Raw genomic sequence first — 72,089 nt, 5'->3', positions numbered from 1 at the left:
TACAAAAAGATGTATAACTTATACCAGCTGTACATATATAATTCTATACAGAAGATACCCAGGTTATACCAGCATGCTCCATATCACTATATACAAGATGTATAACTTATACCAGCTGTACATATATAATTATATACAGAAGATACCCAGGTTATACCAGCATGCTCCATATCATTATATACAAGAAAATGTATAACTTATACCAGCTGTACATATATAATTATATACAGAAGATACCCAGGTTATACCAGCATGCTCCTTATCACTATATACAAGAAGATATATAACATATAGCAGCTGTACATATATAATTATATACAGAGGATACCCAGGTTATACCAGCATTCTCCATATCAGTATACACAAGAAGATTTGTAACTTATACCAGCTGTACATATATAATTATATACAGAAGATACCCAGGTTATACCAGCATGCTCCATATCACTATATACAAGAAGATGTATAACTTATAGCAGCTGTACATATATAATTATATACAGAAGATACCCAGGTTATACCAGCATGCTCCATATCACTATATACAAGGAAATTTATAACTTATACCAGCTGTACATATATAATTAAATACAGAAGATACCCAGGTTATACCAGCATGCCCCATATCACTATATACAAGAAGATGTATAACTTATACCAGCTGTACATATATAATTATATACAGGAGATACCCAGGTTATACCAGCATGCTCCATATTACTATATACAAGAAGATGTATAACTTATACCAGCTGTACGTATATAATTATATACAGAAGATACCCAGGTTATAGCAGCATGCTCCATATCACTATATATAAGAAGATGTATAACTTATACCAGCTGTACATATATAATTATATACAGAAGATGCCCAGGTTATACCAGCATGCTCCATATCACTATATACAAGAAGATGTATAACTTATACCAGCTGTACATATATAATTATATACAGATGATACCCGGGTTATACCAGAATGCTCCATATCACTATATACAAGAAGATATATAACATATACCAGCTGTGCATATATAATTATATACAGAAGATACCCAGGTTATACCAGCATGCTCCATATCACTATATACAAGATGTATAACTTATACCAGCTGTACATATATAATTATATACAGAAGATACCCAGGTTATACCAGCATGCTCCATATCACTATATACAAGAAAATTTATAACTTATACCAGCTGTACATATATAATTATATACAGAAGATACCCAGGTTATACCAGCATGCTCCTTATCACTATATACAAGAAGATATATAACATATACCAGCTGTACATATATAATTATATACAGAGGATACCCAGGTTATACCAGCATTCTCCATATCAGTATACACAAGAAGATTTGTAACTTATACCAGCTGTACATATATAATTATATACAGAAGCTACCCAGGTTATACCAGCATGCTCCATATCACTATATACAAGAAGATGTATAACTTATAGCAGCTGTACATATATAATTATATACAGAAGATACCCAGGTTATACCAGCATGCTCCATATCACTATATACAAGGAAATTTATAACTTATACCAGCTGTACATATATAATTAAATACAGAAGATGCCCAGGTTATACCAGCATGCTCCATATCACTGTATGCAAGAAGATGTATAACTTATACCAGCTGTACATATATAATTATATACAGAAGATACCCTGGTTATACCAGCATGCTCCATATCACTATATACAAGAAAATGTATAACTTATACCAGCTGTACATATATAATTATATACAGAAGATACCTAGGTTATACCAGCATGCTCCTTATCACTATATACAAGAAGATATATAACATATACCAGCTGTACATATATAATTATATACAGAGGATACCCAGGTTATACCAGCATGCTCCATATCAGTATACACAAGAAGATTTGTAACTTATACCAGCTGTACATATATAATTATATACAGAAGCTACCCAGGTTATACCAGCATGCTCCATATCACTATATACAAGAATATTTATAACTTATACCAGCTGTACATATATAATTATATACAGAAGATACCCGGGTTATATCAGCATGCTCCATATCACTATATATAAGAAGTATAACTTATACCAGCTGTGCATATAGAATTATATACAGAAAATACCCTGGTTATACCAGCATGCTCCATATCACTATATACAAGAAGATGTATAACTTATACCAGCTGTACATATATAATTATATACAGAAGATACCCGGGTTATACCAGCATGCTCCATATCACTATATACAAGAAGAAATATAACAAATACCAGCTGTACATATATAATTATATACAGAAGATACCCAGGTTATACCAGCATGCTCCATATCACTATATACAAGAAGATGTATAACTTATACCAGCTGTACAGATATAATTATATACAGAAGATACCCAGGTTATACCAGCATGCACCATATCACTATATACAAGAAGATGTATAACTTATACCTGCTGTACATATATAATTATATACAGGAGATACCCAGGTTATACCAGCATGCTCCATATCACTATCTACAAGAAGATGTATAACTTATACCAGCTGTACATATATAATTATATACAGAAGATACCCAGGTTATACCAGCATGCTCCATATCACTATATACAAGAAGATGTATAACTTATACCAGCTGTACATATATAATTATATACAGAAGATACCCGGGTTATACCAGCATACTCCATATCACTATATACAAGAAGAAATATAACAAATACCAGCTGTACATATATAGTTATATACAGATGATACCCAGGTTATACCAGCATGCTCCATATCACTATATATAAGATGTATAACTTATACCAGCTGTACATATATAATTATATACAGAAGATACCCGGGTTATACCAGCATGCTCCATATCACTATATACAAGAAGATATATAAAATATACCAGCTGTACATATATAATTATATACAGAAGATACCCAGGTTATACCAGCATGCTCCATATCACTGTATGCAAGAAGATGTATAACTTATACCAGCTGTACATATATAATTATATACAGAAGATGCCCAGGTTATACCAGCATGCTCCATATCACTATGTACAAGAAGATGTATAACTTATACCAGCTGTACATATATAATTATATACAGAAGATACCCAGGTTATACCAGCATGCTCCATATCACTGTATACAAGAAGATGTATAACTTATACCAGCTGTAGATATATAATTATTTACAGAAGATACCCAGGTTATACCAGCATGCTCCATATCACTATATATAAGAAGATGTATAACTTATACCAGCTGTACATATATAATTATATACAGAAGATACCCAGGTTATACCAGCATGCTCCATATCACTATATACAAGAAGATGTATAACTTATACCAGCTGTACATGTATAATTATATACAGAAGATGCCCAGGTTATACCAGCATGCTCCATATCACTATATACAAGATGTATAACTTATACCAGCTGTACATATATAATTACATACAGAAGATACCCAGGTTATACCAGCATGCACCATATCACTATATACAAGAAGATGTATAACTTATACCAGCAGTACATATATAATTATATACAGAAGATACCCAGGTTATACCAGCATGCTCCATATCATTATATACAAGAAGATGTATAACTTATACCAGCTGTACATATATAATTATATACAGAAGATACCCAGGTTATACCAGCATGCTCCATATCACTATATACAAGATGTATAACTTATACCAGCTGTACATATATAATTACATACAGAAGATACCCAGGTTATACCAGCAGTACATACATAATTATATACAGAAGATGTCCAGGTTATACCATCATGGGGGGCAGAAGCTGCGCTGAAATTGATAACTTTTGTCTGCCATCTATGTCATTTAAAGAAGATTCTTTCACACAAAGAGTTGTATCATTGATTTGGTTAATGAGATGAATTGGTTATTGTCCTAGGTTTGAGTTTGGAATCGATTATTCTAGTTATCTGGAAGGTGACAGGTTCCCTTTAATATTTGCAGGAGGGGCTGCTGATGCTGAGCAGACATATATTTCACAATTGAAGTGAAGAAGTCATTGTCTATCTGACCTTTTTTTTATTTCCTGACCATCTATCTTATTGATCCAATCATTGGCTCCGGCAAGGTTATCGACGCAACGTCTTAATTACTTATAGTCTTGGCTGCCGTTTCCTCTTGCAGCCCAGAATCCTAGTGAAGAATCAAAGACGCTACCGTCCACGCATCTTCTTGGCTGACATAGATAACTACATTTTTTGCACCCGTAATGTAGGAGTGCCTATATACGGGGATGGGGGTCAAGAGGCCTATTGGTAGGAAGATAAACACAACCAGTCTTAGACAGTCCGCCAGGCAGCTCTGGAGTAACCCACTGAATACCAGGTATCAATATTTACCCCATCACCTCCCTAGACCACCAGGGATGTTCTTATTAATCTCTTCATTGTCCCAGACCACCAGGGATGTTCTTATTGAACTATTTACTACCCTAGACGACCAGGGATGTTACTAAACTCTTCACTAACGTAGACCACCATGGATTTTAGTATTAACCTCATCACCCCCCTAGACCACCAGGAATGTTAATATTAAACTCTTTACTGTCCAAGACTTCTAGGGTTGTTATCAATAAACCCTTCACCCCCTAGACCACAGGGACGCTATTATTAAATTCTTTACTATTCTAGACATCCAGGGTTCTTACTAATACAATCTTTACAATCCTAGACCACCAGGATGTTGTTAGTATTAACCTCCCACATCCCCCCAAGACCACCAGGGATGTTACCATTAACCTTTCACTACTTTAGACTACAAGGGATTTTACTTTTAAATCAATCACTGCTCTTGACTACAGGAAATGTTAAAAAAAACACTTCATGCCAGTAAGCGACAATACCATTAAAGCACTTGTTACCCTAGACCACCAGGGATGCTATCACTTTACTTCACTACCCAAGTCCACCATGGAAGTAAACTTTTCATCCCTCTATACTATCAAAAAAAAAATCATTAACTTTATCATCTTAGACTTCCTTTCACTATCCTAGACCACCAGGGATGTTACTATTAAATTCATCACCCCCCTAGAACACCAGGGATGTTACTGTTAACCTCATCACCCAACTAGACTACCAGGGATGTTACTATTAAATTCATCAGCCCCCTAGACCACCAGGGATGTTACTGTTAACCTCATCTCCCGACTAGACCATCAGGGATGTCACCATTAGCCCTCTACTACATTAGACCACCACCAGAGATGCTATTATTAACCCCATCACCAGGGATGTTACTATTAACTCTCTACTACTTTAGCCCACCAGGGTTGCTACTATTAACCACATCACTCACCTAGACCACCAGGGATGTTACCATTAACCCTCTACTACTTTAGGACTTTACTTTCAAACCATTCACTGCCCTAGACCACAGGGGATGTTCCAAAAATGCCTTCGGGCCACCAGTGATGTTACCATTAAAGCATTAGTTACACTAAACCACCAGGGATGCGATCACCAAACCCATTACTACTTTAGTCCACCAGGGAAGTAAACTTTTCAACTCCTTTACCATCTTAGACCACTTTGGATGTTACTATTAACCCTACACTACCTTAGATCCTCAGGGATGTTATCATTAAAACCTTAATTTCCCAAGACCACTGGTAAAGTTACTATTAAACGTCCCCACCTTATAATAGAAATGTTACCATTAACCCCATTGTAGACACCTAGCATATTACCATGAATCCCTTCACCCCTCTTAGACCACCAGGGATATTACCGTTAACCCTTACCCCCAGATATGTTTTTCACTACTCCAGTAAATATTTTTGGGGGCTCAAATGCGCTGACTACGTGGAGATGACATTACAAGAACATCACATTCTGTAACCCTTCCCCCCAAGCAAAAGTTCAGTGCTGGGGCTTTCTATTTAATGGGCTTTTCATGAATTAGGATTAGGTGACCCTCTTAAAGTCGTCCTTGAGCTCCACAAAGACAAAACTACTCCATTCAGCAGACACTCCTGTAACATTCCCTGAATGAGACGTGGGGATTGTAGATTGCCGTCTCTCAATGGATCTCCTGCTGGAAGCTGCACAGCCCCTCCGGAGCTGAATGCATTGTCTCCGCTGCCTGCTCCTTTTTTTACATACATATTTCTCTGTGGGGTGACAGGAGTGCAAGGCCCTTTAATAGGACGACTTTCTAAGTTCTCTCCCTCATTCCCGGCTCTGCATGATATTTACTCAATATATATAAATATATGCAACAAGAAATATCTTTACCAAAGATCTGTAGCTTCAGTTATAAATGCGCTTACACTTACAGTACTGTTATATATGTATAATGTCCGAAGACCCGGCTATAGAGTATAATATAGGATCATACAGTACTGTTATATATGTATAATGTCCGGAGACCCGGCTGTAGATTATAATATAGGATCATACAGTACTGTTATATATGTATAATGTCCAGAGACCCGGCTATAGATTATAATATAGGATCATACAGTACTGTTATATATGTATAATGTCCGGAGACCCGGCTATAGATTATAATATAGGATCATACAGTACTGTTATATATATATATAATGTCCAGAGACCCGGCTGTAGATTATAATATAGGATCATACAGTACTGTTATATATGTATAATGTCCGGAGACCCGGCTGTAGATTATAATATAGGATCATACAGTACTGTTATATATATGTATAATATCCAGAGACCCGGCTGTAGATTATAATATAGGATCATACAGTACTTTAATATATATATAATGTCCAGAGATCCGGCTATAGATTATAATATAGGATCATACAGTACTGTTATATATGTATAATGTCCAGAGACCCGGCTGTAGATTATAATATAGGATCATACAGTACTGTTATATATGTATAATGTCCAGAGACCCGGCTGTAGATTATAATATAGGATCATACAGTACTGTTATATATATGTATAATGTCCAGAGACCCGGCTGTAGATTATAATATAGGATCATACAGTACTGTTATATATGTATAATGTCCGGAGACCCGGCTGTAGATTATAATATAGGATCATACAGTACTGTTATATATGTATAATATCCAGAGACCCAGCTGTAGATTATAATATAGGATCATACAGTACTGTTATATATATATATAATGTCCAGAGACCCGGCTGTAGATTATAATATAGGATCATACAGTACTGTTATATATGTATAATGTCCGGAGACCCGGCTGTAGATTATAATATAGGATCATACAGTACTGTTATATATGTATAATGTCCGGAGACCCGGCTGTAGATTATAATATAGGATCATACAGTACTGTTATATATGTATAATGTCCGGAGACCCGGCTGTAAATTATAATATAGGATCATACAGTACTGTTATATATGTATAATGTCCGGAGACCCGGCTGTAGATTATAATATAGGATCATACAGTACTGTTATATATATATAATGTCCAGAGACCCGGCTGTAGATTATAATATAGGATCATACAGTACTGTTATATATATATAATGTCCGGAGACCCGGCTGTAGATTATAATATAGGATCATACAGTACTGTTATATATGTATAATATCCGGAGACCCGGCTGTAGATTATAATATAGGATCATACAGTACTGTTATATATATATAATGTCCAGAGACCCGGCTGTAGATTATAATATAGGATCATACAGTACTGTTATATATGTATAATGTCCGGAGACCCGGCTGTAGATTATAATATAGGATCATACAGTACTGTTATATATATGTAATGTCCAGAGACTCGGCTGTAGATTATAATATAGGATCATACAGTACTGTTATATATGTATAATGTCCGGAGACCCGGCTGTAGATTATAATATAGGATCATACAGTACTGTTATATATGTATAATGTCCAGAGACCCGGCTGTAGATTATAATATAGGATCATACAGTACTGTTATATATGTATAATGTCCGGAGACCCGGCTATAGATTATAATATAGGATCATACAGTACTGTTATATATGTATAATGTCCGGAGACCCGGCTGTAGATTATAATATAGGATCATACAGTACTGTTATATATGTATAATGTCCAGAGACCCGGCTGTAGATTATAATATAGGATCATACAGTACTGTTATATATATGTATAATGTCCAGAGACCCGGCTGTAGATTATAATATAGGATCATACAGTACTGTTATATATGTATAATATCCAGAGACCCAGCTGTAGATTATAATATAGGATCATACAGTACTGTTATATATATATATAATGTCCAGAGACCCGGCTGTAGATTATAATATAGGATCATACAGTACTGTTATATATGTATAATGTCCGGAGACCCGGCTGTAGATTATAATATAGGATCATACAGTACTGTTATATATATATATATATAATGTCCAGAGACCCGGCTGTAGATTATAATATAGGATCATACAGTACTGTTATATATGTATAATGTCCGGAGACCCGGCTGTAGATTATAATATAGGATCATACAGTACTGTTATATATATGTAATGTCCAGAGACTCGGCTGTAGATTATAATATAGGATCATACAGTACTGTTATATATGTATAATGTCCGGAGACCCGGCTGTAAATTATAATATAGGATCATACAGTACTGTTATATATGTATAATGTCCGGAGACCCGGCTGTAGATTATAATATAGGATCATACAGTACTGTTATATATGTATAATGTCCAGAGACCCGGCTGTAGATTATAATATAGGATCATACAGTACTGTTATATATATGTAATGTCCAGAGACCCGGCTGTAGATTATAATATAGGATCATACAGTACTGTTATATATATATAATATCCAGAGACCCGGCTGTAGATTATAATATAGGATCATACAGTACTGTTATATATGTATAATGTCCGGAGACCCGGCTGTAGATTATAATATAGGATCATACAGTACTGTTATATATATATAATATCCAGAGACCCGGCTGTAGATTATAATATAGGATCATACAGTACTGTTATATATATATAATATCCAGAGACCCGGCTGTAGATTATAATATAGGATCATACAGTACTGTAGGGCACTGGTTCCTGGCACCCTGTGGGGCATTTGTGGCTGCAACTGTACAATAAGAGCGCCTGAATAAAAAAAAAAAATGAAGCCAGATAAGCCAGACGTGTTTTAGCGCCACTTATCTCAAGGGAATAATGGGTTGTAAGGGTTAAAATCCAACCTGTCCGATCCCCGTTTTACCTGAGTACCTGATATTGGATTGTCCCCATAGACATGAGGCTGTTGGTGGGTCCCGTTGGCAATTGTGAAATCCACTGCCAAATATCTTGTAGGTGGAAGTTGTGTGAGGGTGGAGATCAGCGGCTGACCAATACTATTCTATACCATATGATCAATTCCCATCCCAAACATTAGTTGGGCAGTGATTTAGTGGGAAGGATATATAACATCTATGCCAGAGGTGTAACTTGAAGCTCTTGGACCCCAATGCAAAATCCGTTACAGCGCCCCCACCTGCCAAGGCCCGGGAGCCACTGCTACCTCTGCACCCTATATAAGCGGCCTTGGTCTAAGGTCACCGATCATCAGACTCACAAAGGTTTTATTTTCCAAAAGGAACTTTATTTTATCATTCAGAGCAGAAGGACCCCCAAAGTCATTTCTGTGGATTTGGGGGGGTCTGTCACTCGTTAGTAGAATTAGACATTCATCTTTAAATAATTCATTAAATAAGTCGTATATTCTATATCATATTACAAAATACATTCCATAGACGTGATTCTGCATAGAGCGCTCAGCAGAGACCCCCTCATGGACCATTGACATATATCTGGATGTATTATATGTAAAGGTCATGGATTTAAAGGGGTATTCCACCTTCCCTGAAAACAATATTTATTTTTTTACAGAAAATGTTCAACAGAGGGCGCTCTTAACAAATGTGCACATTTTCCCCACATTTATTGAAGCACATACATTTTATATGAGAGCTAAATGCTGATTTGCTACAGTAAGGGATCCGCCATTTGTCTAATACATTCAACATATTCTCCAAGATGTGGAAAAGTAGTGAGAATTTGGACCTTCTTGGTTTGGGACAACAGTTAGGGAAGAGGGAGGAAAAATGTACACACAATTTAGACCATAGGCGTGATGCCCCTTTAAGAGCCATGATTAAGATGGTGGCTGTAGAGGGGTATCAGTAGGGCTAATCTTGGTAAAGGACCTCAACAGGATTTAATATTTCTCAAAACACAACAATATTTAAAGCGGCAAACACAAAAAGGACACAAGTAACATTGTTCTAGATGGTCAAATAAATTCCCCTAAGCCACGCACATTTATAACAAACTCCACCCCTTCTGGGACTAAGAGGTGGGTTATTTGAGTATATAAAGGTGGATCCTTAAATTAGTAGGCAGGGCTTAGCAGATCTGGGTGGAGTTATTACACATTGGGGGCATAATCAACACATATCACAAATTTCTGTTCTTGGCAATTATAAGTATAAAAGGTGGAAACGGGAAGTTCTTAAAGAGACACGTCATCCCATGGTCTATGGCATCGGTCCACAACCTGTGGCTCTTCAGCCTGTAGCTATCAGGGCTTGTTGGGAGCAGTCAGTTTACAACAACTGGAGAGCCACCGGTTAGGGACCTCCTTATTTTGCATACAATTTTATTACACCCACCTTTTCCTATATGGTCTGTGGGGGTAATGTTTTTTTTGTTGTTGACCCCTGATATATAACTATGGCAATAATCCACATGCGACAATTTAGAATTTTCTTTCTGTTTTCAAACACAACAATCAAAATGTAAAAAAATGAGTCTTTCCCCAAACCCTATTATAAGGAAACGTCACAGCCTACCGTAAAGTGAGAAAGATCTAAGATCCTGTTAGAATGTGCGCCATATTTGTCAGCATAGATCAATGTATATTGTTTTACTAAGAAAATAATTTGGCAGAATAAAGAGCAAATCCAGTTGCATATGAGTTATATTCTTGTATATAGGGCTAGTATTATAGTAGTTATATTCTTGTATATAGGAGCAGTATTATAGTAGTTATATTCTTGTATATAGGAGCAGTATTATAGTAGTTATATTCTTGTATATAGGGGCAGTATTATAGTAGTTATATTCTTGTATATAGGGGCAGTGTTATAGTAGTTATATTCTTGTATATAGGGGCAGTATTATAGTAGTTATATTCTTGTATATAGGGGGCAGCATTCTAGTAGTTATATTCTTGTATATAGGGCTAGTATTATAGTAGTTATATTCTTGTATATAGGGGCAGTAGTATAGTAGTTATATTCTTGTATATAGGGGCAGTATTATAGTAGTTATATTCTTGTATATAGGGGGCAGTATTATAGTGGTTATATTCTTGTATATAGGAGCAGTATTATAGTAGTTATATTCTTGTATATAGGGCTAGTATTATAGTAGTTATATTCTTGTATATAGGGGCAGTAGTATAGTAGTTATATTCTTGTATATAGGGGCAGTATTATAGTAGTTATATTCTTGTATATAGGGGCAGTGTTATAGTAGTTATATTCTTGTATATAGGGGCAGTATTATAGTAGTTATATTCTTGTATATAGGGGGCAGCATTCTAGTAGTTATATTCTTGTATATAGGGCTAGTATTATAGTAGTTATATTCTTGTATATAGGGGCAGTAGTATAGTAGTTATATTCTTGTATATAGGGGCAGTATTATAGTAGTTATATTCTTGTATATAGGGGCAGTGTTATAGTAGTTATATTCTTGTATATAGGGGCAGTATTATAGTAGTTATATTCTTGTATATAGGGGGCAGCATTCTAGTAGTTATATTCTTGTATATAGGGCTAGTATTATAGTAGTTATATTCTTGTATATAGGGGGCAGTATTATAGTAGAAATATTCTTCTATATAGGGGGCAGTATTATAGTAGTTATATTCTTGTATATAGGAGCAGTATTATAGTAGGTATATTCTTGTATATAGGAGACAGTATTATAGTAGTTATATTATTGTATATAGGGGGAAGTATTATAGTAGTTATATTCTTGTATATAGGGGGCAGTAGTATAGTAGTTATATTCTTGTATATAGGGGCAGTATTATAGTAGTTATATTCTTGTATATAGGGGCAGTGTTATAGTAGTTATATTCTTGTATATAGGGGCAGTATTATAGTAGTTATATTCTTGTATATAGGGGGCAGCATTCTAGTAGTTATATTCTTGTATATAGGGCTAGTATTATAGTAGTTATATTCTTGTATATAGGGGGCAGTATTATAGTAGAAATATTCTTCTATATAGGGGGCAGTATTATAGTAGTTATATTCTTGTATATAGGAGCAGTATTATAGTAGGTATATTCTTGTATATAGGAGACAGTATTATAGTAGTTATATTATTGTATATAGGGGGAAGTATTATAGTAGTTATATTCTTGTATTTAGGGGGCAGTATTATAGTAGTTATATTCTTGTATATAGGGGGCAGTATTATAGTAGTTATATTCTTGTATATAGGGGCAGTATTATAGTAGTTATATTCTTGTATATAGGGGCAGTATTATAGTAGTTGTATTCTTGTATGTAGGAGGCAGTATTATAGTAGTTATATTCTTGTATATAGGGTGCAGTATTATAGTAGTTATATTCTTGTATATAGGGGCAATATTATAGTAGTTATATTCTTGTATATAGGGGCAGTATTATAGTAGTTATATTCTTGTATATGGAGGGCAGTATTATAGTAGTTATATTCTTGTATATAGGGGGCAGTATTATAGTAGTTATATTCTTGTATATAGGAGCAGTATTATAGTAGTTATATTCTTGTATATAGGGAGCAGTATTATAGTAGTTATATTCTTGTATATAGGGGCAGCATTATAGTAGTTATATTCTTGTATATAGGGAGCAGTATTATAGTAGTTATATTCTTGTATATAGGGAGCAGTATTATAGTAGTTATATTCTTGTATATAGGGGCAGTATTATAGTAGTTATATTCTTGTATATAGGAGCAGTATTATAGTAGTTATATTCTTGTATATAGGAGCAGTAGTATTATAGTAGTTATATTCTTGTATATAGGGGCAGTATTATAGTAGTTATATTCTTGTATATTGGGGCAGTATTATAGTAGTAATATTCTTGTATATAGAGGGCAGTATTATAGTAGTTCTATTCTTGTATATAGGAGCAGTATTATAGTAGTTCTATTCTTGTATATAGGGGTCAGTATTATAATAGTTATATTCTTGTATATAGGGGACAGTATTATAGTAGTTATATTCTTGTATATAGAAGTAGTATTATACTAGCTATAGTCTTGTATATAGGGGCAGTATTATAGTAGTTATATTCTTGTATATAGGGGCAGTATTATAGTAGTTATATTCTTGTATATAGAGGGCAGTATTATAGTAGTTATAGTCTTGTATATAGGAGCAGTGTTACAGTAGTTATATTCTTGTTTACAGGGGGAAGTATTATAGTAGTTATATTCTTGTATATAGGGGCAGTATTATAGTAGTTATATTCTTGTATATAGGGGGCAGTATTATAGTAGTTATATTCTTGTATATAGGGGCAGTATTATAGTAGTTATATTCTTGTATATAGGGGGCAGTAATGTGGTAATGATATTGTTATACACAGGGAGCGGTTTTTATTAGTTATATTTTATAACTGGAATTGCTCTTTAAGCTGTTATGTCATGTTCAGTTCTTGGCATGTTTTATATGTTCAGCTTATATATCATTCTACTGTTAAATATATTTGCCCTGTAAATAAAATCACCTGTATATAATCGTATGCTGTCTCTCTGTTACTGTTGAGTAATATGACCTTGTATATTTGGGATCTGTGTGTGGTCTGTTGTATTGAGGTATTGTGACTTTCCCGCTATGTTCACACGGGGTATTTTGCCGAGTTTTTTGACGCGGAAACCGCGTCGCAAAACTCGGCAGAAGCGGCCCGAGAACGCCTCCCATTGATTTCAATGGGAGGCGTCGGTGTCTTTTTCCCGCGAGCAGTAAAACTGCCTCGCGGGAAAAAGAAGCGACATGCCCTATCTTCGGGCGCTTCCGCCTCGGACCTCCCATTGACTTCAATGGGAGGCAGGAGAAAGCGTATATCTCGCTGTTTTATGCCCACGGCGCTCAATGGCCGCGGGCGAAAAACAGCGCGATAATTGCCGCGAAAATCGGCGTGCAGGGAGAGGAATATCTGCCTCAAAGTTCCAAACGGAATTTTGAGGCAGATATTCCTCCCCCAAAATACTCCGTGTGAACATAGCCTGATGGACAAGGCTGTGAAGAATTCCTCTTGTCCCTGATATTCCATGATTTAAAGCTTCCCTTTGTTATCATCAATAGACCAGACACAACGCCTTCCGCATTCTTCTTGAAATGAGGTAGTCAGTGGAATTCTCCTGTGGCGGAGATTTCTTCTTTATTCCGACAGGAGATGTTACTGTAGAAAAAATGGTGTTCCCTTTGGAAAAAAACAAAATGTGAGTTAGTTTACGGATAAAAGGAAATTTGCTAATGTTTTTTTTTATTAATTACCTCATGTATGGAGATGTTAGTTGGTCACTGTATGTAAGCTTTTGAGCACTGTATGGTGGTATTACTTAGGCACTGAGCACTGTATCGTGGTATTACTTAGGCATTATGTGGCACTTCTACTTAGGCACTGAACGCTGTATGTTGGTATTACTAAGGCACTAAGCACTGTATGTTGGTATTACTTAGTCACTGAGCACTGGTGGTATTACTTAGGCACTGAGCGCTGTATGTTGGTATTACTTAGGCACTGAGCACTGTATGTTGGTATTACTTAGGCACTGAGCACTATATGGTGGTATTACTTAGGCACTGTATGTTGGTATTACTGAGGCACTGAGCACTGTATGGTGGTATTACTTAGGCACTGTATGGTGGTATTACTTTGGCACTGAGCACTGTATGTTTGTATTACTTAGGCACTGAGCAGTGTATGTTGGTATTACTTAGGCACTGAGCACTGTATGGTGGTATTACTTGGTTACTGAGCACTGTATGTTGGTATTACTTTGGCACTGAGCACTGTATGGGGGTATTACTTAGGCACTGAGCACTGTATGTTGGTATTATTTAGGCACTGAGCACTGTATGGTAGTGTTACTTAGGCACTGAGCACAGTATGTTGGTATTACTTAGGCACTGAGCACTGTATGTTGGTATTACTTAGGCACTGAGCACTGTATGTTGGTATTACTTAGGCACTGAGCACTGTATGGTGGTATTACTTAGGCACTGAGTACTGTATGATGGTATTACTTAGGCACTGAGCACAGTATGTTGGTATTACTTAGGCACTGAGCACTGTATGTTGGTATTACTTAGGCACTGAGCACTGTATGTTGGTATTACTTAGGCACTGAGCACTGTATGGTGGTATTACTTAGGCACTGAGTACTGTATGATGGTAATACTTAGGCACTGAGCACTGTATGGTGGTATTACTTAGGCACTGAGTACTGTATGTTGGTATTACTTAGGCACTGAGCACTGTACGGTGGTATTACTTAGGCATTGTGTGACACTTCTGCCTAGGCACTGAGCACTGTATGGTGGTATTACTTAGACACTGTATGGTGGTATTACGTAGGCATTGTGTGGCACTTCTGCTTAGGCACTGAGCACTGTTTGGTGTTATTACTTAGGCATTGTGGAGCACATCTACTTAGTTATAATATTTTGGATTTTGAGCACTCTGTGGTGCTATTTACTTAGGTATTGTGTGGCACTTCTACTTAGGCACTGAGCACTGTATGTGGTGTTACTTAGGCACTGAGCACCGTATGTTGGTATTACTTAGGCACTGAGCACTGTAGGTTGGTATTACTTAGGCACTGAGTATTGTATTTTGGTATTACTTAGGCACTGAGCACTGTATGGTGGTATTACTTAGGCATTGTGTGGCACTTCTACATAGGCACTGAGCGCTGTATGTTGGTATTACTTAGGCACTAAGCACTGTATGATGGTATTACTTAGGCACTGAGCACTGTATGATGGTATTACTTAGGCACTGAGCACTGTATGGTGGTATTACTTAGGCACTGAGCACTGTATGTTGGTATTACTTAGGCACTGAGCACTGTATGTTGGTATTACTTAGGCACTGAGCACTGTATGGTGGTATTACTTAAGCACTGAGCACTGTATGTTGGTATTACTTAGGCACTAAGCACTGTATGTTGGTATTACTTAGGCACTGAGAACTGTATGTTGGTATTACTTAGGCACTGAGCACTGTATGTTGGTATTACTTGGTTACTGAGCACTGTATGTATGTATTACTTTGGCACTAAGCACTGTATGGGGGTATTACTTAGGCACTGAGCACTGTATGTTGGTATTATTTAGGCACTGAGCACTGTATGGTGGTGTTACTTAGGCACTGAGCACCGTATGTTGGTATTACTTAGGCACTGAGTACTGTATGTTGGTATTTCTTAGGCACTGAGCACTGTATGTTGGTATTACTTAGGCACTGAGCACTGTATGTTGGTATTACTTAGGCACTGAGCACTGTATGGTGGTATTACTTAGGCACTGAGTACTGTATGATGGTATTACTTAGGCACTGAGCACTGTATGGTGGTATTACTTAGGCACTGAGCACTGTATGTTAGTATTACTTAGGCACTGAGCACTGTACGGTGGTTTTACTTAGGCATTGTGTGGCACTTCTGCTTAGGCACTGATCACTGTATGGTGGTATTACTTAGACACTGTATGGTGGTATTACGTAGGCATTGTGTGGCACTTCTGCTTAGGCACTGAGCACTGTATGGTGTTATTACTTAGGCATTGTGGAGCACATCTACTTAGTTATAATATTTTGGATTTTGAGCACTCTGTGGTGCTATTTACTTAGGTATTTTGTGGCACTTCTACTTAGGCACTGAGCACTGTATGTTGGTATTACTTAGGCACTGAGCACTGTATGTTGATATTACTTAGGCACTGAGCACTGTATGTTGATATTACTTAGGCACTGAGCACTGTATGATGGTATTACTTAGGCACTGAGCACTGTATGGTGGTATTACTTAGGCACTGAGCACTGTATGTTAGTATTACTTAGGCACTGTGCACTGTACAGTGGTATTACTTAGGCATTGTGAGGCACTTCTGCTTAGGCACTGAGCACTGTATGGTGGTATTACTTAGGCATTGTGTGGCACTTCTACATAGGCACTGAGCGCTGTATGTTGGTATTACTTAGGCACTAAGCCCTGTATGGTGGTATTACTTTGGCACTGAGCACTGTATGTTGTTATTACTTAGGCACTGAGCACTGTATGTTGGTATTACTTAGGCACTTAGCACTGTATGGTAGTATTACTTAGGCACTTAGCACTGTATGATGGTATTACTTAGGCACTGAGCACTGTATGACGGTATTACTTAGGCACTTAGCACTGTATGGTGGTATTACTTAGGCACTGAGCACTGTATGTTGGTATTACTTAGGCACTGAGCACTGTATGTTGGTATTACTTAGGCACTGAGCACTGTATGGTGTTATTACTTAGGCATTGTGGAGCACATCTACTTAGTTATAATATTTTGGATTTTGAGCACTCTGTGGTGCTATTTACTTAGGTATTTTGTGGCACTTCTACTTAGGCACTGAGCACTGTATGTTGGTATTACTTAGGCACTGAGCACTGTATGTTGATATTACTTAGGCACTGAGCACTGTATGATGGTATTACTTAGGCACTGAGCACTGTATGGTGGTATTACTTAGGCACTGAGCACTGTATGTTAGTATTACTTAGGCACTGTGCACTGTACAGTGGTATTACTTAGGCATTGTGAGGCACTTCTGCTTAGGCACTGAGCTCTGTATGGTGGTATTACTTAGGCATTGTGTGGCACTTCTACATAGGCACTGAGCGCTGTATGTTGGTATTACTTAGGCACTAAGCCCTGTATGGTGGTATTACTTTGGCACTGAGCACTGTATGTTGTTATTACTTAGGCACTGAGCACTGTATGTTGGTATTACTTAGGCACTTAGCACTGTATGGTAGTATTACTTAGGCATTTAGCACTGTATGATGGTATTACTTAGGCACTGAGCACTGTATGACGGTATTACTTAGGCACTTAGCACTGTATGGTGGTATTACTTAGGCACTGAGCACTGTATGTTGGTATTACTTAGACACTGTATGGTGGTATTACGTAGGCATTGTGTGGCACTTCTGCTTAGGCACTGAGCACTGTTTGGTGTTATTACTTAGGCATTGTGGAGCACATCTACTTAGTTATAATATTTTGGATTTTGAGCACTCTGTGGTGCTATTTACTTAGGTATTGTGTGGCACTTCTACTTAGGCACTGAGCACTGTATGTTGTTATTATTTAGGCACTGAGCACTGTATATGGTGTTACTTAGGCACTGAGCACCGTATGTTGGTATTACTTAGGCACTGAGCACTGTAGGTTGGTATTACTTAGGCACTGAGTACTGTATTTTGGTATTACTTAGGCACTGAGCACTGTATGGTGGTATTACTTAGGCATTGTGTGGCACTTCTACATAGGCACTGAGCGCTGTATGTTGGTATTACTTAGGCACTAAGCACTGTATGATGGTATTACTTAGGCACTGAGCACTGTATGATGGTATTACTTAGGCACTGAGCACTGTATGGTGGTATTACTTAGGCACTGAGCACTGTATGTTGGTATTACTTAGGCACTGAGCACTGTATGTTGGTATTACTTAGGCACTGAGCACTGTATGGTGGTATTACTTAAGCACTGAGCACTGTATGTTGGTATTACTTAGGCACTGAGCACTGTATGGTGGTATTACTTAGGCACTGAGAACTGTATGTTGGTATTACTTAGGCACTGAGCACTGTATGGTGGTATTACTTAAGCACTGAGCACTGTATGTTGGTATTACTTAGGCTCTGAGCACTGTATGGTGGTATTACTTGGTTACTGAGCACTGTATGTATGTATTACTTTGGCACTAAGCACTGTATGGGGGTATTACTTAGGCACTGAGCACTGTATGTTGGTATTATTTAGGCACTGAGCACTGTATGGTGGTGTTACTTAGGCACTGAGCACCGTATGTTGGTATTACTTAGGCACTGAGCACTGTATGTTGGTATTTCTTAGGCACTGAGCACTGTATGTTGGTATTACTTAGGCACTGAGCACTGTATGTTGGTATTACTTAGGCACTGAGCACTGTATGGTGGTATTAATTAGGCACTGAGTACTGTATGATGGTATTACTTAGGCACTGAGCACTGTATGGTGGTATTACTTAGGCACTGAGCACTGTATGTTAGTATTACTTAGGCACTGAGCACTGTACGGTGGTTTTACTTAGGCATTGTGTGGCACTTCTGCTTAGGCACTGATCACTGTATGGTGGTATTACTTAGACACTGTATGGTGGTATTACGTAGGCATTGTGTGGCACTTCTGCTTAGGCACTGAGCACTGTATGGTGTTATTACTTAGGCATTGTGGAGCACATCTACTTAGTTATAATATTTTGGATTTTGAGCACTCTGTGGTGCTATTTACTTAGGTATTTTGTGGCACTTCTACTTAGGCACTGAGCACTGTATGTTGGTATTACTTAGGCACTGAGCACTGTATGTTGATATTACTTAGGCACTGAGCACTGTATGATGGTATTACTTAGGCACTGAGCACTATATGGTGGTATTACTTAGGCACTGAGCACTGTATGTTAGTATTACTTAGGCACTGTGCACTGTACAGTGATATTACTTAGGCATTGTGAGGCACTTCTGCTTAGGCACTGAGCACTGTATGGTGGTATTACTTAGGCATTGTGTGGCACTTCTACATAGGCACTGAGCGCTGTATGTTGGTATTACTTAGGCACTAAGCCCTGTATGGTGGTATTACTTTGGCACTGAGCACTGTATGTTGTTATTACTTAGGCACTGAGCACTGTATGTTGGTATTACTTAGGCACTTAGCACTGTATGGTAGTATTACTTAGGCACTTAGCATTGTATGATGGTATTACTTAGGCACTGAGCACTGTATGACGGTATTACTTAGACACTGTATGGTGGTATTACGTAGGCATTGTGTGGCACTTCTGCTTAGGCACTGAGCACTGTTTGGTGTTATTACTTAGGCATTGTGGAGCACATCTACTTAGTTATAATATTTTGGATTTTGAGCACTCTGTGGTGCTATTTACTTAGGTATTGTGTGGCACGTCTACTTAGGCACTGAGCACTGTATGTTGGTATTATTTAGGCACTGAGCACTGTATATGGTGTTACTTAGGCACTGAGCACCGTATGTTGGTATTACTTAGGCACTGAGCACTGTAGGTTGGTATTACTTAGGCACTGAGTACTGTATTTTGGTATTACTTAGGCACTGAGCACTGTATGGTGGTATTACTTAGGCATTGTGTGGCACTTCTACATAGGCACTGAGCGCTGTATGTTGGTATTACTTAGGCACTAAGCACTGTATGATGGTATTACTTAGGCACTGAGCACTGTATGATTGTATTACTTAGGCACTGAGCACTGTATGGTGGTATTACTTAGGCACTGAGCACTGTATGTTGGTATTACTTAGGCACTGAGCACTGTATGTTGGTATTACTTAGGCACTGAGCACTGTATGGTGGTATTACTTAAGCACTGAGCACTGTATGTTGGTATTACTTAGGCACTGAGCACTGTATGTTGGTATTACTTAGGCACTGAGAACTGTATGTTGGTATTACTTAGGCACTGAGCACTGTATGGTGGTATTACTTGGTTACTGAGCACTGTATGTATGTATTACTTTGGCACTAAGCACTGTATGGGGGTATTACTTAGGCACTGAGCACTGTATGTTGGTATTATTTAGGCACTGAGCACTGTATGGTGGTGTTACTTAGGCACTGAGCACCGTATGTTGGTATTACTTAGGCACTGAGCACTGTATGTTGGTATTTCTTAGGCACTGAGCACTGTATGTTGGTATTACTTAGGCACTGAGCACTGTATGTTGGTATTACTTAGGCACTGAGCACTGTATGGTGGTATTACTTAGGCACTGAGTACTGTATGATGGTATTACTTAGGCACTGAGCACTGTATGGTGGTATTACTTAGGCACTGAGCACTGTATGTTAGTATAACTTAGGCACTGAGCACTGTACGGTGGTTTTACTTAGGCATTGTGTGGCACTTCTGCTTAGGCACTGATCACTGTATGGTGGTATTACTTAGACACTGTATGGTGGTATTATGTAGGCATTGTGTGGCACTTCTGCTTAGGCACTGAGCACTGTATGGTGTTATTACTTAGGCATTGTGGAGCACATCTACTTAGTTATAATATTTTGGATTTTGAGCACTCTGTGGTGCTATTTACTTAGGTATTGTGTGGCACTCCTACTTAGGCACTGAGCACTGTATGTTGGTATTACTTAGGCACTGAGCACTGTATGTTGATATTACTTAGGCACTGAGCACTGTATGATGGTATTACTTAGGCACTGAGCACTATATGGTGGTATTACTTAGGCACTGAGCACTGTATGTTAGTATTACTTAGGCACTGTGCACTGTACAGTGATATTACTTAGGCATTGTGAGGCACTTCTGCTTAGGCACTGAGCACTGTATGGTGGTATTACTTAGGCATTGTGTGGCACTTCTACATAGGCACTGAGCGCTGTATGTTGGTATTACTTAGGCACTAAGCCCTGTATGGTGGTATTACTTTGGCACTGAGCACTGTATTTTGGTATTACTTAAGCACTGAGCACTGTATGTTGATATTACTTAGGCACTGAACACTGTATGGTAGTATTACTTAGGCACTTAGCACTGTATGATGGTATTACTTAGGCACTGAGCACTGTATGACGGTATTACTTAGGCACTTAGCACTGTATGGTGGTATTACTTAGGCACTGAGCACTGTATGTTGGTATTACTTAGGCACTGAGCACTGTATGGTGGTATTACTTAGGCACTGAGCACTGTATGTTGGTATTACTTAGGCACTGAGCACTGTATGCTGGTATCACTTAGGCACTGAGCACTGTATGTTGGTATTACTTAGGCACTGAGCACTGTATGCTGGTATCACTTAGGCACTGAGCACTGTATGGTGGTATTACTTAGGCATTGTGTGGCACTTCTACATAGGCACTGAGCGCTGTATGTTGGTATTACTTAGGCACTAAGCACTGTATGATGGTATTACTTAGGCACTGATCACTGTATGATGGTATTACTTAGGCACTGAGCACTGTATGATGGTATTACTTTGGCACTGAGCACTGTATGACGGTATTACTTAGGCACTTAGCACTGTATGGTGGTATTACTTAGGCACTGAGCACTGTATGTTGGTATTACTTAGGCACTGAGCACTGTATGGTGGTATTACTTAGGCTCTGAGCACTGTATGTTGGTATTACTTAGGCACTGAGCACTGTATGCTGGTATCACTTAGGCACTGAGCACTGTATGGTGGTATTACTTAGGCACTGAGTACTGTATGATGGTATTACTTAGGCACTGAGCACTGTATGTTGGTATTACTTAGGCACTGAGCACTGTATGTTAGTATTACTTAGGCACTGAGCACTGTACGGTGGTATTACTTAGGCATTGTGTGGCACTTCTGCTTAGGCACTGAGCACTGTATGGTGGTATTACTTAGGCATTGTGGAACACATCTACTTAGTTATAATATTTTGGATTTTGAGCATTCTGTGGTGCTATTTACTTAGGTATTGTGTGGCACTTCTACTTAGGCACTGAGCACTGTATGTTGGTATTATTTAGGCACTGAGCACTGTATGGTGGTGTTACTTAGGCACTGAGCACCGTATGGTCGTATTACTTAGGCACTGAGCACTATATGTATGTATTACTTAGGCACTGAGTACTGTATGTTGGTATTACTTAGGCACTGAGCACTGTATGGTGGTATTACTTAGGCATTGTGTGGCACTTCTAGATAGGCACTGAGCGCTGTATGTTGGTATTACTTAGGCACTAAGCACTGTATGATGGTATTACTTAGGCACTGAGCACTGTATGATGGTATTACTTAGGCACTGAGCACTGTATGGTGGTATTAGTTAGGCACTGAGCACTGTATGTTGGTATTACTTAGGCATTGAGCAATGTATGTTGGTATTACTTAGGCACTGAGCACTGTATGGTGGTATTACTTAGGCACTGAGCACCGTATGTTGGTATTACTTAGGCACTGAGTACTGTATGTTGGTATTACTTAGGCACTGAGCACTGTATGATGGTATTACTTAGGCACTGAGCACTGTATGGTGGTATTACTTAGGCACTGAGCACTGTATGTTGGTATTACTTAGGCACTGAGTACTGTATGTTGGTATTACTTAGGCACTGAGCACTGTATGGTGGTATTACTTAGGCATTGTGTGGCACTTCTACATAGGCACTGAGCGCTGTATGTTGGTATTACTTAGGCACTAAGCACTGTATGATGGTATTACTTAGGCACTGATCACTGTATGATGGTATTACTTAGGCACTGAGCACTGTATGATGGTATTACTTTGGCACTGAGCACTGTATGACGGTATTACTTAGGCACTTAGCACTGTATGGTGGTATTACTTAGGCACTGAGCACTGTATGTTGGTATTACTTAGGCACTGAGCACTGTATGGTGGTATTACTTAGGCTCTGAGCACTGTATGTTGGTATTACTTAGGCACTGAGCACTGTATGCTGGTATCACTTAGGCACTGAGCACTGTATGGTGGTATTACTTAGGCACTGAGTACTGTATGATGGTATTACTTAGGCACTGAGCACTGTATGTTGGTATTACTTAGGCACTGAGCACTGTATGTTAGTATTACTTAGGCACTGAGCACTGTACGGTGGTATTACTTAGGCATTGTGTGGCACTTCTGCTTAGGCACTGAGCACTGTATGGTGGTATTACTTAGGCATTGTGGAACACATCTACTTAGTTATAATATTTTGGATTTTGAGCATTCTGTGGTGCTATTTACTTAGGTATTGTGTGGCACTTCTACTTAGGCACTGAGCACTGTATGTTGGTATTATTTAGGCACTGAGCACTGTATGGTGGTGTTACTTAGGCACTGAGCACCGTATGGTCGTATTACTTAGGCACTGAGCACTATATGTATGTATTACTTAGGCACTGAGTACTGTATGTTGGTATTACTTAGGCACTGAGCACTGTATGGTGGTATTACTTAGGCATTGTGTGGCACTTCTAGATAGGCACTGAGCGCTGTATGTTGGTATTACTTAGGCACTAAGCACTGTATGATGGTATTACTTAGGCACTGAGCACTGTATGATGGTATTACTTAGGCACTGAGCACTGTATGGTGGTATTAGTTAGGCACTGAGCACTGTATGTTGGTATTACTTAGGCATTGAGCAATGTATGTTGGTATTACTTAGGCACTGAGCACTGTATGGTGGTATTACTTAGGCACTGAGCACCGTATGTTGGTATTACTTAGGCACTGAGCACTGTATGTTTGTATTACTTAGGCACTGAGTACTGTATGTTGGTATTACTTAGGCACTGAGCACTGTATGATGGTATTACTTAGGCATTGTGTGGCACTTCTACATAGGCACTGAGCACCGTATGTTGGTATTACTTAGGCACTGAGCACTGTATGTATGTATTACTTAGGCACTGAGTACTGTATGTTTGTATTACTTAGGCACTGAGCACTGTATGGTGGTATTACTTAGGCATTGTGTGGCACTTCTACATAGGCACTGAGCGCTGTATGTTGGTATTACTTAGGCACTAAGCACTGTATGATGGTATTACTTAGGCACTGAGCACTGTATGATGGTATTACTTAGGCACTGAGCACTGTATGGTGGTATTTGTTAGGCACTGAGCACTGTATGTTGGTGTTACTTAGGCACTGAGCAATGTATGTTGGTATTACTTAGGCACTGAGCACTGTATGGTGGTATTACTTAGGCACTGAGCACCGTATGTTGGTATTACTTAGGCACTGAGCACTGTATGTTGGTATTACTTAGGCACTGAGTACTGTATGTTGGTATTACTTAGGCACTGAGCACTGTATGGTGGTATTACTTAGGCATTGTGTGGCACTTCTACATAGGCACTGAGCGCTGTATGTTGGTATTACTTAGGCACTAAGCCCTGTATGGTGGTATTATTTTGGCACTGAGCACTTTATGGTGATATTACTTAGGCACTGAGCATTGCATGGTGGTATTACTTAGGCACTGTATGGTGGTATTACTTAGGCACTGAGCACTGTATGGTGGTATTACTTAGGCACTGAGCACTGTATGGTGGTATTACTTAGGCACTGAGCACTGTATGTTGGTATTACTTAGGCACTGAGCACTGTATGTTGGTATTACTTAGGCACTGAGCACTGTATGGTGGTATTACTTAGGCACTGAGTACTGTATGATGGTATTACTTAGGCACTGAGCACTGTATGTTAGTATTACTTAGGCACTGAGCACTGTATGGTGGTATTACTTAGGCACTGAGCAATGTATGTTGGTATTACTAAGGCACTGAGCACTGTATGGTGGTATTACTTAGGCACTGAGCACCGTATGTTGGTATTACTTAGGCACTGAGCACTGTATGTTGGTATTACTTAGGCACTGAGTACTGTATGTTGGTATTACTTAGGCACTGAGCACTGTATGGTGGTATTACTTAGGCATTGTGTGGCACTTCTACATAGGCACTGAGCGCTGTATGTTGGTATTACTTAGGCACTAAGCCCTGTATGGTGGTATTATTTTGGCACTGAGCACTTTATGGTGATATTACTTAGGCACTGAGCATTGCATGGTGGTATTACTTAGGCACTGTATGGTGGTATTACTTAGGCACTGAGCACTGTATGGTGGTATTACTTAGGCACTGAGCACTGTATGGTGGTATTACTTAGGCACTGAGCACTGTATGTTGGTATTACTTAGGCACTGAGCACTGTATGTTGGTATTACTTAGGCACTGAGCACTGTATGGTGGTATTACTTAGGCACTGAGCACTGTATGTTGGTATTACTTAGGCATTGAGCAATGTATGTTGGTATTATTAGGCACTGAGCACTGTATGATGGTGTTACTTAGGCACTGAGCACTGTATGGTGGTATTAATTAGGCACTTAGCACTGTATGTTAGTTTTACTTAGGCACTGAGCACTGTACGGTGGTATTTCTTAGGCATTGTGTGGCACTTCTGCTTAGGCACTGAGCACTCTCTGGTGGTATTACTTAGGCATTATGTGGCACTTCTACATAGGCACTAAGTGCTGTATGTTGGTATTACTTAGGCACTAAGCCCTGTATGGTGGTATTACTTTGCCACTGAGCACTTTATGGTGGTATTACTTAAGCACTGAGCATTGCATGGTGGTATTACTTAGGCACTGTATGGTGGTATTACTTAGGCACCGAGCACTGTATGGTGGTATTACTTAGGCACTGAGCACTGTATGGTGGTATTACTTAGGCACTGAGCACTGTATGTTGGTATTACTTAGGCACTGAGCACTGTATGTTGGTATTACTTAGGCACTGAGCACTGTATGGTTGTATTACTTAGGCACTGAGCACTGTATGATGGTATTATTTAGGCACTGAGCACTGTATGATGGTATTACTTAGGCACTGAGCACTGTATGATGGTATTACTTAGGCACTGAACACTGTATGATGGTATTACTTAGGCACTGATCACTGTATGATGGTATTACTTAGGCACTGAGCACTGTATGGTGGTATTACTTAGGCACTGAGCACTCTGAGCACTGCATGGTGGTATAACTTAGGCATTGTGTGGCACGTCTACTTAGGTACTGAGCACTGTATGGTGGTATTACTTAAGCATTGTGTGGCACTTTTACTTATGCACTATATGTTTGTTTTTGAGCACTGTATGGTAGTATTACTTAGGCAATGTGGGGCACATCTACTTGGTTATAGTATTTTGTTTTTTGAGCACTCTATGGTGGTATTTACTTAGGCATTATGTGGCACTACTACTTAGGCAGTGTACAGTGTATTACTTTAGGTAATGGTGGCACTGTATGGCACTGTTATTAGATTACTTTATGTATGGAAGTGTTATTTGATGACTGTATGGTGGTATTTATTTAGGCATTGTGTGGCATTTCTACTCAGGCACTGTACTGTCTATTTCTGCAGTGGATGGTGGTTGCGGCACTATATAGCATTCCTGAGTGTTATTTGGCCAATGTATGATACCGTTATTTGGCCACCATACTGTATGGCGCTTTTAATTAGGCACTGTATGGTATTGTTATTTGTATACACACCATAGGGATGCATCAATAGACGCTCCTGCACCGGTTAGCATCCCAAGTAATGCCTTTCCGGTTCCCTGGAGTTAGCTGAGCAGGGCTTACATCTTTTTGCCCCCCTGCCTGGCCCTTTAGTGGTCACTTAATTGCAAGTGAATTCCCTCTAGGATTCTAATTATTGGTAAAACGAAGGAATCACTATTGAAACAATGACCTCAAATATTGGTGAAATTTCACTTAATGTGAGCACCCGCAGTTGATCTGCCCTTAAAGAAGATGCCCTTTAATCTTTCCCTGTGGACTCTGTCTCTTTAAGCCCAACTTCCTTTTGAGCTTCCTGAAGTCTCTGCTGCTCCTCACTCCGTCTATTCTATTTTTGGCCGCAATTGAGCCCACAATTAAATTTTAGCCCCTCGATCTGTGATGGGATTGGTGCTTCCCGGTAATCTGATATGGTATCACAGGGCGCGGTACGGTCTATTCTCGGCCCGATGTAAGTGAGTTTGTCGGTCTAATATTATTTGAGGACAAATAGGAAAAGACGGAGGTCAGGAGGAGGCAGAGAATTTATGGCCGAGCTCTTTTACAGCGTTATTCCTTCATATTACCCTCCTTGTGTTGTAACATACATATTTAAAGGGGAACTACACCTTTAGTAAGCCTCTGGGATACCTAACCTCACACACATCACATCCCCATAGAAATTATTCCTAAGAATCACTGAGTCCGAGATCCAAAAGGTACTCAAACAATGTCAAAATAACATCAAGCACAGCGCCCCCTAGGTTTAAGAATCGATGAAGCCGCTTTTTCGTGGATCCCTATTGATGTTATCTTCTAAATGACATAAGATATTAGCTGGAATCCCCCATTTATATTCTCAGTCCAAAGACGTAGAAATAATGTGGCGGAAAGCCATTTGCAGTGTCCATAAAAAGTATTCACCCCCCTTGTTGTTTTTTTTAAAATACGTTCCACAGGGAAAAAGTAAAACTCTTGAGGGTGTGAATACTTATGCAATCAATTACTTATGGTTTAATAATGGTAACAAATGTAGATTTATTCGCAGAGCTTTGTTTTGTGCCAGACAATTCTAAAATATGGGGGGGGGTTGAATAATTTCTATAGTAACTGCGGAGAGTGAACCCCAGATGAATCTGCATCTCACCCAATGTTATGTAGTGAACCCTCCTTTCAGGTCTCCACCAGATTTTTTTTTTTAACGTAAATAAAACGTGACGCTTTTTCATTTTTCAACAAGATCTCTGCTAGCTGTCAGTGAATGCGAACATGCCTGTTTACACTCAAAACTTGTACACACCTACTCACAGCTGAGGGTTTGTTACAATTGTATCCAGTCTAGACAAACCTCTGTGAGGTAAGTACACCAGCAGCACAATGCTGTCCAGTTTGTTACAATGTATCAGCGCAGTGTAGGCTGCGAGCTTCTTGTTCCTGTGAATATTTCATGACCGCGTTTATAGATACAGGATTAACAAGCCTCTAGGGTCGTCACGATCGGCCTCCCCTGTACCAGAGAGAAAAGCAATTACTTGCTGCAGACCGTCATGCTTATTTTGCAATGCTCTGCAGAATAACATCATACTGCGGATTTACAAGGACGCGTTCAACTAAAGCTGCTACTCCTGCGCTCTCTGGACACTGCGAACCTGAATACATCTCACCCAATGTATTCTTCTGATCTTTCCTCTGCAGGGAGAGAACTATCTGTATCCACTTCAATAGACTTTTTCCTGTATTTAAAGGGGAATTCCATCTTATTCCATCGTCATCTTCTTAAAGGGGAACAGTCACAAAACAGGTTCTATTTAATCAGGGTCTTCTATAAAATACCCATCGAGGGTCCATTTTTTTTAATGACATGTTCCCCTTTAAGGCTGGGTGCACAGTGTATACAGCACCAAAATTTGAAAGACTATGTTACAATGACGAGGAGCATAACCTCTAAAAGTCTAAGGGGGTCCTTGACTTCATCTTTGGCCTTCGCTTCAAGGTACAATCTCTGATTGGTGGTCACGCCACTACAGGAACCAGAAGACGTAGACGAGGTCAATGTATCGCCAAAGTTCAAGAGATGCAAGAGAAGGTCACAGCATGGCCAAGGGTCAGGATCAGAGGTCAGTAGTCGGGAAAGATATCCCTGCCTATCATCCTGGTCTCAGCCAATCAGCAATGCTAAGTGGGCTAGCTGATCTGCTGATTGGCTGAGAACCAAGGGATAGAATTCCATCAAAATGCACCCGCAGATGACTGGCAAACAAAATAAGGGGATGTTCCGTCGATAGGGTCGTTTTTAGGGGGTGACAAACGGAGCAATTGCCCAATGCTGTAAATTCTTGGAGGTCCCCCAAGGACTGAAACCCTAAGGACTACCGAAAACCATCCAGCTTTATTCTGCAGTGTATGGTGATCTTATGTGGAAATGGAATTGCTGTATTATGTGGGAGCTATATGGCAGTATTATCTGGGTACTACACGTCATGTGGACACTATATGGTGGTGTGATGAGGGCTGTATATACAGTATTGTATGTTGATAATGAATGGTAGTATTATGTGGGAGCTATATGGCAGTATTATCTGGGTACTACACATCATGTGGACACTATATCGTGGTGTGATGAGGGCTGTATATACAGTATTGTATGTTGATAATGAATGGTAGTATTATTGAGATACTGTATTTTGACACTATATGGCAGTTGTATATTTGCACTCTATGGAGATTTTATATAGGCTGTATATACAGTATTGTATGTTGGCACTGAATGTCAGTTTCACTTGGGCATTAAATCCCTCTATTGTGTGGGCAATATATGGCAGTGTTATGTGGGCACTATATGGCAGTATTATATTAGCACTGTATGGCAGTATTATATGGGCTGTATATACAGTATTATATGTTGGCACGGAATGGCAGTTTATTTTGGCATTGAATGGCAGTATTGTGTGGCCAATATATGGCAGTGTTATGTGGGCACTATATGGTAGTATTATTTAGGGTGCATTGAGGGTATTATTTATACATTGTATTGCGGTATTATTGGATATTGTATGGCAGTATTTATATTCAGTAAAAAGCTCCTACTATGCTTGTTGCCCAAACCCAATTGTACCCCTTCCCCTTCCACCAGAGTGCCCAATCATGAGACATTCTCATACCCAATAGTAAACAAGTTATGGGGAAGAGGAAGCAAACAATGGACCTCTACTGCAAGAGAAACCCTCATAGTAACAGTGGGGTATACAGTTAGCATGGACATTTAAAGGGAAACTCCACTTTAAAAAGAAACAAAATGTTGCAGTATAAATCAATAGAAAAGGTTGTTTGGCACAATCTTTTCTTCTCCATTGCCATCCAAAGCTAAATTCAGAATTCTACTGGTGCCCTGGTCTCAGACAGCAGTGCATTATGGGAGCTCCGAGGACAGTAAGGTCACATGACTGCCTGGACAGTGTCGACCAATGGAGTCTGTTGCTAAGTACAACCAGTAGAATCCTGAATGCAGCTTTAGATAGGAATGGAGTAGAATACATAAAATAACGCAAGATCCATACAAAATAAATAAAGCAAAGTATTTACAAAGCTACTCAACATTCTCTGAAGATTTGTACTGTGAAATGTTGTCTTGAGTGAAGGTGCACTTTAAATGGACAATTCCTTTAAGTGGGTGATCCATGTTCGCCAATTACAAAAGTAATTAATTTCACAGCGCCAAATCCTTGATTACATTGACATTATAAATCCCATGTATGTGTCTAATCCTGGTAGCGAACGTCTCGGTGAAGTGTCTACACCGGAGAGCCGAGGAGATTAGCGTGTCGTTGTATATTAATAATTTGTGGCGCCACAAAACCGCACCGATATTATCCAGGCTGCTTCTTAAAGATGCACTCAAGGCGCTGAAGTGGCTGCGCTTACATTAATATATCCATAGACAAGCCCAGAGGAATTCATTACATATTGTAAGGATTTCTTGAGATCTGTGTAGAGTAGAGGCAATCGTTTTGTGGGCGGAGCCCAAATTTTATCCGGTTCCATTGCTTTTGCCTGGATTAACCTATGATCTAATGTGTATAGAACCCAGACCCTCTTGTCCATCCATACTTGGGGGTGATGAATTGGCCAAAGTGAATTTTTTTGGTAATTTTTTGGCTTATCCTGTAAGTTTTGAGAGGAGAGTTCCTGGCAGATTCTCCACCCCCGAGCAGGCATGCTAATGAGAGCCGTTTTCCAAAAACAGAGCCCCATACCTTCTGCTTAGGTGTAGGGTTAAATTATACAATTCTGGCTGCCTGCTGCCACTACTAGGGGGAGCTTACTGCATACTGGTTTATTATGCATTAGGCTCCCCTAGTGGTGGCTGCAGGCATGACATTTGGTTGATGAGACCACCCAGGCGAATAATAGTTGACTGGACCTACCGTCTATTAAACATTTAGTAGTATTGAAGCCCTAATCTTGTCCAGGATTAGAAAAACATGACTGCTTTTTTCTAAAAACAGCGCATCACTCGTCTTCAGGTTGTGTATGGTATTGCAGCCCAGCCCAATTTACATCAATGGAGCTGAGCTGCAATACCAGACACAACTCAGGAGTGGCACTGTTCCTGCAAGAAAGCAGCTATGTTTTTCCAACCACGTCTAACCCCTTTAATACCATTGCCACAAAGATTTTCATGTTCAGATGTAGCAGAGCTGGATTGGTCATTCATTTGGACGGTATCACTTGTGCATTGTGGTTAATCCCTGTACTTCGATAATAAAGTAGGTTTAGCTGCAGTTCTATCTTAGACTACAGATGACACATTGTGCCAATGACAAACTAAACTCTGCTACATCTGCGCAATAGATTCAAAAATAAAGTTTCTCCCCATTTTTACATGATTATTATTGCAGAAACTGGAGCCGTAAAGACGCGGCCTGGATTTAGAATTGCGACATTCATTACAAAATAATTATCTCGAATGTATTTTTATTGGGTAATTATAGCTATCGGGTAATTGCGGCTGTAAGGCGGCACAGTTAGCGGTAACCTCAGAATGGCATCTACACTGGGTCATAAAATTATATATTGCTGGGCACCCGCTGGCCTATTGCATAGTTCTCAAATTCATTTTTATGATTATTGTATTACCCTTTATTGTTTGGGCGTCATCAAGTTTTTTTTAAAGGGCCGGTACATTTTAAATAAAGTTAATTTTCTTGCCCAACCCTGTTATTTGTATATTAACAAAGCATTACCCTCATTTTTGAGTCATCTTGAGTAAGAAATGCCCCAACCCCCACTGCTTTTTCTGCATCTGTATGCGTGTCAGTCTTCACTGTAGTTCTGTCATTCTATTCATGACTCAGGAAGCTCTGGGTGAACATGGCTCATTAGTAACAATTAATTGATATGATATAAACTATAAATACGTCTCTTATGCTCCATCTCTCGATGATACTTTTGTGTCTACTCCGAAATCAGACTCAATCTCCACTGTGAGCTAATTAACGATAGCACAGCTAATTAAATTTTACAGCACGTTGTAAAGTGACAACACATTGAAACTAATAGGGAAAAACTTCATGTAGATGATCATTTGGAAAGTCATTCCGGAGGCTCCAGCAAGCGGTTTTGGTATTATATGTAACAGTTCAGTTTCTAGGCTTTAAGTGGCAATTCATTGAAAGTCTTCGGAGGTTGTACTCATTTGCATAATTGCATTTGGAACTATATGTGCCAATAATACAGATAATGGCGGCTATACCTCCCTACAGAAAACCCATACCTTCAACATTGGAAAAATGTTTCAGCGTTTCGGAAAGTAAGCCACAGAGGTTCAGTTCAATGCCTCAGCCTCAAAGACCCCCATAAGCTCCTCAGCCTCAGATTCCCTCATAAATGCCTCAATCTCAAATGCCCCCATAAAACCCTCAGCTTCAAATGCGGATAAGTGCCAGTCTCAGATGCCCCAGAGGTGTCTCAAGCTCAATTGCCCCATTAGTACCTTAGATATCCCCACAAAAGCCTAAACTTGAAATGCCCTTTAAGACCCTCAGACTTCAAATGCCCCTGTAATTCTTTCAGCCTCAGATGCCAACAAAAGCGACTCAAATACCTGATGTGTTTGATGCCCCAGAAATGTTGCATCCTGAAATGCCCCTTTAGTGCCTCAATCTCCAATCCCCCAATAAATGGCTCATTCTCAAATGCCTCTAAGTTCCTCAGCCTCAGATGCCCCCATAAGCGACTCAGCTTCAAATACCTCATGTGTCTTAGTCTCAGATTCCCCCATAGGTGTCTCAGTCTGAAATGCCCCATTATTGCCTCAGCCTCAGATTCCCCTCCAAATGCCTTAACCTCAGATGCCCCCATAAGTGGCTGAGCCTCAAATACCCACGTGTCTTAGATGCCCGCAGAACTTTTTAAGCCTGAAATGCCCCATTAGTGCCTCAGTCTGATCCCCAAAAAATGCCTCAACCTCAGATGCCCCCATACGTGTCTCAACCTCAATGCACCAATAGGTGCCTGCCACATATGTCCACATTGGTCAACAGAGTTCATGTCTGGTCATGAAAGTGGTTTGGTGTCCTTCACAGCTGATCTGGTGTCGATATCTGTTGGTTTATTGGTCGATCTCGCTGATCCATCAGACAATCATAGTGATCAAGTTGTTCATTCCTTATCTGGTGATCCAGTCCTCCATCCCTGTTTCCAAATTGGTCAACAGGGTTCATATCTCATCATGAGAAGTGGTTAAGTGTCCTTCCCTGAGAATCTACTATCCATATTTGATGGTTTATTGGTCAACCTTGGTGATCCATTAGACAATCATAGTGATCAAGTGGTTCACCCCTCATCTGGTGATCCAGTGCTCAGTCCCTGTTTCCAAACTGGTTAATAGAGTCCATATCTGATTATCAAAATAGATTATTGTCCTTCTCTGATGATCTGTCATCAATATCTGGTGGTTTATTGGTCGACCTTGGTGATCCATCAGTAAACCATAGTGATCAAGGGGTTCATGCCTTATCTGGTGATCCAATGCTCAGTCCCTGTTTCCAAATTGATCAACAGGGTCCATATCCGATCATAAAAGTGGTTCAGGGTCCTCCCCTGATGATCTGGTATCAACATCTGGTGGTTTATTTGCTGACCTTGGTGATGTATCAGTCAACCATGGTGGTCAAGTGGTTTGACCCTCATCTGGTGATCCAATGCTCAGTTCAGTTTTCCAAATTGGTCAACAAGGTCCATATCTGATCAAGTGTCCTTTTCTGAGAATCTAGTATCCATATCTGGCGGTTTATATCCTTGGTGATCCAGGAGTGATGAAGTCTATTGTCCCTCGTCTGGCGATCCAGTATCTGTGGCTGTTGACCTGGTGCTCATTTACTGCCTCTAGGTTCCCGTGCAGTGTGGTCATAGAGTCGTTTACATTATTAACCTATCAAATTCTGTACCAGAGATCGGGGCAGGAAAGGGATGACTAAGCCACTGTCATCTGACAGCAGCTCCTTTCTCCGTGATAAGTGAACATTATTATATAGTAAACAGCTCAGTCCTTGGAAGACTTCTTCACATTTCACACAATGAATATGACAAGTATTATAACTCAGACGAATCTCAAGGCCGGGACTGACACGTCCCGGCCTTGATATTCGTCTAAGTTATAATACTTGTCATATTCAGACAGTACTTTACAACAGTAATTTTTCTTCCAATCAGGAACAGGAAGTTCCAATCATAATCAGCCATTTTGAAGTTGTGGAGCTGCAGCTACTGGTCAAACGGTCACCCACCTAAATTCAAGTGTGCACCGACCCTTGTCTGCTCTCTTCTACCTCTCCTCCTCTCTCTCTAGGGCTGTCAATCCTTACACCTTTTTCTGTGCCTACTTTGTTAGTACACAAGTGGACAGGACTTTTTCACTGGAGGTCAGAATGCCCACATGACAGCCCACATAAATCCTAATAGCTGGCAATGCAACACTCTTCCTTTTAGGGTTTCCATTATAGGTTAATGGCTTGAATTTATATTAGTCAGACAAAAATGAATCAGTCCCTAAAAGCTAGAGTGAGAACCTATGGGGCCCACCAGCTAAGGAGGTCCAACCTTTACACACATATCCTCAAAGGTAAAACTAAGTGCCCTCCATACAGTGAAGGAAAGAAGTATTTGATCCCTTGCTGATTTTGTAAGTTTGCCCACTGTCAAAGACATGAACAGTCTAGAATTTTTAGGCTAGGTTAATTTTACCAGTGAGAGATAGATTATATATAAAAAAAAAAAATGAAAATCACATTGTCAAAATTATATATATTTATTTGCATTGTGCACAGAGAAATAAGTATTTGATCCCCTACCAACCATTAAGAGTTCAGCCTCCTCCAGACCAGTTACACGCTCCAAATCAACTTGGTGCCTGCATTATAGACAGCTCTTACATGGTCACCTGTATAAAAGACTCCTGTCCACAGACTCAATGAATCAGTCTGACTCTAACCTCTACAACATGGGCAAGACCAAAGAGCTTTCTAAGGATGTCAGGGACAAGATCATAGACCTGCACAAGGCTGGAATGGGCTACAAAACCATAAGTAAGACGCTGGGTGAGAAGGAGACAATTGTTGGTGCAATAGTAAGAAAATGGAAGACATACAAAATGACTGTCAATCGACATCGATCTGGGGCTCCATGCAAAATCTCACCTCGTGGGGTATCCTTGATCCTGAGGAAGGTGAGAGCTCAGCCGAAAACTACACGGGGGGAACTTGTTAATGATCTCAAGGCAGCTGGGACCACAGTCACCAAGAAAACCATTGGTAACACATTACGCCGTAATGGATTAAAATCCTGCAGTGCCCGCAAGGTCCCCCTGCTCAAGAAGGCACATGTACAGGCCCGTCTGAAGTTTGCAAATGAACATCTGGATGATTCTGAGAGTGATTGGGAGAAGGTGCTGTGGTCAGATGAGACTAAAATTGAGCTCTTTGGCATTAACTCAACTCGCCATGTTTGGAGGAAGAGAAATGCTGCCTATGACCCAAAGAACACCGTCCCCATTGTCAAGCATGGAGGTGGAAACATTATGTTTTGGTGGTGTTTCTCTGCTAAGGGCACTGGACTACTTCACCGCATCAATGGGAGAATGGATGGAGCCATGTACCGTCAAATCCTGAGTGACAACCTCCTTCCCTCCACCAGGACATTAAAAATGGCTCGTGGCTGGGTCTTCCAGCACGACAATGACCCGAAACATACAGCCAAGGCAACAAAGGAGTGGCTCAAAAATAAGCACATTAAGGTCATGGAGTGGCCTAGCCAGTCTCCAGACCTTAATCCCATCGAAAACTTATGGAGGGAGCTGAAGATTTGAGTTGCCAAGCGACAGTCTCGAAATCTTAATGATTTACAGATGATCTGCAAAGAGGAGTGGGCCAAAATTCCATCTAACATGTGTGCAAACCTCATCATCAACTACAAAAAAAGTCTGACTGCTGTGCTTGCCAACAAGGGTTTTGCCACCAAGTATTAAGTCTTGTTTGCCAAAGGGATCAAATACTTATTTCTCTGTGCACAATGCAAATAAATATATATAATTTTGACAATGTGATTTTCTGTTTTTTAAAAAAAATATAATCTATCTCTCACTGGTAAAATTAACCTAGCCTAAAAATTCTAGACTGTTAATGTCTTTGACAGTGGGCAAACTTACAAAATCAGCAAGGGAGCAAATACTTATTTCCTTCACTGTAGGGAACATGAGGACCAAGAGTCTAACAATCCATAGCTATGGAGCCTAGTATCTCAGAGGTCCATCTTCACTATTGATATAGCCTTAGAGGTGCGGGGCCGATAATGATCACTGGTACTACCACTGCAAAAGTTCTGCTAGGGGGCCCCATAGTTTTTTCTTGTCTAAAGACTATTGTATCCCGACCCATGCAAAACTCTGTATTCAAAGGTCTCAAGTATGAACCTCAGCAGTGACCTCCTAGAAAGGTTGTCACTTTTTTAGCCCCTCCCCTCCTTTGCAGCTTCCGGTGCAAATCGCTCCAAGTGAAATTCCCCTTTAAGATGTCGCAGATGAGGCTCCAGTCACCGATGAGCAAAATAGTTTACCTTATGGTGGGTATTCACATTTTAATTTTTGGGTCAGTGGCCCTTTAAAATTGTAGTAAATGTCAGCACTTGTCTGTCACTCACCCCCTGACACTGAAAAGTCTAAATTTCCTCTCACAAAGCAAAAGATGAAAAAGTTGAAAAGGCGTAAAATCCTATTAGATGTCTTATCGATCAGAAGATGCCGAGCAGGAGGAGGGAAGGGAATCTTATTACCCCAATGCAAAGCGTTTCATCTGAGAGACAGCGGAAATCTCCAGCAAGAGAAGAATAAAACCTCATTATCTATCTATCTATCTATCTATCTATCTATCTATCTATCTATCTATCTATCTATCTATCTATCTATCTATCTATCTATCTATCTATCTATCTATCTATCTATCTATCTATCTATCTATCTATCTATCTATCAATCTCTCTGTCTCTATATATATCTATCTATCTATTTTAAGGTTACACGGTGACTTGTAGTCACGCATCATAAGATTGTAATGCTGCGCTACTACATTGCACCAAATGACATTGATTGTGGTCACATTGCGACCCATAAGTTGCCGCGACCGCAACACGACAGTCGGCAGAAATACAATCCTGCTGCATTCACTATCATTTGATGTGACTGGCAGCGCGACATTTCCATTTTTAATGTCGCGCAGCCTCGAGCCGCCGTGTAGTCCTATTTTTACCAGGATTAGGCGGCTGATTGATGGAATTAAATTATTGTCTCATATTTATGAAATAGAACTTATTACCTTCTGAACAACCCCTCCCCATGACATCCCTGTCCTGGGGGAAGGGGGCGGAGTTTGTAAGAAAATGTAATAAAATTGGCGTTATCCGAGATAAGCGCCACAGCGGTTGGATTTCCAATGTCTCTCATAGCAATAACTCAGCGCTGATCCTGGCTGCTTAACTTTACAGATGACTGGCAGGAAGGCAGGTTATTTATGAAGCGTGTACATATATATATATATATATATATAGATATATAAATATATATATATCTATCTATATATATATATACACATATTGCATTTTAGGAAGCGTGGCCCCATAGGGCCAGACTGGGTATCCGCTCCTGTTCTTAAAGGGCTTGTCCAATCCAATTAGGCTAATCATTGTATGATGAGACATTCTGCAACTTTCTAATATGCATGGTGTATCCATTATTCACCATTTTCAAGATCTCTGCCTGCTGTCGATGAATGGACACATCTATGTTTATACCTAGAGGCCTAAACCCTATACAGACCTAATACTTCTTATAGCTGAGGGTTTGCTACTATTGAATTCAATCTACCCACATCAGCAGCACAAATCTTTCTCCCGTCCATAGTGATGGACAGTTTCTGAAAATCTGCTGCTCCATTGCTTTGCAGGTATATCAGTACCCACTGGTGTATTGTGGGAAAGTGTGGTACCCATTTAAATGAAATGAAAACCTCCTCCCCCATATCACTATTGACATTCACCTTTTCTATCTGGTCTCATAGTTATATAGTATGTATAGCACCTCCTGCTTCCTGAATACAATTCCAGAAACTACAGTGAAGACTGACACATATATAGTAAGACAGAACTGCCATTTAGTTAAGACAAAGTAGTATAATCCCCATATAGCGCCCAAGTTACAGTGATATATGGGATACAGTAACCAATTTAGTAGTATCGAGCAGATAGACTGGCAGTGGAATGGTTAAGCAGGCAGGTACCCAGTGTGGAGGAAGTTCAGCTTCACCAAGGATAAAAGGCTCTCGTAAAAAAGCAAACAACACGCCTGAAGCCTCCCTGGAAACCGCACAGCGGCCTATTGTTTCTCCACCCACAAATAGATCAGCATCTATATATTTTATTAAAGTGCACGCCCCCCTTAAAAAATAATAATTTTTATAGTTCTATCATATTCAGGGAAAGCTGGGTGACAACCAATATGGTCAGCATTAGTCATCCCACACTAGTTGTCACCCAGATTTCTCCAGACACAGATATAATCTTAACAAAAAAAGAAAATTTCTTAAAGGGATGTTCCATGTGAGCCCACTATGGCTTCTGGGCACCTGGGCCTAGATACAACTGCTACCTCTACATCCCCTATCATCTTGTAGAAATCTTCTGGAAAAAACAGGTCCTACACCTTTTGTTTTTTTCCATCTTTGTCTAGAGTCAGAAAGGGGAGGGGCTTATATACAGGATATGGTTTAACCTTGGTCTCCATTGTAGACAGAGCAATTGGAGGAGCTTTCTGCTGCAGCAAGCTGCCTCCCAGCCAAAGTCAAACCAGACTAAGGACCTCATCTTTCCGTAAATCTGCTCTTCGGGGCGAAGACGTAGGAGAAGACAATGCCTCCAGGGAAGTATTTGGCTTGGGATTTGAAATAAAACCGGATTTATGAAGAGGAGGAGAATTTTTCTTGGCAGATGAGATATGTTATGGTGAACAACTTCAAGATGTAGAAGTAGGAACCAGATGGTGGGTGGGTTCTATGAAGCGGAGAAAGCGTTATAGAAGGAGGTGTCATATGGAAAATGTTGGGAATAAGCTACAGGGAAACCTGTTTGTGGAGATAACCCAAAATTGTATTGATGGAACCGAAGGAGGTCTTCTCATAGAGGGGGTCTTCTGGAGAGGTTTCACTGTACATATGTCCAACTTCAACTTAATCCCTGAGGTTCTCCCTGGTGGGATTTCTAAAATGAGGAAGCTACATAAATCTAAATTTCACCTTAGAGCTCCAACATGTCCCCATTCCTTACCCGCCCAAGCATGTTAATTGGTTAAGGCCCATCCTTCATTCCCTGGTCTGTTCTTCCATTTAAGGTCCTCTTAGTTTGGTGGAATTAAGGATGATGTTCCATCATGGACAGGGTGAAGCCTGAGTCTGGTGTGAGATAACTCCACTGGCCTCTCAAGAACTCTGATCTTAATATCCTCCAAGGCAAAACCTAGGTCATATAACCCAAGCTCAGTGCCCAAACTCATTAATGTTCTTGTGGCCCAATTCTAAGGTACAGAGATGTCCAACCGGTGCAAACCTGGCCAAATTACAGCATGGCCACAGCAGTGATGTTATTTCTATCACTGTACGGCACTATTATGTGGCCACTGTATGGCACTATTATGTGGCCACTGTATGGCACTATTATGTGACCACTGTATGGAACTATTATGTGACCACTTTATGGCACTATTATGTGACCACTGTACTGCACTATTATTTGACCACTGTATGGCACTTTTATGTGACCACTGCATGGCACTATTATATGACCACTGTATGGCACTATTATGTGACCACTGTATGGCACTATTATCTGAGCACTGTATGGCACTATTATGTGACCACTGTATGGCACTATGATGTGACCACTGCATGGCACTATGATGTGACCACTGTACGGCACTATGATGTGACCACTGTACGGCAAGATTATGTGACCACTGTATGGCACTATTATGTGACCACTGTATGGCACTATTATGTGACCACTGCATGGCACTATGATGTGACCACTGTACGGCACTATGATGTGACCACTGTACGGCACGATTATGTGACCACTGTACGGCACGATTATGTGACCACTGTATGGCACTATTATGTAACCACTGTATGGCACTATTATGTGACCACTGCATGGCACTATGATGTGACCACTGTACAGCACTATGATGTGACCACTGTATAGCACGATTATGTGACCACTGTATGGCACTATTATGTGACCACTGCACAGCACTTTTATGTGACCACTGCACAGCACTAAGATGTGACCACTGCATGGCACGATTATGTGACCACTGTACTGCACTATTATGTGACCACTGCACGTCACTGTTATGTGACCACTGCACAGCACTAAGATGTGACCACTGCACTGCACTATTATGTGACCACTGTAGGGCACTATTATGTGACCACTGCACGGCACTGTTATGTGACCACTGTACGGCACTGCTCTGTGATCACTATACGGCACTGTTATGTGTGCACTGTACAGCACTATTATGTGGCCACTGTACGGCACTATTATGTGATCACTCTACGGCACTATTATGTGTCCACTGTACGGCACTATTATGTAAGCACCGTATGGCACAATAATTTTAACATTCTTAGGTAGTATTACATGGGCCCCTTATGGCGATGTTATTTATTAACTGTATGGCAATACAAATAATACACATGTGCCTCCTTCAAAACATTGGGAAAAGGGTCCCACACATATTTTGCCCCATGGCCTCCACCATAAAAGCCATCATTGCAGAAACAGTTCAGGTTAATTGTGGAGCACCTTGAGCTAATCTTTCTATGTCCCAGCTTATGGACCCCATTAATGTTATGTCTAACCTTTGGACCCCATTGATGTTATATCCCAGCTGATGGACCCCATTGATGTTATGTCCCAGTTTATTGACCCCATTGATGTTATATCCCAGCTGATGGACCCCATTGATGTTATGTCCCAGTTTATTAACCCCATTGATGTTATATCCCAGCTGATGGACCCCATTGATGTTATATTCCAGCTGATGGACCCCATTGATATTATATTCCAGCTGATGGACCCCATTGATGTTATATCCCAGCTGATGGACCCCATTGATGTTATGTCCCAGTTTATTGACCCCATTGATGTTATATCCCAGTTTATAGACCCCATTGATATTATGTTCCAGTTTATGGACCCCAAGGATGATATATGACAGGTCTTGTTGATATATTTGAAGATAAATGTGGAATTCCCCTTTAAAGTTAATCTCCACCTTTTGCACTATTTAAATGATGGGATAATGGGGATTTATGGGGTAATGGGTGAGAGTGGCTGCTCTTCTGGCGCCGTCTGGTGAAACTTATGGAACCTGTATAAGAAAACCTAGTTATTCGACGACCCATCAACTCTCTACATTAAAAGAATAAAGTTGCACTAAACGGAACGTGTTCCAGGAAGAGCAGTCATAGGGAATTTCATTTCACCCCTGCTGCTCTATATTTGCTAATGCTTGGCCTGACCGATGTATATGAGGAAATATCCTACATTGCAATTCCATAATGTATTGAAGCGGCTGTTGTATAATACTGTGCGGCGAGTGCTCAATTTCTACCACCGACTATAAAAAGAGCCTTGACTGAGGGCCACATGTTAAATAAAGGATCAGCAAGACTTTAGGGTTGACATTATTACGTGCTATCTATTCTACTTTGAGCCTGCTAGTTCTCTTAAAGGGACAGTAGCCAATAAATATTATACAAATTGCCACAATGATCGCAAGAATTGTAGTAGCCCTTTGTCTATGCAAGACAAATCACACAATCACCAGAGCAGTAACCCCCATCAGTGCAATACTAAAAGGATAGCAGAGTTGTAGAGAAATGCTTACCCTCTATAATGTATTCTCGATGCTGGGTGCTATGAGCAGGGAGCAGGCACTGGAGGGGTTAAATTATCTTGGATAGAGCCAGGGCGCCCTGTTGTCACTTACCAGAGTCAGAGGTCCCCCTGCAGTGAGCCCGCAGCCAGTGCTGAACCTGAGACTACTGCTTGATGTCCCTGACACATGTCATGCCAATAGACTCTGACACATAGTCAAACTGATTGCTGGAGGACATAGATCGACCCCAGGAAGAACATTGCAGGTTGGATCCTCTTTTCTTGAAGGAGGAGGTGAACCTGTAGAACTTCTTGTGCCTGTTTTTCAGATATTCCCTGTAGTTCTTGGTCAGCAGGGTGTACAAGAAAGGGTTAATACAACTGTTGCTGTAGGTCAAGCAGGTGACCAGGTAGTTAATGCACTTTTGGGTTTGAGTCGAAAGTTGGGGGGACATGTCGTAAAGTCTTATTAGCTGCCAGATCCAGAAAGGCAAGAAGCAAGCCCAGAAGACGAGGACAATGCTGAAGATCATAATTAGCACCTTCTGTTTTGGTGACCTCTTGTTCTCTTTCTTATTGATGGGGTTCCTCTGAGATTCTAGATAAGTTCTGGCCAACCTGGTGTAGAGGTACCCAATGACCATACCTGGTGCCATAATGCTGGTACTGAAGAGTACTGTCAAGTAAGTCCTGTAGGCGTCTTCACTCCAAGTTGGGGCACACATTCTCTTCACCCCTTTTCCCTCTCCCTCCTTTAGGGTCATCATGACCATCATAGGCAAGGTGAGAAGAAGAGATAACATCCACACAGCAATAGCCATGGACTTTCGATAGCCCTTGGACCTTCTGACCGTGTCCAGAGGTTTGGTGACCGCCATGTACCTCTCAGTACACATGACAGTAAGAGTAAAAATGCTGGCGTGCATGGTAAAGAGGTCCATACTGAGCAATATCCGGCACCCGATATCCCCAAAGTACCAGTCTTTGACGAAAGAAGTGCAGACAATGAACGGGATGCTGGACAGGTAGAGGAGGTCCGCCAGGGCCAGGTTAATGATGGAGATGTACATAGATGCAGCATATCTCATGGAGTGGCACATGACCACCAAGGTGTACACGTTCCCTGCCATTCCAGCCACATACATTAGAGATAGGATGGTGCCAAATGTTGACGTGATAATTAATTCCTCCATGCTGTAGCCCCGAATGTCTAGGTTGGAAAAGTTCCCCGGGCCGGAGGAGTTGGGCGCCATCTCAGTGTCAGTGCAGCCGGCCCGGGGAAGGGACCGTCTTGTAGAGAAGACGGAGGTTTCTCAACAGCTATAAAATGCAAAGGAGAGAGAGAAAGCGAGGGAGGGGAGAGGGGGAGGTGGTGACGACAGCACTTCTCTCCCTCACTATCTTCTCCATCCTTCTCTATCTTCTTACTTTACGTATCTCTTCCGTTCTGTCCCTTCCTTTGTGTCTGGCCCTTGTTCAGGTCTGGATCCATCCCATTTTGCTCGTGTCAGGTTTTCCACCATCCGCCCGGTCGTTTGTCCTCTTCTCATATTGCACTTGCCTCATTCTTCCCATCAATTGTCTTCCGACCTCTTTACAAACCTCCTTCTCTGATTTTGCCTAAACCTCTTGTCTAGACCCGTAACTTTCTGAAACGTCACCCCTATCCTTTACCCTTCTCCCTTTTACCCTTCACATCTAGCAATGATTACTGCGCGCCTACAGAAACTTTTTAAAAATACCGATGTAGCAGAGCTGAGTTTGTCCCTTACGGGTTATCTGTAGTTTTTTTTCTCAGACTGCTGGTAAATCTATTGTATTATTTCATGATGCAGTCCCAAAGAATCAAATAAAATAAAAAATCCCCTCTGCTACATCTGTATGTTTCTTGGTTTTATCCCAATACATATATTTGTACGCCATTAACCCTTTGTTGCCTCCTGACCATAACAATCTTTATGGTGATGGGAATAAGGGCAGGAAGGACTCAATATAGCACAAAAGGAAAATTTGGAACATGATTTTGTGTTGGTCATGACATAAAGTGTTGGGGTAAATAAGGATCGGGCATGTTGGATTTCAATATGCCGGTCCTTTGTTCCTGCAGGATGGACAGAGGCTTTTCCTATATCCTGAATGATCGACCGAGCTGAGCGTGCATGGTAATGGTGGAATTGGGAGAAATAGCTATTCGCCAGAAGAGCGATTGTCCATCAGCTATCTAAAGTCTATGGCCACCTTAAGAGAAAGTGTGTATGACCCATAGAGGTAACCCATGTGGCTGCTATGGGGCCCCTAGTGAGATGGGGCCCATTCCAGGTTGGCCATGTCTATTAAGAGGAAAGAACCTGCACGGGGATGTGGTCTCCACACGTGCTACAACTTTAGCAAACACGGAAGTGGAAAATGTACACGATAGAACTGGGTCAGAGTCTGGTGGTGTCAATCAGCTGCTGAAAGGGCCATATATTTTTATTTTTGCAATTCCTCTCTGTCCTCTGTGTACACCACTAACAAAGGATTGTTAGATGTCTCCCCTACCATCGGTTAGTGTAGCATCTACCTGCCCATGGTCCCATTAGTCCTCCTTAATATCCACTGTTCTACATACCACCCCCCATGTTCCTCCCTTCTAGGTCTCATGCCCTCTTGTGTCAGTCTTTACTCTCTGTCCGTCCTCACACTCCTTTAGTGATTGTCTCGCCTGTTGTCCCACCACCTGCCCCGGGCTCCCTCCTTGTAGACGACTGTTGTTTAACATTATGATTTTCTCAAGACGTTTTCTCATACTTCAATAAGTTTAAATGTTTTACTTCGAATTTCTCTCCTTTCCTTCTAATGTCTATGGCTGAAGCTACATGGCGAATGGCATCTCGACTCACTCCATCGCTAGTCTGTCTTTTATATCACACCCTTTTATAATCATGTTGGGTGTGACTGGTTTTTCCCCTATTGGTGAAGCATCAATGTCTTCATAGGGTCTACAGTCCCACCACCTAGAGTCATCCTCTACTATTAAGCTGAATGACAACCAAGATTGCGGCCACAGCTCTTACGATGTGTCTTCCAGCTTTACCAGACCCCTACACGTGATATATCGACCATTTTCTTTGCTGTTCAGGAAAGCTTGGTGGTGACAATGTTGACCTGCAATGGTGGCCTCATGGGATGTCACCCAGCTTTTAACCAAAACGAATATTGATAGTAAAGGGTGACTCAAGTCCTGAACCTTTTTTCTTTTTTTCTTCTATCTTTCTATACCCGAATCCACATTCCTCCGTGCTCCTCACGGTCTTCACCTTTCTTCCTCTTCATCACGACCTTCATTACCATTCAACAAATGCAGCTTATTTTCCAGTCACAAGAAAAAAAAAAAAAAAGAGTCATCTCGCGACCCTATTATCTCCAGACATAGGCTTCTGCTAGTCACTTACTCAATATTTGTCATGATTACAAAAAGGCCTCCATGAAAATCTCTGATCCTGATTACCATTAATGATAACCGTTCTTCTCACGGTTCAAATTAGCCACGTTCCTGCTCCAGGAACACACGTCGTGTCATGGCCTCAGCTAGTAAAAAAGAGCGGAAAATAAATAGTTAGGTCTAAGGTCGGTATTGAGTAGCAGGTGTTCGGAGGCATTTGCTTAAGGGTTAAGCCTTCAAAGAAATCAAGAAAAGCTCAGCACCCAACTCTACATCATCTGAGACCATGGAAAAGCCAAGATCTTTCTACCCCATCGTCTTCTCGGTTCAATGACCTAGGCAATTGGTTAACATGCAATATTTTTGGTGGGGGGCAGGTCATCTTCTCCAAGTAAAGCCACACAAGTTTGAGGTATCGGGCATTGTGGGAATGATTAAAAAAAACTTAGATTGTTCCCTACAGGTATTACTTGTCTTAGGCTTAGCCAATTAGGTGGGCTACTTGACCACCAAGCAATGCAACCAAGCCTGTTGGATCGAGATTTACATTGCTAGGCAGAAGGTCCTTCAAGACCATCAGTATTAGACCTACTACTTATAATATGTTCTCCGACTTTCAAGTTTTTTTTTTTACCAAAGTCTGTGGACACTTGGGGCCGGCAAAAGACTAGTTGACCACCTCTTGTATGACTATTGTTGAGATTACATCACCGTCAACTTGAAGTTCTATAGACAAGGGCGATGACTCCATTGAAAAAGTCTTCATATTCATTTATATGACCAGTCATTCTTCATTGGCAGATAATGAAAGAGGAATAGAGGTGCAAGCATGAGCCCCATAAATTTTTAATGGCCCCTGGTACCCACTGAAACACCAAAAATATGTTATGGGCCCAAAAATCATCATCTTCTTTCCACTTTTATACACTTCCACAGGGGTCCGCAGGGTCATTAGGGTAGGAAGAAGGTTGACATAGGCTTTATGCTGCATAATGATGTTATACCCCAATGCACCCTCAGATTCCAATCAAATATTATATCTTAAATTTTCTACATTCTACTGGCTGTCAGTGAATAAAAACCATTATTGTTTTAATTCAGAGGCAGATTTTCTGTAAGCCTCTGAATGTAAACAGGAATGTGCTCATTCACTAAAAGCAAGCACAGATCTTGAAAACAATGAGAAATTAATACAAAAAGGATATAGGTTTAAGGCTATATGGCTGCATAAAGGAGACAGAAGGCAGTAATGCAGATGATTTTGACTGCCACTTATATAACTGTCAGTGGCAGATAGAACCATGCTGGGTAAGGCCAGAAATGTATGCAGTTTTTCCCGGCTGGCACTATAAGGCTGGGTTCACACGACCATGTTACGTCCGTAATGGACGGAACGTATGTCGGCCGGAAGTCCCGGACCGAACACACTGCAGGGAGCCGGGCTCCTAGCATCATAGTTATGTATGACGCTAGGAGTCCCTGCCTCGCTGCAGGACAAGTGTCCCGTACCGTAATCATGTTTTCAGTACGGGACAGTAGTTCCACGGAGAGGCAGGGACTCCTAGCATCGTACATAAGTATGATGCTAGGAGCCCGGCTCCCTGCACTGTGTTTGGTCCGGGACTTGCGGCCGAAATACGTTCCGTCCATTACGGACGTAACAAGGTCGTGTGAACCCAGCCTAAGACTGACCAGATAAAGCATCTATCAGGATGGCAGCGATTTCATTACAGCTAAATTGAATCTCAAGCTGTTCTAATGCTGTAAAGATGGAAGAAATAGAGAAATGGTGTGAAAATGAATTACACTAAACTAATGAAGTTCATGCTATATATAGTGGGAAATCTCAAGCATAACTGGTATGAAATTCACTAACGTAGTAATAATTCCTCTTACATGCCTCATAATGGGCTTTATATAAGTACTGTAATACTGCCCCCTATGTACAAGAATATAACAACTATAATACTGCCCATATATACAAGAATATAACTACTATAATACTGCTCCTATATACAAGAATATAACTACTATAATACTGCTCCTATATACAAGAATAAAACTACTATAATACTACCCCTATATACAATAATAAAACTACTATAATACTGCCCCTATATACAAGAATATAACTACTATAATACTGCCCCTATATACAAGAATATAACTACTATAATACTGCTCCTATATACAAGAATATAACTACTATAATACTGCCCCTATATACAAGAATATAACTACTATAATACTGCCCCTATGTACAAGAATATAACTACTATAACACTGCTCCTATATACAAGAATATAACTACTATAATACTGTTCCTATATACAAGAATATAACTACTATAATACTGCCCCCCTATATACAAGAATATAACTACTATAATACTGCCCATATATACAAGAATATAACTACTATAATACTGCCCCTATATACAAGAATATTACTACTATAATACTGCCCCCTATATACAAGAATATAACTACTATAATACTACTCCTATATACAAGAATATTACTACTATAATACTGCCCCCTATATACAAGAATATATCTACTATAATACTGCCCCCTATATACAAGAATATAACTACTATAATACTGCCCCCTATATACAAGAATATAACTACTATATTACTGCCCTATATACAAGAATATAACTACTATAATACTGCCGCTATATAAAATAATAAAACTACTATAATACTGCCCCCTATATACAAGAATATAACTACTATAATACTGCCCCCTATATACAAAAATATATCTACTATAATACTGCCCCTATATACAAGAATATAACTACTATAATACTGCTCCTATATACAAAAATATAACTACTATAATACTGCCTCCTATATACAAGATTATAACTACTATAACACTGCCCCATATAGACGAGAATATAACTACTATAATACTGCTCCTATATACAAGAATATAACTACTATAATACTGCCCGTATATACAAGAATAGAACTACTATAATACTCTCCCCTATATAGAACAATAGAACTACTATAATACTGCTCCTATATACAAGAATATAACTACTATAATACTGCTCCTATATACAAGAATATAACTACTATAATACTGCTCCCTATATACAAGAATATAACTACTATAATACTGCCCCCTATATATAAGAATATAACTACTATAATACTGCTCCTATATACAAGAATATAACTACTATAATACTGCTCCCTATGTACAAGAATATAACTACTGTAATACTGCTCCCTATGTACAAGAATATAACTACTATAATACTGCCCCCTATATATAAGAATATAACTACTATAATACTGCTCCTATAGACAAGAATATAACTACTATAATACTGCCCCATATAGATGAGAATATAACTACTATAATACTGCTCCTATATACAAGAATATAACTACTATAATACTGCCCCTATATACAAGAATATAACTACTATAATACTGCTCCTATATACAAGAATAAAACTACTATAATACTACCCCTATATACAATAATATAACTACTATAATACTGCTCCTATATACAAGAATATAACTACTATAATACTGCCCCTATATACAAGATTATAACTACTATAATACTGGCCCATATAGACAAGAATATAACTACTATAATACTGCTCCTATATACAAGAATAGAACTACTATAATACTGCCCCTATATACAAGACTATAACTACTATAATACTGCCCCTATATACAAGACTATAATTACTATAAGGGCGGGTTCACACATAGCGGAATTTCACTTAAATTCCGCTGCGGACACTCCGCAGCGTTAATCCGCAGCGGAGCCGTTTCTCCATTGACTTTCACTTTAATTTAGCAGTGTTCGTTTACACGATGCGTACAATTCCGCTGCGGAGCATAGGCTGCGGAGCGGAATTTGGTGTCCGCAGCATGCTCTGTCTGTTGCGGAGCAGTGGCGGACTGGTTGCGGACTCATGGCGGAATTTCTCCATTGACTTCAATGGAGAGTCAAAATTCCGCAATGAAGTCCGCAGATCTTATGTGTGCTGCGGAGCGTATTGTTTTTACTACCATGACATTTCTTCATTCTGGCTGGACCGATGTATTTCTAGGTCTACAGCCAGACTGAGGAAGTCAATGGGGCTCCCGTAATGACGGGAGCGTTGCTAGGAGACGTCTGTAAATAGTCACTGTCCAGGGTGCTGAAAGAGTTACGCGATCAGCAGTAACTGTTTCTGCACCCGGGACAGTGACTACCGATCTCAATATACATGTATCTGTAAAAAAAAATATAAGTTCATACTTACCGAGAACTCCCTGCGTCTGTCTCCAGTCCAGCCTCCCAGGATGACGTTTCAGTGTAAGTGACGGCTGCAGCCAATCACAGGCCAAGCACAGGCTGCAGCGGTCACATGGACTGGAGCGTCATCCAGGGAGGTCGGGCCGGATGCCGAAAGAGGGACGCGTCACCAAGACAACGGGCGGTAAGTATGAAATTCTTTGACTTTCACTAGGGAAAGTGCTGTCCCTTCTCTCTATCCTGCACTGAATAGGGAGAAGAGAAGCACTTTTCCTGCAGTCCGCAGCGGCCAGTCCGCATCAATTTTCTGCACATTTTGTGCAGATCCGCTGCAGAATCTGCAACGCAGATTCTGTGCGGCATTGATGCGGACAGTTGCGGAGGAATTCCGCCATGTGTGGTCATGCCCTAATACTGCCCTATATACAAGAATATAACTACTATAATACTGCCCCCTATGTACAAGAATATAACTACTATAATACTGCCCCCTATATACAAGAATATAACTACTATAATACTGCCCCCTATATACAGGAATATAACTACTATAATACTGCTCCTATATGCAAGACTATAACTACTGTAATAATACTCCCTATATCCAAGAATATAACTACTACAATACTGTTTCTATATGCAAGAGTATAACTACTATAATAATGCTCCTATATACAAGAATATAACTACTATAATACTTCCCCTATATACAAGAATATAACTACTATAATACTGCCTCCTACATACAAGAATATAACTACTATAATACTGCCCCTATATACAAGACTATAACTACTATAATACTGCCCCTATATACAAGACTATAATTACTATAATACTGCCCTATATACAAGAATATAACTACTATAATACTGCTCCTATATGGAAGAATATAACTACTGTAATAATACTCCCTATATACAAGAATATAACTACTACAATACTGTTTCTATATGCAAGAGTATAACTACTATAATACTGTCCCCTATATACAAGAATATAACTACTATAATACTGCTCCTATATACAAGAATATAACTACTATAATACTGCCCCTATATACAAGAATATAACTACTATAATACTGCCCCCTATGTACAAGAATATAACTATTATAATACTGCCCCTTATATACAAGAATATAACTACTATAATACTTCCCCAATATACAAGAATATAACTACTATAATACTGCCCCCTATGTACAAGAATATAACTACTATAATACTGCCCCTATATACAAGAATATAACTATTATACTACTGCCCCCTATATACAAGAACATAACTACTATAATACTGCTCCTATATACAAGAATATAACTACTATAATACAGCACCCTATATACAAGAATATAACTACTATAATACTGCCCCTATATACAAGAATATAACTACTGTAATACTGCCCCTATATACAAGAATAGAACTACTATAATATTGTCCCCTATGTACTAGAAGGGCATGGCCAGACGTAGCGGAATTGCTCTGGAATTCCGCTGCGGACACTCCGCAGCGGAAATCCGCAGGGGACCGGTTTCTCCATTGCCTTCCACAGCTTTTTAGTAGGGTTCGTTTGCACGTTGCGGACAATTCCGCTGCGGAGCATAGGCTGCGGTGCGGAATTTGGTGTCCGCAGCATACAATGGTTGTTACGGACAAGTGGCGGACTGGTTGTGGACTCATTGCGGAATTTCTCCATTGACTTCAATGGAGATTCTAAGTTCCGCAATGAAGTCCGCAGATGTAATGTAGATGTTATGTGTGCTGCGTAGCGTATTGGTTTTTTAACATGACATTTCTTCATTCTGGCTGGACCTATGTATTTCTAGGTCTACAGCCAGACTGAGGAAGTCAATGGGGTCCCGTAATTACGGGTGACTATGTGTGTGCACCCATAATTACGGGAGCGTTGCTAGGCGACGTCAGTAAATAGTCACTGTCCAGAGTGCTGAAAGAGTTAAGCGATCGGCAGTAACTGTTTCAGCACCCTGGACAGTGACTACCGATCCCAATATACATCAACCTGTAAAAAAAATAGAAGTTCCTACTTACCGAGAACTCCCTGCTTCTTCCTCCAGTCCGGCTTCCCAGGATGACGTTTCAGTCCATGTGACGGCTGCAGCCAATCACAGGCCAATCACAGGCTGCAGCGGTCACATGGACTGCCACGTCATCCAGGGAGGTCGCGCTGGATGCCGAAAGAGGGACGCGTCACCAAGAGAACGGCCGGTAAGTATGAAATTCATTTACTTACACTAGGGAAAGTGCTGTCCCTTCTCTCTATCCTGCACTGATAGAGAGAAGGGAAGTACTTTCACCTCAATACGCAACGGCCACTCCGCATCAATTTACTGCACATTTTGGGCTGATCCGCAACAGAATCTGCAACCCAGATTTTGTGCGGCATTGATGCGGACAGTTGCGGAAGAAATACGCCACGTGGGGCCATGCCCTAATACTACTTCTATATACAAGAATACAACTACTATAATACTGCACCAATATACAAGAATATAACTACTATAATACTGCCCCCTATATACAAGAATATAACTACTATAATACTGCTCCTATATACAAGAATATAACTACTATAATACTGCCCCTATATACAAGAATATAACTACTATAATACTGCCCCTATGTACAAGAATATAACTACTATAACACTGCTCCTATATACAAGAATATAACTACTATAATACTGTTCCTATATACAAGAATATAACTACTATAATACTGCCCCCCTATATACAAGAATATAACTACTATAATACTGCCCATATATACAAGAATATAACTACTATAATACTGCCCCTATATACAAGAATATTACTACTATAATACTGCCCCCTATATACAAGAATATAACTACTATAATACTACTCCTATATACAAGAATATTACTACTATAATACTGCCCCCTATACACAAGAATATATCTACTATAATACTGCCCCCTATATACAAGAATATAACTACTATAATACTGCCCCCTATATACAAGAATATAACTACTATATTACTGCCCTATATACAAGAATATAACTACTATAATACTGCCGCTATATAAAATAATAAAACTACTATAATACTGCCCCCTATATACAAGAATATAACTACTATAATACTGCCCCCTATATACAAAAATATATCTACTATAATACTGCCCCTATATACAAGAATATAACTACTATAATACTGCTCCTATATACAAAAATATAACTACTATAATACTGCCTCCTATATACACGATTATAACTACTATAATACTGCCCCATATAGACGAGAATATAACTACTATAATACTGCTCCTATATACAAGAATATAACTACTATAATACTGCCCGTATATACAAGAATAGAACTACTATAATACTGTCCCCTATATAGAACAATAGAACTACTATAATACTGCTCCTATATACAAGAATAGAACTACTATAATACTGCTCCTATATACAAGAATATAACTACTATAATACTGCTCCCTATGTACAAGAATATAACTACTATAATACTGCCCCCTATATATAAGAATATAACTACTATAATACTGCTCCTATATACAAGAATATAACTACTATAATACTGCTCCCTATGTACAAGAATATAACTACTATAATACTGCTCCCTATGTACAAGAATATAACTACTGTAATACTGCTCCCTATGTACAAGAATATAAGTACTATAATACTGCCCCCTATATATAAGAATATAACTGCTATAATACTGCTCCTATATACAAGAATATAACTACTATAATACTGCCCCATATAGATGAGAATATAACTACTATAATACTGCTCCTATATACAAGAATATAACTACTATAATACTGCCCCTATATACAAGAATATAACTACTATAATACTGCTCCTATATACAAGAATAAAACTACTATAATACTACCCCTATATACAATAATATAACTACTATAATACTGCTCCTATATACAAGAATATAACTACTATAATACTGCCCCTATATACAAGATTATAACTACTATAATACTGGCCCATATAGACAAGAATATAACTACTATAATACTGCTCCTATATACAAGAATAGAACTACTATAATACTGCCCCTATATACAAGACTATAACTGCTATAATACTGCCCCTATATACAAGACTATAATTACTATAATACTGCCCTATATACAAGAATATAACTACTATAATACTGCCCCCTATGTACAAGAATATAACTACTATAATACTGCCCCCTATATACAAGAATATAACTACTATAATACTGCCCCCTATATACAGGAATATAACTACTATAATACTGCTCCTATATGCAAGAATATAACTACTGTAATAATACTCCCTATATCCAAGAATATAACTACTACAATACTGTTTCTATATACAAGAGTATAACTAGTATAATAATGCTCCTATATACAAGAATATAACTACTATAATACTTCCCCTATATACAAGAATATAACTACTATAATACTGCCTCCTACATACAAGAATATAACTACTATAATACTGCCCCTATATACAAGACTATAACTACTATAATACTGCCCCTATATACAAGACTATAATTACTATATTACTGCCCTATATACAAGAATATAACTACTATAATACTGCTCCTATATGGAAGAATATAACTACTGTAATAATACTCCCTATATACAAGAATATAACTACTACAATACTGTTTCTATATGCAAGAGTATAACTACTATAATACTGTCCCCTATATACAAGAATATAACTACTATAATACTGCTCCTATATACAAGAATATACTACTATAATACTGCTCCTATATACAAGAATATAACTACTATAATACTGCTCCTATATACAAGAATATAACTACTATAATACTGCTCCTATATACACGAATATAACTACTATAATACTGCCCCCTATATACAAGAATATAACTACTATAATACTGCCCCTATATACAAGAATATAACTACTATAATACTGCCCCCTATGTACAAGAATATAACTATTATAATACTGCCCCCTATATACAAGAATATAACTACTATAATACTTCCCCAATATACAAGAATATAACTACTATAATACTGCCCCCTATGTACAAGAATATAACTACTATAATACTGCCCCTATATACAAGAATATAACTATTATACTACTGCCCCCTATATACAAGAATATAACTACTATAATACTGCTCCTATATACAAGAATATAACTACTATAATACAGCACCCTATATACAAGAATATAACTACTATAATACTGCCCCTAGATACAGGAATATAACTACTATAATACTGCCCCCTATATACAAGAATATAACTACTATAATACTGCCCCTAGATACAGGAATATAACTACTATAATACTGCCCCTATATACAAGAATATAACTACTATAATACTTCCCCCTATATACAAGAATATAACTACTATAATACTGCTCCTATATACAAGAATATAACTACAATAATACTGCCCTATATACAAGAATATAACTACTATAATACTTCCCCTATATTCAAGAATATAACTACTATAATACTGCCCCTATATACAAGAATATAACTACTATAATACTGCTCCTATATACAAGAATATAACTACTATTATACTGCCCCCATTATACAAGAATATAACTACTATAATACTGCCCCTAGATACAGGAATATAACTACTATAATACTGCTCCTATATACAAGACTATAACTACTATAATACTGCTCCCTATATACACAAGAATATAACTACTATAATACTGCCCTCTATATACAAGAATATAACTACTATAATACTGCCCCTATATACAAGAATATAACTACTATAATACTGCTCTCTATATACAAGAATATAACTACTATAATACTGCCCCTAGATACAGGAATATAACTACTATAATACTGCTCCTATATACAAGACTATAACTACTATAATACTGCTCCCTATATACACAAGAATATAACTACTATAATACTGCCCTCTATATACAAGAATATAACTACTATAATACTGCCCCTATATACAAGAATATAACTACTATAATACTGCTCTCTATATACAAGAATATAACTACTATAATATTGCCCCTATATACAAGAATATAACTACTATAATACTGCTCCTATATACAAGAATATAACTACTATAATACTGCTCCTATATACAAGAATATAACTACTATAATACTGCCGCCTATACACAAGAATATAACTACTATAATACTGCCGCCTATACACAAGAATATAACTACTATAACACTGATCCTATGTACAAGAATATAACTACTATAATACTGCTCCCTATATACACAAGAATATAACTACTATAATACTGCCCTCTATATACAAGAATATAACTACTATAATACTGCCCCTATATACAAGAATATAACTACTATAATACTGCTCTCTATATACAAGAATATAACTACTATAATATTGCCCCTATATACAAGAATATAACTACTATAATACTGCTCCTATATACAAGAATATAACTACTATAATACTGCCTCCTATAAACAAGAATATAACTACTATAATACTGCCCTCTATATACAAGAATATAACTACTATAATACTGCCCTCTATAGTATAGTGATAAGATTTATTTTGTTTTGGATGCATACAAATTATTTTTTGCCATTGTGTATTTCTAAAGGATTGATACTTGACCCTTTCCCTGCCATGTGTGTATCCCGCAATGCAATGTCCTCCCTCCTCATAAGAAGCTATTACTAAAATTGTTATGTAGATGAACAATAAAGGGTAAATCTCTTATTTAGAAAAGTAAAGCAGAAACAATGTTTATTTAGAGGATTTGGGGTTTTCCTATTAACAATTAGACCAGTGATAAAAAAAATCTAATAAGAACAGAAATCCAAATCCATTATTTATGAGATTTAGGCCTCATTTACACGAGCGTATTATACGCGCGTGCGACGCGCGTGCTTTTCACGCGTGTCGTACGCACCTATAATAGTCTATGGGGCTGTTTAGACGATGCGTGAATTTTGCGCTGCGTGAGTGCGTTGCGTAAAACTCACGACATGTTCTATATTCTTGCGTTTTTCACGCAACACGCACCCATTGACTTCAATGGGTGCGTGAAAACAACGCATGCCACACTGACGGTCCTGCGTTGCATGCGCGAAAATCACGCAAGAGCTGTCAAACTCCTGAATGTAAACAGAAAAGCACCACGTGCTTTTCTGGTTACAAACATCCAAACGGAGTGTCAAATTCGAGATGAGCGCACCGAACTTCACCGGGTTCGGCCAAACTCGTTTTGACCGAAATCGGTAAAAAATGTTCGGGTACGCGACGTCAGGAGACAGTCACTGTCCACGGTGCTGAAAGCGTTAAACTGGTTCAGCACCATGGACAGTGACTTCCGCTCCGAAAATCCATGAACCTGTAAAAAAAAAAAAAAAGTTCTGACTTACCGATAACTCCGGTCCGACCTCCCGGGATGACAGTTAAGTCCAAGTGACAGCTGCAGCCAATCACAGGCCAAGCACAGGCTGCAGCCAATCACAGGCTGCAGCGGTCTCATGGACTGCGGCGTCATCCTGGGAGGTGGGGCCGGATGACAAGAGTGGGACGCGTCACCAAGGCAACGGCCGGGAGCCCGGACTGGGGGAAGCAGGAAGTTCTTGGTAAGTATGAAAGTCTTTTTTTATTCACAGGTTGGTGTATATTGTGTTCGGCATTCACTGTCGAGGGTGCTGAAAGAGTTACTGCCGATCAGTTAGCTCTTTCAGCACCTTGGACAGTGACGGGCGTCGACTAGCCTCATCTCTATGATGGCGGCTGCGCGAAAATCACGCAGCCGCGCATCATACACGGATGACACACGGAGCTGCCAAGTGCCTTTTGCGCGCGCAAAACGCAGCGTTTTTTGCGCGCGCAAAACGCACACGCTCGTGTAAATGAGGCCTTATAGTGACGGTCCACATAAATGTTGTTTTTTTTGGACGCTCTATATTACAATATGCATAATACTGAGTCTTTTGCCATTTTCTGTTGGCAAATTTCTTAGAATTTTGTGCTGATCTTGAGTTAGATCACTTTCTTATACTCCAATCACATCCAGAGCTGCATTTAAATTCTAATGGATTCCCTTTAACTCTCAGACTTCATCTTTTAGCTCAGTGTTTATATAGATCACGGTCTCGTTTGGGTTTATGGTGTGTATTTCAACCCTTTAGATAGCAAAATCCTGAATGCAGCTCTGGATGTGACCAGAGGATATGATATTTTGATTTATACTGTAAAATGTATTTTCCTTTTAGGACTGTATACTATGAATGTAATCACAGTTCTGGTGCTGTCCTCGTAGGCTTTGTTAATAGCGGGAGATGATTAACGTTACCGTAGACCGTAACGCGGAGCGGCCTAATCATCGAAGATGGAATAAGAGATCCAAATTATTTGTCTTATCTGTGGTCGTCTAAGAACATCAAAGCTTTTTTGGAAGTCGTCTGAAGCGTCAGTGGGTGTTTTTATCTTTTCTTCATCTCTCATCCCGTCCTCGGTAGCGGTTTCCTCATTGGTTGATACGTCACCTCCATCGTTTTTCATGTGACCTAGGCGTACATGTAATAATACAGAAAAGTTCTTTTGATTCGAAAAATTCTGCCTGACTTCTGAGACTTTTTATCTTGTTGTTTCTCTACTTGTAAGCACTTCAAATCTGGAGCCGCCATTGATGTTCTTCTCCTGGTCTTTAATGAGCAGATGTTTTCATTGATGGATAAAAATACATGAAACATAGGAATATTATGAAAAGGGGAGTAGAGGATGAAAAGTTCGAGGTGTCCAAAGAACATGGGTGAACCGGGTGGTTAGGGAATAATGCCACTCAAAAGCATCAAGATCGAAAAACACAATAGCCCAAAAAGTCACCCTGAAAATATTTCTTCATTTGGTACGAATTATAAGAATAGTCTATACTCACCATAACCCAAGGCACTGTCAGTTTTTTTTTAATTGTACCCAACAAACTTCATAAAAGAGTATAGAAGGTTACATCAGCCGTGGTCAGATTTGAACCCTGGACTGCAGTGTTGATAAATAGTAAGTCATTTCACAACAGTGCCACCATGTGGTGGATACTACCGATAGTAAAATAGAGGTAAAACTAAAGGTGACTAATAGTACAATGAAGACAGGATTTTTTTTACTTTTTTTTTAATATTCATCAAATTTAACCTCTCACAAACAGTTGTGGCTAATTATTTTATCACCCCCGTGCACAAAAAAAATCAACTACTATAATATTGCCCCCTATGTACAAGACTATAACTACTATAATACTGCCCCCTATATACAGGAATATAACTACAATAATACTTCCCCCTATATACAAGAATATAACTACTATAATACTGCCCCCTATATACAGGAATATAACTACTATAATACTGCCCCCTATATACAAGAATATAACTACTATAAAAATGCCCCCTATATACAGGAATATAACTACTATAACACTGCCCCCTATATACAAGAATATAACTACCAAAATACTGCCCCCTATGTCAAGACTATAACTACTATAATACTGCTCCATTATACAATAATATAACTACTATAATACTGCCCCCTATATACAAGAATATAACTACTATAGTACTGCCCCTATATACAAGAATAGAACTACTATAGTACTGCCCCTGTATACAGGACTATAACTACTATAATACTGCTCCCTATATACAAGAATATAACTACTATAATACTGCCCCTATATACAAGAATAGAACTACTATAGTACTGTAAAGGATCTGCCAGGCACAACTTCTGTGTATACGCCCATAGGTAATCAGTCTGCACCTGAGTCTATGCCTCTGAGACTGACTCCATCTTCCACCACTCAGGATGGCAGGCTTAGGAGTGGGAGAGCCTATCGCAGCCTGGCCAGACGGAGCTAGCTCCCGCCCTCTGTCTATTTATACCTGCCTTTCCTGTTCCTCCTTTGCTTGTGATTCTTCTCGTGTGGTTTCCTGGCCCAGCTACAGCTTCTGACTATTTGATCCTGCTCCATACTGACCTTGGCTTTCTGACTACTCTCCTGCTCTGCGTTTGGTACCTCGTTCACTCCTGGTTTGACTCGGCTCGTTCACCACTCTTGTTGCTCACGGTGTTGCCGTGGGCAACTGCCCCATTTCCCCTAGCTTTGTGTAACCTTGTCTGTTGGTCTTGTGCACTTACTGAGCGTAGGGACCGCCGCCCAGTTGTACCCCGTCGCCTAGGGCGGGTCGTTGCAAGTAGGCAGGGACAGAGTGGCGGGTAGATTATGGCTCACTTGTCCGTTTCCCTACCCCCATCATTACATAATCACAAGCCAGAAGACTGCGTTTAACACGCCCGAAGGTCATTTTGAATACCTTGTCATGCCCTTTGGGTTGTGTAATGCTCCTGCGGTCTTCCAGAATTTCATAAATGAGATTTTAAGAGATTACCTGGGGGTATTTCTTGTAGTGTACCTTGATGACATACTGGTGTTTTCCAAGGACTTGTCCTCCCACATTGAGCATGTCAGGAAGGTGCTCCAGGTCCTTCGGGAAAACAAACTGTTTGTGAAAACCGAAAAATGTGTGTTTGGGGTACAGGAGATACCATTTTTGGGTCAAATCCTCACTCCTCATGAATTCCGCATGGACCCCGCCAAGGTCCAGGCTGTGGCGTAATGGGTCCAACCTGCCTCCCTGAAGGCGTTACAGTGCTTCTTGGGGTTCGCTAATTATTACAGGAGATTTATTGCTAACTTCTCGGTCATCGCTAAGCCTCTTACATACCTCACTCGCAAAGGTGCTGATCTCCTCCACTGGCCTCCTGAGGCTGTCCAGGCTTTTGAGGTCCTTAAGAAGTGCTTTATCTCGGCCCCGGTGCTGGTTCAGCCCAACCAAATGGAGCCATTTATCGTGGAAGTTGACGCATCCGAGGTGGGAGTGGGGGCTGTCTTGTCCCAGGGTACCAGGTCCCTCACCCATCTCCGTCCCTGTGCCTACTTCTCCAGGAAGTTTTCGCCCACTGAGAGTAACTATGATGTTGGCAACCGCGAACTATTAGCCATTAAATGGGCATTTGAAGAGTGGCGCCACTTCCTGGAGGGGGCTAGGCACCAGGTAACGGTCCTTACCGACCACAAGAATCTGGTTTTCCTAGAATCTGCCCGGAGGCTAAACCCGAGACAAGCTCGATGGGCGCTATTTTTTACCAGATTCAACTTTTTGGTTACCTATAGGGCTGGGTCTAAAAATATTAAGGCCGATGCTCTGTCGCGTAGCTTCATGGCCAGCCCTCCTTCGGAGGAGGATCCTGCTTGTATTTTGCCTCCTGGTATAATCATTTCTTCTATTGATACTGATTTAGTCTCTGAAATTGCGGCCGATCAAGGTTCAGCTCCCGGGAACCTTCCTGAGGACAAGCTGTTTGTTCCCCTGCAATTCCGGCTAAGGGTACTTAGGGAGAATCATGACTCCGCACTATCGGGTCATCCAGGCGTCCTGGGTACCAAACACCTCATTGCCAGAAACTATTGGTGGTCTGGGTTGCCTAAAGACGTTAAGGCTTACGTCGCCGCTTGTGAGGTTTGTGCTAGGTCCAAGACTCCCAGGTCCCGACCAGCGGACTTACTACGTTCTTTGCCCATTCCCCAGAGACCTTGGACCCATATCTCCATGGATTTTATCACCGATTTGCCTCCATCTCAAGGCAAGTCGGTGGTGTGGGTTGTAGTAGACCGCTTCAGTAAGATGTGCCACTTTGTGCCCCTCAAGAAACTACCCAATGCCAAGACGTTAGCTACCTTGTTTGTCAAACACATCCTGCGTCTCCATGGGGCCCCTGTCAATATTGTTTCGGACAGAGGGGTACAATTTGTTTCATTGTTTTGGAGAGCCTTCTGTAAAAAGTTGGAGATTGATCTGTCCTTCTCCTCTGCCTTCCATCCTGAAACTAATGGCCAAACGGAGAGGACTAATCAATCTCTAGAACAATAGTTAAGGTGTTTTGTCTCTGACTGTCAATATGATTGGGTCTCATTCAATCCCCTCGCCGAATTTTCCCTTAATAACCGGGTCAGTAACTCGTCAGGGGTCTCCCCCTTTTTCTGTAATTTTGGGTTTAATCCACGGTTCTCCTCCGTTTCACCTGGTAGTTCCAACAATCCCGAGGTAGAGGTCGTTCATCGGGAACTGTGCACAGTCTGGGCCCAGGTTCAGAAGAACCTAGAGGCGTCCCAGAGCGTACAAAAAACTCAGGCAGATAGAAGACGTTCTGCTAACCCCTTGTTTATGGTCGGGGATCTGGTGTGGTTATCGTCTAGGAACTTGCGCCTTAAGGTCACGTCCAAGAAGTTTGCTCCCCGGTTTATTGGGCCGTATAAGATCATTGAAGTCCTCAATCCTGTCTCCTTCCGACTGGAGTTGCCCCCATCTTTTCGAATACACGACGTGTTTCATGCCTCCCTCCTTAAACGCTGTTCCCCGTCCTTGGCTCCCTCGAGGAAACCTCCTGTTCCCGTTCTCACCCCTGAGGGGGTGGAATTCGAGGTGGCCAAGATTGTGGACAGCAAGATGGTCCAAGGCTCCCTTCAGTACCTGGTCCATTGGAGAGGATACTGGCCTGAGGAGAGGACTTGGGTACCCGCCCGGGATGTTCACGCTGGGGTATTGGTCAGGAAGTTCCACCTTCGTTTCCCCAATAAACCAGGTCCACTTAGAAAGGGTCCGGTGGCCCCTCATAAAAGGGGGGGTACTGTAAACGATCTGCCAGGCACAACTTCTGTGTATACGCCCATAGGTAATCAGTCTGCACCTGAGTCTATGCCTCTGAGACTGACTCCATCTTCCACCACTCAGGATGGGAGGCTTAGGAGTGGGAGAGCCTATCGCAGCCTGGCCAGACGGAGCTAGCTCCCGCCCTCTGTTTATTTATATCTGCCTTTCCTGTTCCTCCTTTGCTTGTGATTCTTCTAGTGTGGTTTCCTGGCCCAGCTACAGCTTCTGACTATTTGATCCTGCTCCATACTGACCTTGGCTTTCTGACTACTCTCCTGCTCTGCGTTTGGTACCTCGTTCACTCCTGGTTTGACTCGGCTCGTTCACCACTCTTGTTGCTCACGGTGTTGCCGTGGGCAACTGCCCCATTTCCCCTAACTTTGTGTACCCTTGTCTGTTGGTCTTGTGCACTTACTGAGCGTAGGGACCGCCGCCCAGTTGTACCCCGTCGCCTAGGGTGGGTCGTTGCAAGTAGGCAGGGACAGAGTGGCGGGTAGATTAGGGCTCACTTGTACGTTTCCCTACCCCCATCATTACAAGTTCTGCCCCTATATACAAGAATATAACTATTATAGTACTGCCTCCTATATACAAGAATATAACCACTATAATACTGCTCCTATATACAAGAATATAACTACTATAATACTGCTCCTATATACAAGAATATAACCACTATAATACTGCCCCCTATATACAAGAATATAACTACTATAATACTGCTCCCTATATACAAGAATATAACTACTATAAAATTGCCCCCTATATACAAGAATATAACTACTATAATACTGCCCCCTATATATCGGAATATAACTACTATAATACTGCTTCCTATATACAAGAATATAACTACTATATACAAGAATATAACTACTATAATACTGCCCCCTATGTACAAAAATATAAATACTATAATACTGCCCCCTATATACAAGAATATAACTACTACAATACTGCCCACTATATACAAGAATATAACTACTATAATACTGCCCCCTATATATCGGAATATAACTACTACCGTGTTTCCCCGAAAGTAAGACAGTGTCTTACTTTCTTTTTATCCCCAAAAGCCCCACTATGTCTTACTTTCGGGGTATGTCTTACATTGGCAAAAAAATATTTTTTTTTTTTTTTATTTTTTTTTTCACAAACTTTATTTAACTGTTTTACATTTTTTTTTTTTAGTCCCACCAGGGGACTTCACTATGCGATGTGCCGATCGCATATATAATGCTTTGGTATACTTAGTATACCGAAGCATTATTGCCTGTCAGTGTAAAACTGACAGGCAACCTATTAGGTCATGCCTCCGGCATCGCCTAACAGGCAGATGCTGAAGGCAGACCTGGGGGTCTTTGTTAGACCCCCGGCTGTCATGGAAACCCGACGGCGACCCGCGATTTGTTTGCGGGGGCGCCGATCGGGTGACAGAGGGAGCTCCCCCCTCTGTCAAACACATTAAATGCCGCTGTCACTATTGACAGCGGCATTTAATGGGTTAAACTGCCGGAATCGGCGCGCGCTTCGATTCCGGCAGTTGCAGCAGGAGCCAGGCTGTGTATAACAGCCGTGCTCCTGCCGCTGATCGCGTGGGTACAGTCTCAGTACCCGCGCTATCACAGGACGGATATATCCGTCCTCCGGCGCGAACTAGCAGCTGCTGAGGACGGATATATCCGTCCTTCGGCGTTAAGTGGGAGTGGAAGTGGGCAGGAGGCGGCAATACCCCCGTGTTTCCCCGAAAGTAAGACATATGTCTTACTTTCGGGGTACGGCTTATATTAGCCGACCCCCCTGAAACCCCCGATACGTCTTACAATCGGGGGTGTCTTACTATCGGGGAAACACGGTATAATACTGCTTCCTATATACAAGAATATAACTACTATAATACTGCCTCTATATACAAGAATATAATTACTATAGTACAGCTTCCTATATACAAGAATATAAATACTATAATACTGCCCCTATGTACAAGAATATAACTACTATAATACTGCCCCTATATACAAGAATATAACTACTACAATACTGCCCCTATATACAAGAATATAGCTACTATAATACTGCCCCCTATGTACAAGAATATAACTACTATAATACTGCCCTCTATATACAAGAATATAACTACTATAATACTGCCTCTATATACAAGACTATAACTGCTATAATACTGCTCCTATATACAATAATATAACTACTATAATACTGCTCCTATATACAAGAATATAACTACTATAATACTGCTCCCTATATACAAGAATATAACTACTATAATACTGCTCCTATATACAAGAATATAACTACTATAATACTGCTCCTATATGCAAGAATATAACTACTATAATACTGCTCCTATATACAAGAATATAACTACTATAATAATACTGTCCCTATATACAAGAATATAGCTACTATAATACTGCCCCCTATATACAAGAATATAACTACTACAATACTGCTCCTATATACAAAAATTTAGAATATAACTATTATAATACTGCTTCCTATATACTTGAATATAAATACTATAATACTGCTCCTATATACAAGAATATAACTACTATAATACTGCTCCTATATACAATAATATAACTACTATAATACTGCCCCTATATACAAAAATATAACTACTATAATACTGCCCCTATATAGAACAATATAACGACTATAATACTGCCCCTATATTCAAGAATATAACTACTATAATACTGCCTCCTATATCCAAGAATATAACTACTATAATACTGTCCCCTATATACAAGAATATAACTACTATAATACTGCTCCTATATACAAGAATATAACTACTATAATACTGCTCCTATATACAGGAATATAACTACTATAATACTGCCCCTATATACAAGAATATAACTACTATAGTAGTACTATATACAAGAATATAACTATTATAATACTGCCCCCTATAAACAAGAATATAACAAGTTTAAGACTGCCGCCTTTGGCAAGATTCTGTATAAGGATGAAACTTCTGACTTCTGGAGTGGTTTTTCAGCCTGTGACATTGTACTTTACGGCTCTGTTTATCCCCCTTGTCTCTTCAGTATTTAATCTAGAGCTATTAGGGTTCTTCTTCCTTTAAGTGGAGATCCTGGTTGACAGTGAAACGTCACGTTTTAGACTGTAGGACTTTGTCCTGAATGCAGTAATGTAAGTGATCCAGGGCGTTTATCGACATTCCAGGTACATTCTTGGTTGATTTGGAAATCTTTATTTCCAGCTCTTGGAGTCTGGAGCCACTTGTTATTGGCAGAGATGGAGCTCAGGGTTCGGATGTTTTTGTCATTAATGGTAATTTGTGAAGCAGAACCTGGAGGTGAAGAAAAGCAGCTTCTTACTAGTGGTCAGAGGTCGTGACTCAATAAGTGTCTCCTATCATCTGAGATTTTGGACATGTGGGTCATAGACTTCATTTTGGGCATTAAAGCTTACAATCTATCTTCGGTCTAGGTCACTCCTAGTCTTTACATCTTTCTGATCTGAGTATGTCCTCTACGAATTAATCTTACAATACCCACAGCAGCACAAAATATTTCAGGATACAAGGGTGCTGATCTTTTTGGAGACTTGGGTTGAAGAGACATGATCATGGATTGGGCTACATGACATTGTCAGCTGTTTGATGCCCAGTGGATGTAGGTCAATGCTGTCCTACTTTCAAGAAATTGTGGAGACTTTCATGGACTTCTATGGGTATGGTCATCTTTTTTTTTTTTTTTGGCCACAGGGTCACCTTGTCGTGTACTGTTTATATTATGGGACAGTTGTGGACTTCAGATGCCCAGATAGGTAGGTCAGTGTTGCCCTACTTTCAAGAAATTGTGTAGACTTTCATGGACTTCTATGGGCATGGACATCTTTTTTTGGCTGCAGGGTCACGTTGAGGTGTACTATTGATATTATGGGACAGTTGTGGACTTCAGATGCCCAGATAGGTAGGTCAATGTTGTGCTACTGTCAAGAAATTGTGGAGACTTTCATGGACTTCTCTGGGCATGGACATCTTTTTTTTGGCCACAGGGTCACCTTGAAGTGTACTGTTGATATTATGGGACAGTTGTGGACTTCAGATGCCCAGGTAGGGTCATCATCAGAAATATGTTGACCAGATATGAGCAAATGGTACCACCTGTACTGCCCTGATGGAAGCCCTGTGCCAAGGCCTTCATGTAACAGGGTGGGAAGAGGTGGAAAACCCCAAAACTGACTCGAAAGAACCAGGTCCGTCAACAGCACAGTCTAGTAATGTCTCCTCTTTCTATGAAGACAAGATATAGTGGCCAAATATAGCTCTAGGTAATTCTGCCATATCTTAAGGACTTTTCTTTGCAAAATAGCTCTACTCCAGAAGAAACAATAACTGTCTCTGTAGTGCCCCCTATAGGTGGGTACCTTGTAAGTCAATGTCCGACTCTTTAAAGAGCCTCGAATGTAACGCTACCTACCAAAAACACTCATCTGTAGACAAGTGGAGCATCAGTGGTCAAAGGTGTGGACCTACACGTGGTGGCTTGTGTATGCCCCCGTTACCCTTTAACTTTATTTGAAATATTTTTAGATTCGTGACTCAGAGTTCTCATGTGGGCAGAGGAGGAAAAAGCCAAAAAGACAAAGGCTACAAGAAGTAGAGAAGATAAGAAGAATGGTGAAGGTGAAGTGAAAGCCGCGTGTACAGGAGAGGTGGGCAGAGAGCTGAAAAGAACAATGAGGGTGCGGATGTAAGTGGTAGGAGAAGTTTACGAGATGGAAACATCTATTATACTGCAGACAACATATCCCATCACCGGAAGATATGAAGAGTGACTAACACAAGGCCAGGAGCGAGTAGTCGTATAATGGAGTCATGTGACCAGGGCTCTAATACCGGTTCATAATCATCAGGGGCTACACTTGGGAGGAAAAGTGTCTATCTATCTATCTATCTATCTATCTATCTATCTATCTATCTATCTATCTATCTATCTATCTATCTATCTATCTATCTATCTATCTATCTATCTATCTATCTATCTATCACCTATCTATCTATCTATCTATCTATCTATCTATCTATCTATCTATCTATCTCTCTCTCTCTCTCTCTCTCTCTCTCTATCTATCTATCTATCTATCTATCTATCTATCTATCTATCTATCTATCTATCTATCTATCTATCTATCTATCTATCTATCTATCTATCTATCTAATACCTATCTATCTATCTATCTATCTATCTATCTATCTATCTATCTATCTATCTATCTATCTATCTATCTATCTATCTATCTATCTAATACCTATCTATCTATCTATCTATCTATCTATCTATCTATCTATCTATCTATCTATCTATCTATCTATCTATCTATCTATCTATCTATCTATCTATCTATCTATCTATCTAATACCTATCTATCTATCTATCTATCTATCTATCTATCTATCTATCTATCTATCTATCTATCTATCTATCTATCTATCTATCTATCTATCTATCTATCTATCTATCTATCTATCTATCTAATATCCATCTATCCAATATCTATCCAGCGATCTATCTATCAATCAAACTGATTCATTAATTTTTCCTAAAAGACTTTCAACCTTTCATAGTTCGGTGTTTGATGTCTCTGGTCTGTGGTGTGGAGGTTTAGGGGTTGCAGGGATAGCAGTCCCACCCGGCACTGGCACCTGAGGGGGCACAATGGTCGCTCTGCCATATAATAAGACTCCAGTTTTATAATAACACATGTCAGGTGTGGAAAGTTTCAGATTTTGGAGCTTCATACACCAGTATATTGGACCACTTGGAGATGTTCTTTGAATGACTTCAGCGTTTCTTCTGGATTCTGGCCCCGTATACTTCATCCATGTGATGAATACATAGCGTGTCTGTGCAGCACACCTGCGGCAGTGAATATGTTAATGGGAAAACACCATGTGCCCTATCTCCGCCTGGCAGGCAAAAAGCCTGTGCACATTAATATAGTCATCTATATGGAAATAGCTGGGGATTATTACTGCGTGCTCCGTTCTATGTACACAGCCCTGATACCTCTTGATCCTTTCCCTTTACCAAACAGTCCTTATCTGAAGAGTCCTATTTTTTCTAATTCTAGGCTGCTTGTAAAGGATCTGCCAGGCACTACGTCTGTGGAGACTCCCAGGGTTAATCAGTCGACACCTGAGGCCAGACCTCTTAGACTGACACCGGCTCCCACCAATCAGGGTGGCAGGCTCAGGAGTGGGAGAGCCTATCGCGGCCTGGTCAGTCAGAGTTAGCTCCGCCCCCTGTCCATTTATACCTGCAGTTTTCTCTTCCTCATTGCTTGTTATTCTTTTGGATTCCTGGCCCCACTGCTGCTTGCTCCAGCCTGCTTCTGCCGTGCTTCTGCCTTGCTGCAGTTCTCCTTGACTTGACTTGCTTTGCTTTGCTTTGCCCCTGGCTTGCTTCTGTCTCCGTGCCCGCTCGGGTTACTCACTTCGTCCTGGTCCTGACTGTTCGTTCGCCGCTCCGTTTCCTCGTGGCGTTCCGTGGCTACTGCCCCTTCCCTTGCGTGTTCCCTGTTTGTTTTCCTGTGCACTTAGACAGCGTAGGGACCGCCGCCCAGTTGTACCTCGTCGCCTAGGGCGGGTCGTTGCAAGTAGGCAGGGACAGGGCGGTGGGTAGATTAGGGCTCACTTTCCCTTCACCTCCTTCCTGCCATCACAGAATAACAAGCCCTTACCTAGTCTACCATTTCTCCTACGCTGTCGCTATCATGGACCCCCTTGAGACCCTGACCCAGCAGATGCAGGGCCTCTCCCTACAGGTCCAGGCCCTGGCCCAAAGGGTTGGGCGCACCACCTCACCTCTAGAACCCGACCTCAAGTTACCTGACCGGTTTTCAGGGGACCGTAAGACGTTTCTCTCCTTCCGGGAGAGTTGCAGACTATATTTCCGCCTTAAGCCCCACTCCTCAGGTTCCGAGAACCAGCGGGTGGGTATCATCATATCCCGACTCCAGGAAGGGCCCCAAGAGTGGGCCTTCTCCTTGGCTCCTGACGCCCCTGAACTTTCCTCTGTTGATCGTTTTTTCTCTGCCCTCGGACTCATTTACGACGAGACTGACAGGACTGCTTTAGCCGAGAGTCAGTTGGTGACCTTACGTCAGGGTAGGAGACCGGTTGAGGAATACTGTTCTGATTTTAGGAAGTGGTACGTAGCTTCTCAGTGGAACGATCCGGCCCTAAGGTGCCAGTTTAGGTTAGGATTATCTGACGCCCTGAAGGATCTGCTGGTTAGCTACCCCTCGTCTGACTCTCTTGACCAGGTTATGGCCCTAGCAGTACGACTTGACCGACGTCTCAGGGAACGTCAGCTAGAACGCTTCAGTGTGCTCCCCTCTGACTTTTCTGCGATCCCCCCCGAGGTCCCGCCTCCTCGCCCCTCCACGGAGGACTCGGAGGTACCTATGCAACTCGGGGCCTCCATGTCCCCTCGACAACGTAGGGAGTTTCGCAGAATGAACGGTCTCTGCTTCTACTGTGGGGACGACAAGCATCTACTGAACACCTGTCCCAGGCGCAAGAATAAGGAGCCGGAAAACTTCCGCGCCTAAGTGATCATCGGGGAGGTCACTTGGGCGCACAGGTATTTCCCGTTAATGTGAAACGCAATAAAATTTTGCTTCCCTTTCAGGTCTCGTTTGCTGGCCGGTCTGCCACGGGCAGTGCTTTCGTGGATTCTGGCTCATCTGCTAATATCATGTCTGTGGAATTTGCTATGTCTCTAAAGATGCCTTGTATTGATTTACCTTATCCTATCCCTGTAGTAGGAATCGACTCTACTCCCCTTGCTAATGGTTATTTTACTCAGCATACTCCTGTTTTTGAACTCCTGGTTGGCTCCATGCATTTGGAGCAGTGCTCTGTACTGGTAATGCAGGGATTATCGTCTGATCTGGTTTTAGGCCTTCCCTGGTTGCAGTTGCATAATCCCACGTTTGATTGGAATACTGGGGATCTCACCAAATGGGGTAATGAATGTCTTATGTCATGTCTTTCTGTTAACTCTATTTCTCCCCGGGAGGAGGTAAACACGCTTCCTGAGTTCGTTCAGGACTTCGCCGATGTGTTTTCTAAGGAGGCCTCCGAGGTGTTGCCCCCCCATAGAGATTACGATTGCGCTATCGATTTGGTGCCTGGTGCCAAGCTTCCTAAAGGTAGAATATTTAATCTTTCATGTCCTGAACGTGAAGCCATGAGGGTGTATATCCAGGAATGCCTGGCCAAGGGTTTCATTCGCCCCTCGACTTCTCCTGTAGGTGCTGGCTTCTTCTTCGTGGGGAAGAAGGATGGTGGTCTTAGGCCGTGCATTGATTATCGTAACCTGAATAAGGTCACTGTAAGGAACCAGTACCCACTTCCTTTGATTCCGGATCTTTTTAATCAGGTTCAGGGAGCCCAATGGTTTTCTAAGTTCGATCTACGGGGGGCATATAACCTTATCCGCATCAAAGAGGGGGATGAGTGGAAAACTGCGTTCAACACACCCGAGGGTCATTTCGAATACCTGGTCATGCCCTTTGGGTTGTGTAACGCCCCTGCTGTCTTCCAGAATTTTATTATTGA

The 72,089-nt window shown here is 40.3% G+C and overlaps 1 protein-coding gene across 1 annotated transcript; it reads right to left on the bottom strand.

Annotated features, from left to right (window-relative positions):
* Nucleotides 1-14,346: 14,346 nt before the first annotated feature.
* Nucleotides 14,347-44,280, bottom strand: LOC142665563 (urotensin-2 receptor-like). The gene is made up of 2 exons (XM_075845267.1): nt 43,088-44,280; nt 14,347-14,555 (listed from the first exon to the last, which is right to left on the bottom strand). The coding sequence occupies exon 1, from the start codon at nt 44,226-44,228 to the stop codon at nt 43,140-43,142; it is 1,089 nt and encodes a 362-aa protein (XP_075701382.1). The 5' UTR covers nt 44,229-44,280; the 3' UTR covers nt 14,347-14,555; nt 43,088-43,139.
* Between the last annotated feature and the right edge of the window lie 27,809 nt (nt 44,281-72,089).

The sequence above is a fragment of the Rhinoderma darwinii genome, chromosome 13, assembly GCF_050947455.1.
Source record: "Rhinoderma darwinii isolate aRhiDar2 chromosome 13, aRhiDar2.hap1, whole genome shotgun sequence".
Taxonomy (NCBI): Eukaryota; Metazoa; Chordata; class Amphibia; order Anura; family Rhinodermatidae; genus Rhinoderma; species Rhinoderma darwinii.
This window is presented reverse-complemented; position numbering and strand designations above follow the sequence as displayed.

Bases quoted from the DNA above. Each gene is read 5' to 3' on its own strand.
- LOC142665563 (XM_075845267.1), bottom strand. From the start codon at position 44,228: ATGGCGCCCAACTCCTCCGGCCCGGGGAACTTTTCCAACCTAGACATT.